Source organism: Eumetopias jubatus, unplaced genomic scaffold, assembly GCF_037043125.1.
Source record: "Eumetopias jubatus isolate StellerSeaLion01/CBP00866 unplaced genomic scaffold, mEumJub1_p1.0 scaffold_2, whole genome shotgun sequence".
Taxonomy (NCBI): domain Eukaryota; kingdom Metazoa; phylum Chordata; class Mammalia; order Carnivora; family Otariidae; genus Eumetopias; species Eumetopias jubatus.
This window is the reverse complement of record NW_028274808.1, coordinates 159,169,592-159,241,680: the sequence shown is the minus strand read 5'-3', so window position 1 is coordinate 159,241,680 and position 72,089 is coordinate 159,169,592. Positions and strand designations below refer to the sequence as shown.

Genomic DNA, 72,089 nt, shown 5'->3' with positions numbered 1-72,089 from the left:
AAGTAATGGAGAACAAAAGAAATTGGTAAATTTTTGGTAAAGCTCTATTCCCCCCAAAAGAGATTCAATCACTAAGAGCTGAGTATTCATTATGGAAAAGGTTGTAACATTTTGAAAGTTTTAAGTTTTAGAAGTCAACTGCTACAATCCACAATGGTAGTCAGAGCACCTCAACTTTCTATAGGATGCTAGGAAACTACTTTAACTCTCTAGATGTTACTTTTCCACAACTGAAAAATAAGAGTTACAGGATTTCCAAGAACCCTTCCAGTAATGTGTTTCTAATGCATTTGGGTTGTTTCCAAGAGTTTAATGTTATAAAGGATGCTGCCAGTAACATCTTTATACAGATAGCCCTCTCCTACTTTTGTTTAATTCAGATTAATTCTTCAGCATAAATTCCCAGGAATAGGATTAATAGATATAAACGTATTTAAGACTTTCAATACAATTGCCCAAATACATTCTCTAAATTGCTTTCCTAGGTCATACCAATCATATCAGTTGATAAATTGGCAATAGTTATTAAAAGCTTTAAACAATGTTCTTATTCTTAAGTCTGCTACTCCACCTCTAGGACTAGATCCCCAAAAGAAAGAAAGAAAGCAAAACAACGATGTTTATCAAATTACTATTTATAATAAAGAAAATGTGGAAAGGAAACAAATGCCAAACAACAAATATCATAACAGGCTGTTAACAATGGAAAAAATTAGAATCTAGAGGAGTATTTAATAAAATGAGGAAATGTTCACAAGATATTTTTAGTGAAAAAGCAGATGTACAAAACACCGTGCTTATTATAATTCCATTATATCCACATACATGTATGCATGTGTGTATATACATATAGAATACACATACACACATGTATACACAAAATATATATGTGTGTGTTATTAATATTAACATTTGCCTTGTAACTATATATATATTTGGCTTCTAATCATATATGTTTTCTGTATATTTATGTATCCTAAAAATGGATATATTCTAAGGATACATATTTATACGAATATGTACATATAAATCTGTATTTAGAATATGTATGTAGGTAGAAACCAAAATTTAATAATGTTATCAGGTAAAAAACAATATGGTTTTAATTTCCTGAATTTTAAAAATTTTGCACTGAGAACATATATTACTTTTGTGACCTGAAAACAAAGTAGTAAAAGTCAAAGAAAAATAAAGCCAAATGTCACTCCACTTCATCTCATTACTCATAGAGAACTATACTCCAGCGAGCGCTTGAATCACCTACCTCATCCATACTTCATTTTCCTTGGTAACAAATCCGGGTTTACAGGGCCACAGGGGCTTCCTGGCAAAGCTCTGGGCTTCTCAATCCCACCTCCAGTTCCACGGGGGTCCCTGATTGGTCCTTGCCAGTGATTGATTCAGAAATGGGTCAACTCTGGCCAAGGAGCTGTCAGGTGAAATCTTGCAGGAGATGGCGAACTGCTGGGGACCCTTTGCTTGCTGCTGAGAGGGAGCCCCAGGATGAGATGGTTTCTCCTTTTCTCTCGTACACTAGCGCTGCCTTACACTTGTCTGAGCCAGAGAAAGCCATCTTGCTGTAAAACACTGAACCTGCTGCTGAAGATGGGAAGGCAGAGAAATAGAAATAACCTGGGTCCTCGGGGGACATTGTAGTGCTGAAGCTCACTCTTTCTCTAAACTTACTGTCATGTGAGGTAATAAATTTCTTATTGCTTAAACCAATGGTTCTTAATTTTCACTGTGTGTCAGAATCTCTAGGGCGATTTTAAAACCCAGATTGTTCTAAGGTAATGTCAGGGTCTTCAGGGGCAAACCCACCAGCGTCAGGGTTTTCTGTTAGTTTCACCCGAAAGCATTTTCACTGATAAAGACACCTTCCCGGACATCTCCATTTTTGGTTTCCTTAAACCTTCAAGGCAGGGATTTGCTTTGGGGTTTTCCATATAGGTTCCTCCTGGGACAGAGGTCTTCGCTTCTAAAATACATCATTACTGGGCGCCTGGGTGGCTCAGATGGTTAAGTGTCTGCCTTTGGCTCAGGTCATGATCCCAGGGTCCTGGAATCGAGTCCCGCATCGGGCTCCCTGCTCCTTGGGAGCCTGCTTCTCCCTCTGCCTCTCTCTGTCTGTCTCTCATGAATAAATAAATAAAATTAAAAAATAAAATAAAATACATCATTACTGACGTCTAGTTCTTGGGGGGCTAACAAAACGCACGGGAAGCCTGTTCCACGTGACTGCATATTTGTAACACGTTAACGATCAAGGATGTGGAGGAATCTGCTCATTTTATGAAAGTGTTTATTTTTTGTTTTCCAAAACTAGTTTGTCAAACGTTACCTTTAACACAATGGTTTGACTCTATTTTAGTAATTATTGAGTCTAGTTTTAACTATCAAGTGAATACAATATTTAAATATTTTATGTGTTTGGTACCTTGTGAAAGGTACAGGGCTCTGGAATCGTCACACATTCCGTTTTTATAAATTGCCAACAAGCTTCAAAAAGATTTTTTTCATGCAAGAATATTTGTAAAATCACTCAGCGAAGAGGCTGTTATGAATAGTACCTGCTTAAAAGAGGAGTTCCACAAACTCTCAGAAATAAAATCTGCCACAGCATCAAATCTCACCACAGATTATCAAAAGCACCGTGTGTATCTGAACAACTGGTGGGTACAGTGGGGGACAGGTAGGGGTGTGGTGACTTAGATATATTTTGAGGTGAATAGTGGGAAAAAAATCAGAGAGCCACAAATAAGAACGGCAGCTTTCAAACTGACCCACCAACCTCTCTAACCAGGAAGCAAGCTGGTCTAAGGAGAGACAACTCTGCACCTCTCAGGGACCAGCTGTTGATGGGGATGGCCGCACAATTAACACAAGCTGTGGGTTGCCAATAAAACATAATAAACCAGGCCCACAAGACGGTGGGGTCACTGTGGGAACTCAGTCAGGCCTACCACACTACTGATGGTTTTCATGCCATTAAACAGCAAGTGAGTTCATAATTGCAGTGGTTTATCTCAAAGCTCCCTGCTGCTCTTAATGCTTAATTCAAATGTAATGTTCATCAGCTGCTGCCAGTAGGCAAGAGGGAGAGCTTTATCAGAAAATGTAAAGATCACTTTGTGATTATTATTTCACCTTAGGGTAATGCTGCCCTAAGTGCCCCCACACAGCGCCTGGTGGGACGTTATCTCCTGAAGGCTCTGGAAATGAGTACCTCGGCATTTAGATTTCCCTCCATGCCTGCCCCACTTCACCCCCCCAGCCCCCCCCCCCCACGTTTTCCATTTAATACTGGGCTGTCTTAAATCACGCAAAACAGCAATTGATAAGATACGGAGTCAACTGTATTTTCGTCTCAGCATAGCCTGGCTGACCTGGTCACTCTACTCCAGACCCTCCTGGTTCTTGCTGTCCACAAAGCCACTTACTTCCTTGCCATCCTAAGTCTATTGGACATACTCTATTATTTGGTGTGCTAAATGCTCGGGACCATTATACTGTCCCCTTGTGTGGACTCAGTGTTTTACAGCGCAGGGCCCGAGCAAGACCATGGACCAAGAACCCCAGCAGGTTGTGGCGGAGGTCATTAGTAACCTCAGACTAACTCTTTTTTTGTTTTAAAGATTTATTTATTTATTTGTGAGAGACAGCACGAGCAGGGGGGAGGAACATAGGAAGAGGGAGAAGCAGACTCCCCGCTGAGCAGGGAGCCTGAGGTGGGATCGATCCCAGGACCCCTGATCATGACCCGAGCCAAAGGCAGACGCCCAACCAACCAAGCCACCCAGGCACCCCTAGCCTCACACTAACTTTTAATTAAGTGCCTGGTGGGAAAATCTTCTGTCCTTTCAGAGCAATCACAAAAGCTTCCTCTTAGAGTGATTCGGTCCCTAGGGATTTCCCATCACAGGTCAGTGGATCAAGCCAGCATCATGAAGAGAGCCGTTGCGTCACTAAGCAGTCACATCACCATCTGCCCCTGCAGTGAACGCAAATTGGATTCTCAGATCAGACATTTTTAGTGTTCAATGGTTTCTGATTGGAAGATGCATAAAGGAGGCTGGAAGAGAAAGAGAATGTCAACTCAAAAAAGTAGCATGCCAATCATTAACCTTGAGCATCTTATCTTCTCCAGACACATGAACTCCAGAGAGTCTGACTATTGGAGTGATAGCTGGCCGTTTCAAAGGAAAGACACTGTTTCTAGATTTTGCTTATTAATCCCAAATTTTAACTTGCAGTGATCTCCCCATCATTCCACCCTGACTATTGGTTATTTGCCTAGAAAACCTCTATAAAATTTGAAGACACTCAAAAGACATGATTACAACTGCTTTTCACTGATCACTTTGTTCTTTCATCATCTCAAAAAGTTCCCAAACAACATAAAGTCAACTATGACAGAAAAGCCCCAAATGAATTTCCAAAGATCAGGCTAGACCAGGCAGACAAAGGGGAGATATAGAAGAGCGTATTGTTACAGACTCTACCAACATATTTTTTAAATCCTTTTTATTTTTGGTTGATCTTGATAACAACTGGAGTCTGAGAAATGGCAGATTTTTTCCACAAGGCTTGTGGAGAGAGGTTTCTAATGAGCCTTAAAGTATTTGTTATAAATTTTAGCTCTGAATCAGCTTCTGGGATTAAAACCTGTATTCACTACTTACTAACTGTGTAACTTTGTACAAAAAGTTAACCTGCCTAAACCTCAGTTTCCTCATCTGTAAATTAGTGATGATATTACTACCTAACTCATAAGGTTGTTATGAGAAATATATCAGATGATAGATCTATAACTGCTTAGTACTCTGCCTAGCACAGAGTAAGCTCTTAATAATTGTCCATTATTAGTTTACACTGAATCAATGGAAGTGCCATGGAGATGCCATTGGTACACGCAATGAGGGCCATTTAGTAGCTACTTGACCACAAGTGAGACTTTCCGTCTGACAGACTGAAGCTTCATCTAGCTGGCAGTTCTGCGGGGGCTCTCAGCCTTCCCAGAGACCACCCGGCAACCTAAACACAGTTCCAAACCCTGTGTTAGCAGAAAACACTAAGTGAGCTGGCTCCATAGTGAGCCTTGATGTGACTTACTCGAAGCCTCCCTCAAAGCTGACTCTCTGACGCTCCCAGTATTAGAGAAACAAGAGGCCCATGGGCCTTGGGTCTTTCATGGTTGCAGCTCCCCTAGGTCCTGTGGAGTCTCCTGGTCGCTGTAGCTACCATAAGCTCAGCCTGTTGGTCCATCAGCAAGTTGTGATTCTAATGATCTGGCGGGAAAAGATACCCGCTCTCAGTTCCCCTAGTGTGGTCTCGCATGAATTTGTGAACCAGAAAAGCACCCCTCCCTCGCTACTTAATATGCTTAACAGCTAATTACATCTGTGTAGGGATTATACTTTACATTATCCAGCTTTATGGAAACAAACCCCCAGGCTTCCTCAGATTCCCTTAAACAGCTCCTTATCTCTGAGAGAGAGATTCTTATCAGGGCCATATGTTAGAGGTCCTGTGCAGTTTCCAAATGACCCCAGGAAAGTCTGGGGCCTAATCCATCTACAGGCCCAAAGAGGGGACTGAACAGAGTCCCAACCTGAGCCAGCTGGGAGCCCAAAGCCTTCCATCATCCATAAACCTGTCAAAGGCTGAGTCTGGACCAAGATGACCCACATTAGCTCCTCTCCCCAAGTGACATGGGCTTCCTAAGTTGACCTTCATGCAATGTGGAGCTTGAGTGTGCAAATCCCAGGGGATTATGGGGTACCTAACCCAAGTCAAAGTGAACTCTCTGCCCTTTCCAGGGATGCTGTCGAAGGACCATTTTGGTAGTAACACTTGGCTTTTAACTCACAAGCTAGGTAGGCGCCCCCAACCCCTGAGGAAACAATACTACTGTCTTCCTTTGGCCAAGATGGCAAGGTAGGCCCCAGCAAGAGAACCAAGTGGTTTCACACACAATTTTCTCAAAGCTTGGGAGATCCCCAGCCTTGGCATACACTAAAAACACTCCTTTCCTTGACTTATAACAATTCAGTTAAAGACCTTGTCTTAAGGAACTCTTGGGGGGAGGGGAGGTTCAGGGAGTGCAGAGAGCAGGAAATGTCTCCCAGTGTGAGGAGCCCAGGAGCCAGAGGGGCCCTGCTGGAGCTTTCCAGCCTGTGACTCACGGGGGCCACTTCCCTGCTTAACCCAGCCTGGACTGCAGCTCCTCAGCCGCTGTGTCTCAGTGCCTCTTCCTGTCTCCATCCCGCCCAGACGATTGAACAAAGCAGAAGTCTGGAGTCCACAGCAAAGTCTAAAGTGTTGTGTATAGATTCAGGCGTCATCTGTGGAAGCAGCTATTTCAAAAACAAAAAATAACTTCCCTGCCCTCAGAAAAACTTAAGGAGCCTTTGGAAGTGTCTACCTTAACCATTTGAGACTGAAACCTTGGTTATCACCCCTTGAAAAAAGAAAGGTAGATACAGTACATTCCTTTTCATTGATTCAGAACAATAGGTGAGGCATTTGTCTAGTGCTTATTACGTGCCAGGCACTGAACTAAGTGCTTTATGTCTATTATTTTATTCAATCCTTACAGTAACCTTATGAGATATGCAGTGTTATTATCTCTATTTTGTGAATGAAGAAACTAAGACTGTATTACTCGAGAGCTCAGCTTCTTGGTCTCTGATACGCTGGGCTGAAATGGAAGTTGGAGGTCACCTTGTTCAACCGGTGCTCTGATTCCTTAACTCCTTACAACTTCTTAACCCCTCTCCAACAACCCTATAGCACAGAACACTCTCTACTTACTCCAGGGAAGGGAGAATCCATGAGGCACTAAGGAAAGGGCATGTGATAGGAATCAGATAACACAGGGTCTGCCACTCTCAGGGTTTCTGTCCGCTGACTGATTTTTCCCTTTGGGAAGACAGAAGAAAGTCAGAATACTTTCCATGGAAGACCCTTCATATATTAAAAGAGAGCCCTTGCATATTCCTTAAATCTTCTCCAGTCTATTTCCAGTTTCCCAACCATTCCTTAGGTAAGATTATCCTGGTAACCTTCCTCTGGGTACGCTACCACTTGTCAAGTTACCTCTTAAATGTGGTTACAAGAATGGAGCGTCAGAATCCAAGTGGGTCTGACCAGCTTGGAGACAGTAAAACAATTCCCTCCATTGGTATCTACATGTTTACCTAGTTACACAACTTAAAATTTTCCTCACCTCTTTGGAAACCCCAACATAGCCTGAAAACACAGTCAACAAAAATCCCTACTTTTTTTTTTGCCCTGCTGGTGTCTAGCAGAACAAACCAAAATGTCAAAAATCAATTTGCAGAGAGCCAGTTGGCTGAAATTCTATTCACCAAATGACTGATTTAGTGAACCTATTATTGTCAGGCACTTTCGTAGGCACTGGAGATAAAGCAGTGAACCAAAGAGACAAAAATGTCTGTCCTGATGGAGCTAACATCCTTAATATAATTGAATTGTGCCAGCCACTTTTGAGTTTTTCTGGTTCCTTTGAATGTCGTTTCAACAATGCCTCAACTGGCATATAAGCTTAAATTTGGCATTTCTAGCACCTGAAAAGAAAAAAATCATCATTTCATATTGATGTGATTAGCTTGGATCCCTTCACAGAATTTTCATATTAATGGCAATATATAATACAATCTTATGCTGAATTGATGAATATGAATGAATCCTTGAAAACAATTAAATGTACAATATAAATTGTTGTAAACTTTATAAATAATGCTTAAAGATTTGCATTTATTGGTAAATTTAACTTGATGAGTTAATCATTGGGCAAACTGATTTTTAGCAAATTGGTCATTGTCCAACTGATTTTAGCAAACTGACACTTATTAACCAATTTAAAGCTGTTGACCAGCCACTGTGCCCCATCCCAAAATTGTGCAGAAAAATCAAATTGATTTATTTGACTCAGCATTTGAATTCTGACCAGTGAGGTCTTTCTGAATCCAGACTCTATCACATTAGTCTTCCCAGGCACATGTCAACTAGCAATTTGTTCCTCAGGCTATGAGATTCCTTATCCAAGTTTTAAAATCTAAAGCAAAAGGTAGACCATTAAGTTCCATTGGACCTCCATCCAGTTTGTCAATGGTAAATTAAAAATCTTTGAGAAATGTCATTCAACGAGTTTTAAATCTAACTTACCTATCACCAGCATCATCATAAGAATATAATGACTAACCTTTATTGAATGCTTTCCACCTATCAGGTAGTATGGTAGGTGCTTTGCACACGTATCTCTTTTAATTCTCATCCAGATGAGGAAAGCAAGACTAAAGAGGTTAAGTAACTCACCCAAGACCATACAGCTAGTAAATAACACACTGTCTTTCCTCTGGTGGTTAGATGTTTATTGCAACACTAAGCTTTTATGTTTAGTCATTGTCTAGTGGATTTATCTTATAGATAAAGCTGCCTGAAAGATGGGAATATTGGAGCCAACACATATTAACTAAGACACTTAAAGGTACCAGGCCACCTTAATATGTACCTTTCATTTGCTTAGTTGATTTATCAGAGGATGAGTCAGCTCACTCCCTTCCATCAAGACAGAAGATTCCATCCTGGTTCCTATCTCAAGTATGAATATGTGCCCAAAGTGTAAGTAGACTGGATTTAATCCTGGCATCACTTTACCTGCTGGGGCTTCACATCTTAACTGCTGATCTTCAACTGTGACATGGTGGTAATGGCACCTAACACAAGGGTCCATGGCAAGAATTCAATGAGATGGTATCTGAGGAGTGCATAGCTCAATGCCTGGCATATGGTAGATGATCAAGGTTAGTCCTCTGCTCTTCCAGCTACTCAGGTCTGATTGACAGCAGAGCTACTTGAAACATCTATCACCACAAAATAGAGAAACAGAGTGACAGTTAAATCCATAATATATATTTGTCTAAAAATTCTATTCTGTCATGATTAAACTTGCTCTAAGATACATGTCATCCAAAATTAATGCCCATTGGTACTTAAAGTTCACATTACTAATTCTGTAAGATCTGACTCAGGAATCATTTCTGGCATGACATCCTCGAGTCTTGCTCCTCAAAGAAGCAAAAGCTCTCCTTGGGTACAAACAACTTCAAGAACGAAAGGTGGGCAGAACACTGAAATTCACTGATGAATAAGGGTGATAAGAGAAGAATGGGGATTTTTTTTCTCTCTTCATGACAGATCCTCAAGGCAATTTGCCAACCATGCCACACAGGAGAGAGGGGGGAAAGGCACAGCAACATACCATGATCTATTCACGATGATTGAATAAAAGAAAGTTCACTTCTATTGACTTCAAGCACAGGCTACTTAAAAGATTCTCAGGGTAATTTATACAGGAGTACACTTTGATCTGTGAAACAGATGTACTTATGAAATGTTGCATGGTACCTGATAATATTTTGAAATACCCAAGAAGTCATTATATAAAATAATCCCTACTGAAGAATTCCTAATAAAACTAATAACAATGATGGAATTTATTCTTTCTGTACTTTGGATTTTCATCCTCTGGAAAAGTTTAAAATGTAGAACAGTAGTATAAATGACAACACAATGTTACTTACAACAAAGCCAAAGATTCCCTCTGTGTTGCCATACCATGCCTACCAACTTGGAATTCTGGAGCACTATCAGAATTTCATCTTGCTTTACGAGCCAAATGCAAATTTTGCAACATGAGGTGAACCAGACAAATATAAGCCTAATTTCTTCAACCCTCTGTGAGATGGCTTCTTACCTGGTTTTTCTAACGAGCATCCTGACTCTAAAGTCAGGTTAAGTGCCCCCATGGTGAAATCTATGGGTTTTTGAACTCAGATCTTTATTCAAGAATGACTGAACAAACAATGAGCCAATAATGGGAACTATGAATCAATTTAAGGTGAGATCATAAGGATATACAGAGAGTTCTGGAATAAGATTGGAGTTCCTCCTCTCTATGGTTCTGTTGATAACTCTTAACCCATGCAGCTAAGGGAGTAATTAGGACCACTGCCTGCTAAGCTGACCAGCACATCATAAATGCCTACCAAACACTCATTGAAACCATCAGTGAGGATCTTTTTATGAATCCTAGTCTGGCTTGCCACCTGGTCTACCTTGTGATGCCTACATCTTTCTTCAAGGCCCTTATTCATTACATGAATTAATATGAATAAACTTTTAAAAAGAGTATATGGCACATTGTAAGTTTTTTGTAAGTACAGTCAAATATAAACAAGTAAATAAAATATTACTTGCTTTAAAAGTTTAGTAGTAAGGGCTGAACCTTGGTACCTGATTTCTATGGAAGGCCTTGCTTTCCTCCAACACGTGCTTCAGGATATTGTCTGCCAGTTTTCTTGTCAATGAGGGGGATGAAGGTGAGATGTTGTTGCTCACCTTATATCTAGCCTGAATTCCCTACTTTGCATCCGGGTTTTCATTTCCATTCATGTTCTCTCTGTGGCAATGAATGGAATGTTTTCTTTTTTTTTTTTTAAAGATTTTATTTATTTATTCATGAGAGACAGAGAGAGAGAGAGAGAGGCAGAGGGAGAAGTAGGCTCCCAAGGAGCAGGGAGCCCGATGTGGGACTCGATCCCACGACTCTGGGATCATGACCTGAGCCGAAGGCAGACGCTTAACCATCTGAGCCACCCAGGCGCCTGAATGGAATGTTTTCAATCCCCTTCGTCAGGATAAGGCATTTCAGCCTAAGAGATGCCCTGTGCATAGCGGCTGGTAACAGTAGCTCAGAGGGCTCTTGATGAGTCATTTCATGCCCCACATCCTGTGAGCTGCACGCGGGCTCAGTCAGGCAGTGAGAGTACCTTTAACACTGAAGAACCCAACCCACGTTCCTTAAGTTATTCTCCCTAAATGTCACTTCCTGAAGAAGGGAGAGGACAAACACAGCAAAGAATAGAAAATACTGGAGCAAAGTCCAGTTTTCTTCTTCCTTGCCCTTTTTCTACTGCAGTATATCCAAAAGTGGAGCTTCAAACAAGTAAGGTATGAGGGTACGCTGTCACTGCTATTCGTAAGTACGTTTGTTATTGGTAAGCACACTGATCATAGGTTTTAAGTCCTTAGAATAAACCAGTGAAGCTGAAATAAAAAATTAAACCACAGATTTTCATTCTTTTATTTCCAAACAAAAACACTGGAGTGAAACTACTGAATTTAATGTTGTTTTTACAGGTGTCAAGATGATACATATAGGTCGTACATAGTGTTGTAAAGAAAATAAAATCCAAGGTGTAATTTGATTCTTCTCACTAACATTTGCTTGATATCAATCACAGTTTACTATAATAGTTTCCTTACCCATAGTCTTCATTAGACTTTTTTTTCTTCCTCTCAGAGCCCTTATCTCTGAGCAGACCTCAGCTGGGGCTGGTATGTTCTACTATTTTAGCTCCAGAGCTTCAGGCCAACTTGACTGTTAAATTTCTCTCTGGGTTGCTCGTCCTAGATTCCTCACTTCTCTCCATTCTCATCAAAATCAGAGTAAATAACTTCATTTTACCTTTTTAATTTATCACCTAGGAGCATTCTGTAATTTATCTCCCCAAAAAATGGACTTCAAACTGCTTTCAGAGCACCTGAGTAGCTTAGTCTGTTAAGTGTCTGACCCTTGATCTCAGCTCAGGTCTTGATCTCAGGGTTGTGAGTTCGAGTCCCTCATTGGGATCCACACTGGGTATGGAGCCTGCTTTAAAAAACAAAAAAAACAACAAACTGCTTTCAAGAAAACTGCCCAGATTAGATTAGAACAGATTAGCACCCCCTTTGAGCTATGCCCACTACATACCTGAGAAAGCATAGACATGGTATGCACTGCCCCCACAGGGAAAAAGAATACAAATGTGCAAAGGTGTATATGAAAAGCCAGTCTCTGAAAAGCTTTCGCCTCCTGAGTTTGCCTACCTTTTATCATCTTAGAGGTTAATATGTGAGTGAGAGGTAGAAAGAAAGACATGCTAGGGGGAAATAGGAAAATAGGGTTAACTACAAAGTTGTGGGTTTGAGATTTTTTACTTTTCTACTTTTCTTTCATTGAAGAGGACAAATGAATGTGTCTTGATAGGAAAACTTAGTGGAGTAATGAGCTTAAATCACCCACAGCTCTCTCTGTCCCGTGATGATGGAGGAGAAAGGCTGCAGTGGGTGGGGCCAGAGGGTGCAGGGCAGAGGAAGGTTAGTGGAAAGAGAAATGGGAGGTGAAGGGCCAGAGGAGTTTGAAAGGAGGCAGAAGAACAAAGCAAGTAAAGGGAGAGAATGAGGGAGGCCAGGAGCCAAGGGGAGGGGGTGGCCGCACCTAAAACACACCAAATGTCTCCAATTAAAGCTCTGAAAATAAGACCATGCAGGAAGCACTTTCAAAAGCCACAAAGTTCTCTTCAATTCAAGGGCAAATGAAGAGAGAAAAGGAGCTAAGAACAAGGAGCACGGAAGACAGAAGAGAGAGGAAGGAGAGAGCCAAACCTCACCTCCTTAATCATTCTGCCTGAGGTGCTAAAAGCATTTCTTTATGAAGTGTGAAGTTTCAGCTGAATCCAAATTCCCAGCAGTGGAGACAGTGTCAGGGGCCGCTTATGAGAAACAAAATCTCTTTTTTCTAAACTGAAGAAAATCCTGTTTTTCTATGAGGGCATCTCTACCTTGAACCACCTAGACTCTTCTTTCATTCATTTACTGGATGCCACCATCATGACAGGAAAAGACAAGGCCAGCCTGACAGATAGTGTGACAACGTCTGTCAGAGACCCTAACCCACCAATCCTGGCCAAGAGCCCACATCTGTAAGCGCTGCCCCAGGACTCACACATGCCCATGGCTACCCTCTTTTCCAACATAAAATTGTACAGCATGTCTAAGATGATAGGGTTTGAAAATGGCACAATGCGTATTTCCCCAACCATGGAGGCAAAGAGGTATATTTCATCAAGAGTACTGCTATGATCGACAACTAGTTGAAGAAAACAAAGCCGGATTCCTGCCTCACTCCATATGCATTTAAGTGTAGTAGAAGAAGAACATTCAGAACTTATTTTAGAACTGAGAAGACCTTCTGCACTAAGATTTAAAAACCCAGAAGCCATCAAAAATGATAGGTACATTTGAGGGGTACTGGGGTGGCTTAGTTGGTTGAGTGTCCGACTCTTGATTTTGGCTCAGGTCATGATCTTGGGGTTGTGGGATCAAACCCCATTTCGGGCTCCACACTCAGCACAGAGATTCTCTCTCTCTCCCTCTCCTTTTGCCCCTCTCCCCCACTCAGGAGCTCTAAAAATAAATAAATAAATAAATAAAATCTTTAAAAAAAATGATAGGTATATTTGACTGTATAAATACTGCAACACTTGTATAAAAAAATACCACAAAGAGTAGGGCCACTCATGGGTGCCAGTGATTTTTAGTAATCACTGAATTCAGGTAAAAGTAATCACTCACAATGGCCGACATTGCAAGTATAGAGTCATCACTGAGAACTGCAAGTACACTCCAGACTTCCCTGCGGTGCCTGGGTCTGGCCACCTGTCTGGGGATCTCTCACCCTCTGATTGTCATGGTTGGCAATGGTAACAGGCACAAATACTGTTAGAGTACTTCTATGTCTCAGTCCATGGTTTAAGAATCTTAAAAGTGCTCAGAATATAATGAGAGTTCACATGTGTATGAATTATTTGTGTAACAAAAAAAAAAAGGAAGGGGAGAAGCAACTACACCTCAAGCCAGAAGTACATTCCCTCAAAATAGTCGTGGTAATATTATACCGTTGTATTTTGTTTTTTTTACTGAGCATACGTGTACTGGTTTAAAAAGTATAAACTACTTTATGAAAATATCCTTTATAAGAAGAATAAGGAAACAATTAAAAATGAAAAACCACGTGGCAATTACGTCTAATTGCCCCTTCTCCACCTTAAGAGTGAGAGAAATGATAAGAACAGAAATGCAACCTTGCAAAGGGACTCGTTTAAGTTTTTCAATTTTTTTTTAATAAAATGGCGTCAATTGCTGAAAGCATTATGGCCTTTGTTATGCTACATAATACTGGTATAAAATGTGAATAGTACAAAGTTCATCACATATAATATAAGGTTTTAATATATTACATTTGTTTCTACATAAACAGACTATAAATATATGTGCCATAGCATGTTTTACAGTCATGGTTCCCAGCATCTCACACTATGGTACCAAACGAAAAATACATTTTCTTTTTTAAAAAGGAAAGAACAAGGGCAGAAACCAGTGGAAATAGCTTGATGTGTTAAAAGTCTAAATAATACAATAGATGTTGTTAAAACTTTGGCTATATAATTTTGAAATCTGGCTAATAGTCATTCAGAGAGTGAACAAACCAAATCAGCTCTTACTAGAGTGTAAAGGCCAAATTACTAAAATACTGTCTGATTGGGGTGAAAAGAGGGTGAAGGTTCACGGAGGGGAGAAGGAACAAAGGAGTCAAATCCTTCCTAAAGCTTTGACACCACAGCTTGATACGGAACCTACTGCATTCAGGCTCAGACATAGATCACATCAGGACAGATAAGGGGGTATTCATCCAGAAGAAACCAGAAGCTGGTTTATACAGTCAGAACTCTTCAACACAACAGGGAGCCTCCATCTGAGTGTCCTTTCTTTATGGGGTTCTGAATAAAGGATCGGCCTGGGAGACTAGGAGCCAGAGCTGCAGCATTTCCTTCCTGGGGCTTGGCCAGGAGACACGTAAGAGTCCGGAAGGAACTCTCATTAGGCGTCGGAAATAGCCCAAGGAGCTCTCATTTAGCCCAATTGGGAAGAGCACGCAACCTTCTAAAACCAGTAACCTCATCTGAAGCCTTTACATTTCCTAACAGACCCCATGCCCACCTCCACCAGAGCCAGCACAATGCATCTTCAGGCTCCGGTATGCTCTCAAAGCAAACCAATGTCTTCCTTTCTGTCAATCCAAACCCCACACGTAAGACTTGGCTCAGGACCCATATCCCAAACAAACTTCTTGGATGGACTCAGCCCTAAAGTTCTTTCCCATCTTCAACACCTAAAGCACTTGCATTGCCTGGTTTATCTTCTGGTTTTACAGAGAGCTGTCAACTCCCCAGATGCTGCCACTTCATGGAGGATGCAGCCATTTCTTGAATTTCTTTTGTCATAACCCATGGGGAGCCCCACAATAAAGGGCATCATACATGCTTTCTAAATGCATAAACAGAAGGTCAACACCGGGACAAAACACAAACACATTCTTGAGTCACAAACATCTTCTCAGGAAATGCCTACGGGACTGGCTCCCTGCAGTCTGAGGTCCTTTTTTTGAAATGAAAATCAAATGTGGCTACTTCCTAGTGATGGAAAGAACAACACTTGAAAATCTGAGCAGCACCTCTCATGTGATTTCCAGGAGTGGGGGAACGTGGGTGCCTCCTTTTAAACAGGAGGAGAGCTCAATGTGGGCCCAGAGTCAGGCTGGAGAATCTGGGCTGCACTGCCAACTTGCGGTCCAATCTCCACCAGCTTTAACAGTTCGGCCTCCTCGCTGGAATACACAGTGGTGTCCGTGTCATCGGAGTGATACCCAGACTGGTAGCCACTCGTTTGGTTAGAGCCTTCGGATGCCACAGACTCCTTGCTTTTGCTGGGCATCAGTCCGCTGTGGAAGAAATGGCAACCAAATGAGTTGATGGAGAGAAAGCAGTTCTTTCCCCTCTTACCCTAACCCTGTTCCCGACCCCGTGTGGGCTGTAATCTCCCCGGAGACACCAGCCCCTATCTCTCCCACTTGTTAATCAACGTATCAGGTTTACTCAGACAATGTCTATTTTCAGGTACTAGCATGAGCTAGTAGTTTCAGATAAGTCCTCTTATTCAGGTCCAAGTCTTTCAAGCCTGTGATGAGATGAAAGGCAGTTCTCCTGAGTTATGTAAAGGTTCCAACCAATGGAGCATTTTTATGGCGTTGAAGATTGACAGGTTTGTATACAATGATATGGGGCTCTGACGATGTGAAAGGAAATTGGGATGTTCTAAGGGTCCACTTCTGCTTTCCTCCCAGTGTTGATTAGGGATTACAAGGCATGTGTACAGTGTTAATAAAGTTCTTGAGCAACTTTAAACTTGAATAAGTTGAAGCATGTGTGTGCCATCAAGCCAGACTGTCAAAAACTGCTTTTTGCTCATCAAAACCACAGTCTTTGGAAGGACTGAGGACCTGGATCACTCAGCAGCAACTAGAAAATGTTTTCAATGGCGTGGAATCATGACAGACCATAATCATGTCAAAGCCTAAAAGTGTAGGCTGTGTTGATCTAAAAACTTCAGGATTTACATTTTCTCAAGCCATTCTGAGGTGTGGGTTTTTCCCCCTTAATACGTGTTTTACCAAATTATTCGTGTTAAAAACTACAAAAAGTGTCTCATTAACTCTGTGTCCATACATGGTTTAAAAGTTATTTCAAATGACTAGAAGTGCAATTTTTCTTTCAATCCAACAAATGAGTTTAGTGTCTCAAACAATAGCATGGTACCTGGCACATAGCCACCACTGAATAAACATATTTTAAATCAAAGAATGAAACATATAATTGACTCTAACAATTTCTCACCTTGGACCTAAAGCAAACAGTAAAATGGCACAATAGCTCGTTTTAATTTTCTTTTTCTTTACAGGAACTTCCCTTAATAACCCATGGGTGTTCCCATTTTATACAATGGTTAGGTTATAAGTACATCAAAGTCTTCTCAATTCTCACCTATCTCACTATTTTTATAGAGATTTTCATTTATATGTTAGGTTAAAAGCAGGTACATCTATTCAAAACAACTACAAATTCCTACAGAACCATATGGGGGAAATCATATTCAAAACCAAATCTAGTATTTTTTTCCACAATTAAGCCAATAATAATAATAAGCCAAATAATTCAGCCAATAATATTTAAGTATCTCAAACAAATAAATATTGGCTTATTTATGCATCGTACTTTTAAAAACAGATGTGCTCATTTGATGTACAGGTTTGAAAATTCTTCAGAGTCCACAAAGATTTTAATCATCTCAAGTTCATCCAATGAACTTTGTTATTTAGCCAGTACCATACAAACCACTGACCATATAAACACAAAAATTCCTGGGTATTCATAAATTCTCATAAAAACTGACTAAATTCCCTAATTAATTTCAGATTCTTTTTCAGATGTGCCATATAATTTATTTGTTTGATTAGTTTCAGTTCTTTATTAATTCAGTTGATGCGAATTTGCCTAGCCAACAAAGACACAAAAAGGGAAAACTGCATCTACATTGAAAGTCCTAAGTTCCTTCCAAAAATTCCTGTTGAGATTTGTCTTTTCTCTTTGGTTGAGCCTTACCTAAAAGATGGTGCTAATTTGGTTCTGTCTTCCAAGGTTTTCAGCTCTTCTGATGCAAGGACCATACCACTGTCCGTCTGGTTGTCCTTTTTAAGAAATAAGGAGATGGCACTGTTGATTGAGTGTGCACACTGACCAACTACTTAATTAAATCAATTTCTTAACCCATCTATCAGACAATATGCCCCAGTGTTCCACAGAGGGAGGTAAAGATGGCATAGCCAGAAATGCTGGTATACCAGCTACAAGAAGAAACAACTGCTCCCTAGTAGTAAACTCAGGCCTGGAAGAAAAGTATTTAGGCAGCAGCAGCTGAGGAGACCTGTTGCCATCCCTCTTTTCACAGTGATACTATTTACACTTGAGTGGAATTGGGCATGAAGCTAGACTATCTGGAACCTTGGACCAGGGGCTGTCCTTATGGAAAAACCAATGGTGGGGGCCAGGGGAAGGGACTGATCAGTTCCATCTCCATAATGACCCCATGACACATACCTTTATAATGAGGCTCCAAGACTCTAATGCTTAGGCTAATATTTATCTAGCTAATGTTTCATCCTTTGTGTTATTTTTAAGATTCTTTTTAAGAGATGTACTTACATCTGGGATTACTTTTACTTCTGGTTCTTCCAACGGGATATCTTCAAATGTTTTTACACTCACGGGCCGGCTCTTTCGCTTACTGTTCTGCAGATACTGGCTGCAAAAGAACCAATATTTATATTTGGGTGGTGGTATATTTGGCTGCAGAGACCACAAGTGATACCTAAGTTCATTATCTTTCAACCACAAGTTTAATAGCAACCTTCAAAACATCCTTTGGAAAAGGAAAAACAAAACAAAACAAAAATCTTTCTCTGCTAGCACACAGTGAAGGCTCCATTTCCTGTGAGGGCCTATTTAAAAGTATAATCTAAGTGAGGGGCCTCGATTAGCTCCTGTTCTTTTGAATCTTACTTCTGAGGGCCGGGGCTGGACTAAAGACAACAACAGCAAACTAAGTGATCAGCCGCCTTCTGCATGGTTTCCTGATTGCCTGAGATTCCTCCCCTGGGCTCTTGACATATTACAGAGCATTGAACATCTTTCTGGCCACCTCCAAAAAAAAGTTTTTCTAGATAATGCCCTCAGAGCAACAATTCAGTGAAAGATGGGCAGAGGAAGCACCTGGGGATCTCACTGGATCTCGCCTGGGTTCTGTAAAAGACACTGAACTCAGCGGGATCTGGAGACAACCTCCTCCTTCTGCAGGTAATAGAGGCTAAGGGTGTGTGTTTTGGGGGGGTGGGTCTGAGTCTCACAATCCCCTATGTTCAGCCCACAGAATTGCTGGTCTTGGGAAACGGCAGTGGTTCAAGAGTCATGAGATGTTGCATCTATTTCAAAGTCTACCGCTGACTACACAAACTTGGGGAAGTCATGAATATTTCTATGCTTCTGTTATCCTGTCTTTAGAATGTGTTGGCAATAGCTTTCCTTCCCTCACTCACAGAGCTATCTGGAGGATGAATGAGGTGGGTGGCAAGTGTTCTTAGAAAGAATGATTCTCTCTCAGCCAAAGCTTGTTTTCCTCCTTTGAATTCCAAAGGGTACCATTTTCCTTCAGGAGTTCAAAGAATGGGACTTGTCAGAAAACACATCACCTGTTTCCTGGGGGTGCTCCTTCACTGCCATGTGGCTTTGGGTGAGTCTGATTCTGTTAAAAGCACCAACAGATCAAGTGGAAAGAAGGGAAGTCCTTTTCACAGCAAGGGACAGCAAATTCACTCTCCACGCTTATCCCAGCATACTTCCCCCGATAAGCAGGCTTCTGGACATGTTACATATTCCTGTGTTTCCTATGACCAAGTGGAGTGAGGACACGCTTGAGCCAGAGGAGAAAGGGAATCGAGTCTCCTTCCCCTGGAACCAGGAGGCTGGGTCTTCCCCTTCCAGAGAGGAGAGAACAAGGTTCACCAGTGACATCCTCACTCTGGAAACTCCGCAAGAAAAGAGGGCATGATATATAAGGAGACAGAGAAAAACCCACTTCTCCTGAGTCCAGTCCCTAATGGTACTACAGTTAATCATTCATTGATTCACTCACTCACTCAGGAATCCTTTACTGAGAGTCTACCACATGCCAAGCACTGTGCTAAATGTTCCTCAACTGCTGTCTCATAGCATCTTCATAAATGGTATCTGTTAGGGGTGGGTACTATTATCCCAACTTCAGAAGAGAAAACCAAGGCATAGAAAGATTAAGGAACTTGTCCAAAATCACATAACTAGACTATTTGGGTTACGAGCAGCCACTGAAGGAGTTGAAGCATGAGATTGACAAAGTCAGATGAACCCTTTAGAAAGATGGCTCTGGTAGAGGAAGGTGAAAACAGGCAGTGAGACCAATTAGAGGGCTCTTTTCCATGTCTCTAGAAGAAAGAAGGGTAGACTGCCCAAGAGAGGTGAGGCCCACAGAGTTTGGAGAAGTAGATAGATTCCAGAGATATGCGGCATATAGAATCAACTAGAGGGGGTGAGCTTGGGCAATAAAACAGCTGCCTTAGGAAAAAACAGTTGAGGAAGCTAAGACTTAAGGAGGAAATGGCTAGGACTGTGATTCGAAATTGGCCTTCAGATTTAAAGCCCATTGTTTTTGCTTTGTTTTGCTACCCTACTCCACACTGACTCCCTTGGAAAAGTATCAGGAAGGAAAAGGTAGAAGAGAACAATGGATATGATAGTTCAAGTCTTTATGAAGGACCTACTATGTGCACAGCACTGCTCTCTCCCCCACAGGCACTGACCGTGTGGTGGGACCAGTGCAGGGGAGAAGACAGACAGAAGGTGGAGAAAGGACAGTTTCACTTCAAGCAGTCTGATATCACAGCCAAATTCAGGAACATCTAGCCAGGAGGCTGTCCCAACATCAATCCACAAGGAGCACTTAATCATCACCAGCAATTAACCAAAATGAAGAAAAATGGTATGTGCCAAAACCTTTCTCTGGGAGAGAAAAGAAATCTTTGATAAGCTGCTTGGAGTGGGAGGTGAAACTCCCCGGGGTGAAATGATGGAGCAACCACAGATGGTCCCCAAACTGCCCTCAAAGAAAGATGAGTCCAATTAATATGTGTTTTCTTGCAGAAAGCATGCAAACTTGGGGCCAGAGCTGATCCACAGGGGAAATTAGAGACAAAGCGAAGTCTAGACACCAGTGGTCCATCCTGTTCACCGTTCCCCCACACATCTCTCGGGCTCTTTGCTAAATAAATGTTGAAGAAATATTTTTCAATAATTTAAAGGGGCAACAAATCATGAGGTTGGTACCCACAGTGACGTCTCTGTCCAGCTCTATTTATAATGCGATGAGACTGAAAACTATAAAGACGAAGCAAATGAGAAAGCCTCCTCAGCTTTTCCACCTGACTGGAAATGGGAAAAAGAATAGAACAAGTCTGCTGAAAAGTACCCCAGCCTCATCTCTGGTCTCCCTAGGGAAGCAGAACCAAAAGAGAGCCTCAAAACAAGGTGTGCCATGTGCAGATGCCCCAACGCTGCGTTTCTTTTAACCCAGATGATTAAAATGTGACTGTGGAGTCTTGTTTTTATAAAAGGAAAAAGGGTGGCAGAGGTGAAGACGGGGGTGCAGACAAAAGATTCCGATTTCCATTTTATTTCTCAAATTATGGCTGGATAAAAGAGAAACTGGACTGGAAAGACCAATTCGAAAATCACAGACAGAAAATAGGAGCCAGGCCCATGTTCAGAATGTGGTGTCACATTTGTCCATGCTTCTGGAGATAAATGCTAGCAGCCCTGATTTAGATCCAGCATCGCATTTGGCACTTCCATTACACAAACATGACTTCATCGACTCTCAGCACCATATGCAAAGCGTCCAAGCAAGCCAAGAGGCTGCCGCTCGGGTCCTCACTCCACCTGGTCACGAAAAACCCAAGGAATAGAGTTCATGATCAAATGGCTTTCTGATAAAGAAGGCAGCGGTGTTGGAGGAATAATTACCACACCAGAAGGCCAGCTGAGCTTGAACTAGAGGTTTTTAAACCTGAGAGTGGCACTTTTGGCTTCCAGTTCATTCACCTTTCTCTTTGAGGTTCCCTCTTTGCTAGGGCAGAAAACAGGACATAGAGAGAGAGAGATTGGAGAAACTGGATTCATCCTAGGGATGTGATTTTTAAAGCAGCTTGCTTAATAGCTTTCACATATCGAGTGCTCTCTAAGTGCCCAGCACACAGAAATATGTTATACCACGCAATTCTCAAAAGAATCATTGTTGAACACCAGTGTCTTCACCTGGGTCAGGATGAAGATGTGCGCCAGGTCACTAAGAGGGAGACTTAGTGGCCCAGCCAGTTCTATCTGACTCTAAAATCTGGATCTTTAACCACAGTTGTTTATTTCCACCAGGTGACTGCTCTGAGCCTCATGTTCAACATCCCCATCAAGAAGGTTAATAGTTTCTCCCTTGCCTAACTCTGCGAGGTATCATGTAGGCAAAATCTGATAACAGGAGGAAAAGATCTTTGAAAAAAATGCTAGAAGTTCTTGACACAAATGTAACCGGCAGCTTACGTGTTGGCTTCTACCCACTCTGGCAGTGTTCCTGCCACCCCATGTGATTCCCCAGAACAAGCTGTCCAGGGGGCCTCCTTGCCCACGACCGGGCAGCCTGGCTAACCTAGAGCTCCATGCCCCTCCTGCAGTCACAGCACACTCACGAGTGCAGGTTGGACCCTGCAGTCGGGGGAGGCGGGGCAGTCACAGGAGAAAAACACCCCAAAGAGTAGGGGGGGAGGGGAACAAAAAAGTCCCAGGCTTAGTAAAAGGCAATTTTCATATCATATTGTAGACACTGTATCAACTCTTTCCTCAGGCACAGGTGCTGGGAGAGAGAAAAAAGAAAGCTGCCTTCAGAACCCCTTTACAAATCAGGAGAGGACAGCAGTGCATGTGTTTTAAATAAGTCCAGAAGTCCCATTATGCAAATAAAATGCTGAAAATCAGACTAGGGAGGGGTTTCTGAAGATGTGCTGTCCAGTCCAATTCAGGACACATCCCCACGGCACCCTGCATCCTGGCCAGGGAGACACGTGTGTTCTCATATACGCATAAAACCCTTCCTTCCTGAATCTTTCCTAAGCCATTTAATTCACATTAATAAAAGAGTACATGGGGATAATTTAAATACAGATGTCTATATAAAATTGGTCTCTTTTTCTGGAGATTAACAAGCTGTGGCATTCCAGCTATTTGCAGCTGCAGGGCTTAGAATTCTAAAGAAACAGCTATGGCAGCAATGTGGACCACAGATGGGAATCAACTCACCTACCCCAGCCCTACTTCAAGGAGCACTTCCCTTGACAGCAGTCTCAGGGCTAAGGTTAAATGTGGAAGCGAGATGCAGCCTTCCTTCCACCCCCTCCTCAAATGACCTTGAAGTGCCCCGTCCCCCTGGGGATGTTGACCATATACAGTACCTGATTCCTGCTGTGTTGTCATAATGGAATTTGGGGTCACACACTTCCTCTTCCTCCATACAGGAAACAGGTGAGGTAGGCAGGGAGAGTCCAGAATCCTCTTCCATGCTCAAAGTCTCTGATATCGGGAGAACAATGTAGTCTTTGCCATCCTGAAACAACAAACACGGAGTTCTATTGCTATGGCTCCGGCCCCTCACGAGCCTTTTCATGAGAAACAAAGGCCATGGGGTCTGTCGCTTTCATATCTGAGTGCAGAACTTAAAGACAACATTAAAAATGGTTTGTCGAAAACAAAAGGGCCCTTGAGAGGGATATGTATATATGAAAGTAAGTTAAAGGAGTTAATATAAAAACAAGAGGAGTAAGGGGACCACAGAGAACTGTGGTCACAAGGAAGACAAAGCAGGCTCTGGCCAGTGATGTGGCAACAGAACACGGAGGGCTGAAAGATCATTTCTTCACAAAGCCCTACCTACAAGAGCCAGGTCTTTCAAAGGGTATGTCACCCAGTGTTAGCCTCTACACGTCAAGGCAATGGAAAAGCTGATGACAGTCTAGAGAAGAGCAATAAATGTGCAGGAAAATGGGTCTTCTGAAAAAAGGTCGCACAATTTAACATTACTTCATCAAGAGAAAGAGAGAAAGGGCAATGTGATACCTTTAAATGTTTGAAAGGCTTACTGATAAAAACAGATTTGAACCATTGTTCCCCCCACCTGTTCCAAAGAAAAGCAGGAGGAAATTGGCTTCCATTCCTGGTATTAAGAGGCCCTTGACTGGAGATTAAATAACTTTCTAATGGTAAAGGTTACAATTCTAAAATCCTCCAGTGGAAGTTATGGGGGTCTGGGATTTTACTGAGGAAAAAGCCATCTATTTTGCAGGGTTCAGATATGGTTTTGCCTGTACAGTGTATTAAAAATTCCTTGAAATTCTGTTCATTGTTGATATTCTGTGGACCAACTAATTTTTGATTGATTAATTGATTGATTGTACTTCAGAAGAGTATCTGAAGACAAGAAAAAAATACATCAGGAGGAATGAGTGGTTAGGATCTCATCTGTCTAAATGGGGAGTTATAGCTTTTAAGAAAGCATTATTGTTCAGATCTGCAAGAATATGGTGGCTATGAGAAGGTCTAGGGAAGAGAGGAGGCCTTGGATATACTTTTTGGATGGAGGTCACAAACCTGCTGAGCATTAGCTTGTAACAGATTTCCCAAGTGTTCCACCAGCTCTGAAAACGTGGGTCTCTGATTGGGCTCCCCATGCCAGCAGTCAAGCATGGTCTGGTATCTAGAGAAGCAAAACACGAATGTCATTAACCGTCTCCTTCTTCCTCATCTGATGCTGAAAACAAGCACTTGAGTGAGTAAACATTTATGAAAAGTCCACCATGAACCCAGACACTAAATAGTAATACAACACCATATAAAACACATAGCCCGACACTTGGAGCATCAGGTATGTACAGGAAATGTTATAAATTGATATCAAATAAAAACTAACTCATGAGTATAGATAAAGTGCTGTTGTTTCCAGAAGAGATGACCCTCTGCCTGAGATTATCAAGGAAGACTTCAGGGAGAAGCAGGATACAGATGGGGCCATGAAAGAGGTCTGCATAGGGCGCCTGGGTGGCTCAGTTGGTTGGGCGACTGCCTTCGGCTCAGGTCATGATCCTGGGGTCCCGGGATCGAGTCCCGCATCGGGCTCCCTGCTCAGCAGGGAGTCTGCTTCTCCCTCGGCCCCTCCCCCCTCTCATGCTCTCTCTCTCTCATTCTCTCTCTCAAATAAATAAATGAAATCTTTTTAAAAAAAAGAAAGAGGTCTGTATCATGAAAAGTCTTCTGGGCAGGGGAGTTTTTGTGAGCAAAGGAAGGACAGAAAGGTGTTTTCAAAGCCTTACATTTCTGGTGTGGCATAATCAGGGGCTCTCATTCTAGTGCCTTCTTTTAATCGCCTACAAAATTCCTCATCGATCTTCACTCCAGGATATGGAGAAGCACCTAGAATAAAACAGGAATGGGACATCATTTGATTTGATTTTTTTCTTAGAGAAAACCCTGATTCTTGAACATCTTCCCAAATACAATACATTCATACATATATATGTATATTTATATATTTTTTGTATATTCGTATATGTATGTGTGTGTGTGTGTATATATATATATATATATATATATATATATTTTTTTTTTTTTTTTTAAACTAACCAAATCTTCCAAGTAACTTTCACCAGATCAAGGTGGAACATGGGAGAGGAAAAGGTGCACTGGGGCCACTGACTTCTATCATTCTCTTTGGACTATGGATGGAGGGACAAAAAACAAGTGACTTACCTAAGGAAAATATTTCCCAGAGCAAGACACCAAAAGACCACACATCACTCTGAATTGTGTACACTCTGTCAAAAATTGTTTCTGGGGCCATCCATTTCAAAGGGAGGCGAGCCTAAGAGGGTAGAAGACAAGGAATCAGAACCCAACTTAGCACATATCTGAAGAAAAAATTTCCTTTGTTCCCAAAGCGGGTCCTGAAGCTTGCAAAGAGGAATTTGGATCCTGCAACTTAACAGAGCACTGGGCTCATCGTTGAAACTTACATCTCCTTTTCTGACATAATCTGGGTCTTTATAAATATCCCGGGCCAAGCCAAAGTCACAGATTTTAACCACGTTCTTCTCCGACAAGAGGATGTTGCGTGCGGCCAGGTCCCTGTGGATACACTGCAAAAAGAACCGTGTGTGCGTTAGGTCGCGGCACAGTTGATGTCTTCTGCATCTGTTGTGACCTCATGCTTAAAAAAGTCCCACATCAGAAAACCAACTGACTAACAAGCATTGGGCTAATATCTTTCACCAACACTTCAAGAAAGAAGTCTGACTTTTGTTGAGACACACATCTGCTTATCCCATAAAGAGTCCCAGACTTTGGAGTTAAATAATTAAGTTATAGTATGATGATGGAATCATAAATAGACTTCTCTTGGACACAATTAAGAATGTGTTTCTGGTCACATCCACATATCCCTTTCGCCTGGCACCATATATGGTTAAAACCTGTTATTCGAAGGAGGCCCTAGAATGCCCTCTTACTCTGAATGAATGCTCGGAAATCAGGATCAAGGGGCTCTCCTTGGTTTGGTGCCTTTGGTTGGTTTCTCCGTTCCATATGGAACTGAAAATGACCGGCTCTGATAAACCATCCCCTGTGGGGCTCATCCTGTTTCAAAGTGTTGGATTTCATAAAGGTCTATGAAAGAGATTTCGGCTTCTCACGGGTCAAGTTGATTCTCTGGTGCCCTAAAAAAGGAAAACCTAATTCCCCCTGCTTTCTCTCCACTCTTCTGGTCTTCAGTTTCTCTCGTCTAGATATTCCCCATCCTCATTTAACTTCCTACTACTGAGCAGCTTTAGCTTCTCCTGGTAGATTTGTAAGGGAATAAGAGTCCAGGGAACATTTATAAATGAATGAAAGGCTCAGAGGAGAATTCTGAAGCCAGTGCGGGAGTGATCCCGGGAACCAGGCATGGCTCACCACCCCACACCCTTGCCTCTGTGTAGCACTTCCTTCTGAAAGAGGCATATTCAAAAGCATTCTGTCAAGCATGAATGAGCAAGACAGGAGATTCCAAAAACCAGATAGTCCTCTCTACTTTTCCCCCAGTCAAACAGCTTCCTTTTTTAGCCCAACGACTAGGGAGTCTTCGAAACACCAGCTGGTAGATGCAAGGGAACTTAACGGTCCCCACCCCATTCCCTTCCCAGTCGAAAGATACCCTGACTAAACAGCAGGCTCTGGCCTTTAAAAATAATAATAAAATATTATTCTCTCCTTGGGAGAAAGGAGACAAGAGCTCCCGGACAGAAACTTTAGAGATCCTGAGGCTCTGAAAGCTGTGACAAGCTTTAAGCTTCAGAAAAAGAAATGGGTGGGTTAGAGATTTCACTCTAATTTAGAAAAGCAAAAATGTTAAGTCTTTCTTCCCCGCCCCACCAGGAGGGTGCAACCAATGCATTCTGTCAACTGATCATTTTTCCTAAAACTTAATTGGAGTTTTCCTTGTTTAATATAAAACCATCCATTCTACCCTTTCCAGAGGGGTGACTGCAACCGACCCCGCTCCCGCCGTGGTGTTTACAGCCTCTGGAATATTTGTAACTTGTCACGTCCCCCCACCTCAGCCTTTGTTTGGCCTACTTTTCTAAATTTAGCTTTTATAATCGCTCTCATCTGAAGCCTGTCCTTCCTGCTTTCTAATTATACCACTAACAAATACTTTTTGATGGATGGTGATGAATGTAAAATAAATTAAAAATAGACTCTCACGCCAAGATATCAGCAAGGCTCAGTCCCTCACCCTTTCCAGCTCGCTGCTCAGATGTCACATTTTTATAAAGCCTTCCCTGTTCATTCTGTTTAAAATTGATGTACACAAACACACAGGCATATGCACACACAGACATAAGCACTCCTGTGTACTCTCTAACCCCTTCCTGCTTATTTTTCCCCATAGTGCTTATTTCCCTTCCAACCTACTATGTATTTGACCTCTTTATATTGTTCACCACCTGTTTGGCCCAATAGGATGTAAACTCCATGAAGGAGGAGAGTTTTGCCTGTTGGTTCACATAGTATCCTTAGTGCTTAGAAGACTGCCTGCACTTCATAGAGGGTCGATAAACATTTATCACATGAGTTAATTAATTTCATGAAATCCTTATACCTCCTTAAATTAGCAGACACGGGGTCTCTCCAACAGAACTCTTTGAATAGTCCCAGCAGTGGAGAACAAATTACAGTCCCTAACAAACTCCAGTGGCTGGCACTGGAAATCTTGCTTCCAGATCTGTGATCTGAAGAGATACTTCAGGTCCCCCCTGAGCTGTCTCACCTTCCGTGATGCCAAAAACTCCATGCCCTTAGCCACTTGGAAGCTGTAACAGATGAGATGCTCTAAGGTCAGGAAGTTCTTGTACAGATCTTCAGAAACTGTCAGAAGATGTGGGAGGACAGAGATCAGTATTGCCACCAAAAACTATTTGTTCCTAAGTTTGTTAGAGTAATCTTCATTTTAACACTTGGGAGTTAAACTTCTGGAAATAGAAGCAGAGAGAAAAATGCCTGTATCTTCTGTAAATTTGCTGAATCCCGGTATTATTAGCTTTCATCATACCCCTTAGCAAAAAAAAAAAGGAAAGAAAAGAAAAGAAAATGTTGGTTTTTCCATCTCAGTCAGATTGAACCAGCAAATCCAGGAGGCCAAAGGGAGCTACACTTGGCAGAGATGGCAGGGAGCGAAAAAGGGCTTTTTTAAGTTTGCTGTTTTAAACTGTTGTTTTTTCATTCATGTACCCAGAGGGATAAACAATAGTTTCATAGCAAGAACTCTAAAAATAAAACAACAATATTCAGGGTCATTCAATCTTTTCTCTCCTGGCTTTGTCCTGGGACAAAGGCCAAAGGTCAAATTATAATCTACAACAGATAACTAAAAATACCAGAAATATATTTACTTCTCTCACTTTCAAGCTGAGAAAGTGCTGTAAACACATTAAAACAGGCCTGCGAGGATGCTTTCTTCCCTTCAAGGATATGAATGAGAGGTGACAGGAACATTGAGAGAAAGATGGTTTTACGTAAATTGGTGGTATTTATTTCCGTGCAACTGGTACAAATAAACACTAAGACATTAATGGGTGTTTCAACATGATCTCTTAACTTTGGTCAGTTAAGATAAGACATGGCTTCTCTCCTAGAGACAAATACCAGAGTAAATGAAAACTCACTTGTAATAATAACCTTGTAAGTATTAAATAGACCGAGAACCTTTTTCTCAATTATTTTTTTATGCTTAGGGCTAGAGGGCTCTCAGTTAACAATGAGTGAAAGACAAATTCCAGGCCAACACCCTTTCTACTCCAACTGAGTACCCCAATCCTTTGGGTTTCCAGTGCACTGGCCACCATTTTGTGAGAGAGAAGGATGGGACAGAGAGGGCCCCACTCAGTGTGGGCCCAGTTACGTGAGGTCTAGACGGCCTCTCCACACTCTTCGAGACCAAGTTCCAGCTTCGCATACCCTGCTCGGCTTCTAAGAGAAAGAAGCCAGATTTAAGTTCTATCTGTAGCCTCGTGTCTAGGGAAAGGGAAACAGGTTTCTTTCACTATTTCATGACTGGATTCTTTTTTTTTTTTTAACTTTTTATTGTTATGTTAATCACCATACAGTACATCATTAGTTTTGGATGCAGTGTTCCACGATTCATTGTTTGTGCATAACACCCAGTGCTCCACGCAGAACGTGCCCTCTTTAATACCCATCACCAGGCTAACCCATCCCCCAGCCCCTCCCCTCTAGAACCCTCAGTTTGTTTTTCAGGGTCCGTTGTCTCTCATGGTTCATCTCCCCCTCCGATTTACTCCCCTTCATTCTTCCCCTCCTGCTATCTTCTTTTTTTTTTTTCTTAACATATATTGCATTATTTGTTTCAGAGGTACAGATCTGTGATTCAACAGCATGACTGGATTCTTCTAAGCTCATGCCTCAAGAGGAGCCAGGTGTCAGGAAGCTCCATTTTTATATCCATGGAGCTGTCTCTGCTCCTTCTAAGGGAAGCAGCTACACAAGTGTATCCTGGAGCTGGAAGAAATCCTGGAAGTTAGACTGCGAACACAGCTCTACTCAGAGAGAACACTAAAATATCACTGGAAGCATAACTGGATAAAGAAAAATATGCTTACCAAGACTCCTCTGAGGAAGTATGGTTGCAAGAAAGACTTGAGAAGCCACTTGGAATCAGGTAGAAACAGCAGGTGATCCCTACGCTGCCTTGGAGAGGTCCGGTGACTCAGGGAGTGTGGGGCTGAACTGCTTAGAGCAATGGGGAGGCTAATCAACCACCAGAGAGCCTCCTTTGTCCTCCGGGAATAAAGTGCTGAGTCTCTCCTGCTACTAAATGCTGAACCAATAGTCTCAAAGCATTGGTTTGGTTGTTACTGACTGCTTGGCCCTCCGGGGATAGTGAGATTTCTCAGGCTCGCCCCATGCTTTGCCTCACAACCTAGCCAGCTGCTTAGTTAGGGCTTCCACAAACTCTCTTTTGGGAAAACTGAATGGAGGAGTCTAGAAATTTAGATCTCTTCCAAATATGAGGGAGTATTGAACTTTTCCCATGACAAAATTCCTCGTAACACTCTATCACTTTCTCTTTCCTGCAAGAGCACGCATTAAGTGTGGAGAAAGCAATAGCCGGTACCTTCCTCTTCCTCCACGTCACTGAGAGATTTCTCCTCAACAAATCCAGAGCTGGCTGAGCTCTGACTACTGGTGATACTGTCCAAGCGGCGTTTCGGATCCATAGTGATTTCCCCAACGTATTCTTTCCCTTGACGGAATCGCGCCCCTTTGGTCTATAAAGAATCAAATGCACAAACTCCTTGAATACAAAAGAGATCTCTAGAAAACAATTATAGCTATTAAAAGCAGACAAGAAGGACATCAGTTTCAGGAATATGGACTCTCTAGGCTGGAATTTGGGGTAAGTGTTCTACATAATAGATTTTCTTCCATAAAGCCTAGTTAGTTTCTTCTTCAGCTTAAAGAGATAAACACATTGTTTCAAGTCTATTTCAGACACACTTCCAACATTAGGGTGCTCTTTACCGAGAGACTGACACTATATGGGGCCAAATACTGCTAGGAGAGAGAGAAAAGAATCTAGAGACATCCTTCCTTTTCCTTAATCATGCCCACCTTCTCCCCTCCTCAGGCACACTTTAATGGGTTGGGTCAGTAGATGAGGGTCACAAAACAAAAACAAAAACCAACCATGAGAAGACATGTCCCCCAGCAGGTAAAAGAGGAAATTAAAACAACCAAATGAAGACTCCTCACAAGTTCTTCACCGCATTTTAACAGAGAAAGATTAACCTATATCTTCCTCCATTTTGCAATGTGGCCAGAGCTGAGTTAAATGACATACCTTGTAGGGGACAAATTCATTTCTCTTGTTCCTTAAGTAAGTTGACAGGTTTCCAAACTTACAAAACTCCACAATCACCATGAGTGGCCCTGCAAACAGCACACCATGTTAAGAAAGGAAAACGTCTCCATTCACGTATCTCATCAAGTGTTTAACACATGGATGAACCAGAAAACATCATCAGAGGACACTACAAACTTTCACTGGGCCAGGATCATCAAAATCAGCTGGTCACAATGCCCTTATTAATGTAGCTTTTCTTTTACCAACTGGCACTTCCACAGCAAGATGAACCAAATTTTTGGAAGAAAATCCACCCACTTGCTTTTCAACATAATCACCTAAGATGATTCCATTTTAGGGGGAACTACTCTTAAGGTCTTTGCTTTCAAGTTTTTTGAGAGGTTTACTTTTCTCATCTGAACCTCTTACACAAGCAGCAAACTGCAGTATAGTAAGATGGCATTTTCTAATTCACAGGAAGTTCTGGAATAATTTATAGTGTCCATTAAACCTCCATGGAATATATTTATATCTAGGAATCTGGCAAAGTATCCTAAGTTAAGGAAATCAAGGCCATGTGAGCTGAGGGGTTTCCCTGAAATACCAGCAGAAAATTATATGCCAAAATCACCAGGCAACCAGAACCATCCACAGATACTCACCTCCTGGCTTGGTACAGGCGCCTAGAAGATTGACCACATTGAGATGGTGGCCAATATGAATGAGGATCTTGAGTTCAGACATGAGGGCTCGGTGTTCACTGTGTGTTGCTCCTTCTACAAATATATGGCAAAGAGGGAAATCATAAGTGTGGGCATTAGCTGAGGAGTCCCGGTGCCCCACTGCACTCATGTGTGCAACCAACCCTCTAGGGATAATACGACTGTAATCCAATTTACAGACTAGGTGCCTTGAAAGTCAAGTGTAAATTATATTTTCCAATTCTAAATCCAAATCTTACTTTAAGTGCACCCAGAATGTTTGATATTTAAAGGAATCCATTGTGAAGTCTTTTGCAAAGTGGAGAATACATCTGCAAATGGAATCATGCCCAGACTTTCTTCTCTTACAAAATTGGATTTTCGTGTATCAGGTTGACTATGCTTCTCAGGGCCTGATTATTTCAGTCCTTCCTTGTAAGGAAGCAACACCATGTATTAAATATCCTTATGTGTTAGGGGCTATGCTGAAGTTCCCGCCAATCAGTGCCAAGCAGGAAACTTAACAGGGGCCAGCTGGCAAGGCCAGTTGGCACAAGAGGCTGATGAGGCTAAAACTGCAAGTGTGATCCTGTACAGACCGGTACACTTCCCTCTCATTCATACACACGGTCTACACCTCAGACCCTGATGAGCCACCTCAAAACTGCACACACCCTTAGCCACAAGGGAGAAGAGGTGAAAGGAGAGAGATGGCTTTGAAATGCGTAGGACCTACTGGCCAAGGGTCCGGAGCCCTGCCTCCATCAATGGAAGCACATCACAACTGGAGCTAACAGCTATACATGCACCACCTCCCCAGATTAAAATAACAAGACCAGAATTCCATTACTACTAGGATTAACCATTTTTTATAAAGCTTTTAATTTTTAACATGTCACCTGTGGTCCTTTTTTCCCTAGTGCAACCATTATCTTTATAGGAGAAAATCTTTCACATATTCCAATTCTAGGAAACATGCTGTTTTTGCACTCTACCATTTTTACTGATTATATTAAACTTCTTTCCATGTCTCTACATAGTCTATAATTATCTCACTAATGCACCATAATATATTAAGAAACAATTTTTACATAACCAAGGTATTATTTTCCTATAGTCAGGCCACTAAGTACAGTTGTATAAGCTATGCCCTGCACAAGGGCTCTTAGGCAAAGTGGGGACGTGGGTGAAGTTGCAGCCCATCCTCAACTTTGCCTGCCAGGGCATGCACCCTGACATGAGGCTATAAAAGAGGAACTTTTTCCCAATTTGTACAAAGGTATCACCTAAGCCAGCCACAAGCTTGGCTAGTGGGCTCACCTAGGCACAGAGCTGCCGATACAAGTCTTTCATCATGTTTATAGACTGGATGAAACCGATAGATATATCACCATATAATTTTCCTTTTACCTTTTAACATTTTGACGGCCACCGTCCTGCAAGTTGCTGTTTTGTCAATTCCAAAGGCATCTGCTTCAATCACTTGGCCAAAGGCACCACGGCCAAGAGGCTTACCTACAGTCAACGATGACAGCAAACAAAACAGACTTAGACTCTGACAGCACCAAAGTGACATGCAGAGATTCCTACTAGATTGGGTCAACAAACACCCCAGTTTCACTCAGAGAATCCAGCTCAACTCCCTTATCTTGGCTTCATTATTTAATACCCCTCCCCCTTTGCTCTCCAAATGTCCTGCTTTGGATAATTGTACACGGACCCTAATTCTAGGTGACTAAAAGGATGATTACTCAAATTCAAGAGACAGAATGAATATTCTAAACCTGGATCCAACATGTGAATAAACTAGATTTGTCATCATCCTAAAGGAGGGAGAGATGTCCTGGTAAACCCAACATCAACTTAATACCACTTGAAAACACACCTAGTTTCAGCCGGTCTCTGGGGAACTCCCATTTGCTAGCATCATAAGGCAGGCGTTCACAGTGCTCATCCAAGGGGAGTTCATCTGGATCCATGACGATGGACAAGTAGCCTGTCTTCAGTTCCCCTCCATTGGCCTGGAAAGCATTATTCCTTCCAGTCACATACGCTCTGTTGTCTGGCTGTTGTTTTTTGTGTGCTTATTATTGTTGTTTATAGAAGCCCCATTCCTGATGTCTCATTTTCAAATAAAACTCATGAAGTTTGAGAGTAAGTCCTATTATAATCCTGCATCCAGTGTCCCCTCAGCCCCTAAATGAGCTCAGAATGAAGTACTTAAATCTTAATTACACTAGACAGTCCAAGCCCTTTTCTCCTCTAGTGGCTTCTATCAATTAAAGCCCAGTGGTCCAGCCAAAAGAAAGTGGGAAAGAATGTTATTGTATTGAAATAAAACTGTGCCCATTGAGCCAATAACAATGGGAAGAAACAACTCAAAGAGCCCCAGTCAGCTTTCATTAATCATGAAAACCAACGTACATGGGATGGAAGGGAAATGATTTTGTTACCCGCTTAACGGTCCGGAGAACGATGACAAGTAATAACCAGAAGAACATGGCAATCACTGCTGTGCCTACTAGAATAATGACTTCCAGGTTTGTCTTCTCCTGGGCACCTGGAAAGACAAAATTGAATGAGCATTGACAGTTGAAAACCCATAACATTTTATATAAGACGACAAAGTTCTACACTAAGGCAAGATCTCAAGTTTACCAACTTGGAAAAAGTCCTAGACAATAATAGTCACAAGCCTCTAAGTAGGAGGGAGTCTATAACATTCTTAATGGATAATTTAAAGTTTGCAAAACACTGCCCATGAAAACCTCCAATGATAAAATTCCAATTTCTGTCCAATTAAGGACAGAAATTAAGGCTATCAAGGATAGAAATGTTGATGTCTTACAAGAAAAACATATGAAGTGTTTGGAGGAAGAGCGGTCTTTGATGGAAAGAAAAGAGATCACATTCTACAGGGAAGAGAAGAAGCATGTTTTAATTCACAGTCAGTTCTAGAATAATTTATAGTGGCCTCTTTCTAGGGAAAATAAATGTTTGGTTTTGCATGGATAGTCTGTTTTCATCTGTATAGAGTTTGACAAAGGATTATATAAGAAAACAAGTGGCTGAGTGATTGGTTACCATGCACCCCCTAGGTGCTCATTACTTTAAATACGTCATCCCACTTAATCTTCTCAACAACGCTCAGTTTTCAGATGGAGAAACAAGCTCAGAGAGGTTAAGTTCTTTCATAAAGGGCAGACAGCAAGTTGGGGGAATGGTCAAGAGTTAAACAAAGTCTGTCCAACACCAGTTAGCCATCACACTACCTTGCCCTTGTGTGGCAGGAGCCTGAGTTAGGAAAAGAGAGAAAGCCAAGATGAGAGCATCCCGCGTGGCCTGGCGATAAAATGAGTTTAAATCATCCATGAAAGGTAAGGCAGAGGTCGGCAAGGAAAGCTGCAGATGCTCAGGGCTCCAGAGGACAGCTCTGATTGGGAGAAATCAAATGCCAGAGGAGGCTTTCAACTAGGAGTGATTAGCAAAGAGGTGATAAGGAAGCAATTATCACCTAGGGCCTCCCATTGAATGAGTGCAGTATGAATCAAATAAGCTGTCCAAGGGGCCCAAGGCAGCCTCAAAAAGGCACAAGAACAAGGAATTAACTAGTTAGGCAAGTAAGAGCTCACAGTGGAGAACCAAGTACCAAGTACGGCTTGGAAGTCAATTCTGTTTCCCTCCGTAGTCCTATTAAAATAAATTTCTTTTTATACACAGAGGTCTAAAAGTCCATTATACATAGTAAAAAGTTCAAAGATTCAATTGTCTATATAAGTTAGTGTGTTAATACTCCCATACTAAGATTTGGGAACCTAACAGAAGAATTAAATATCTACCTTTCTCCTTCTTAGTATTCCCTTTTGGGTACAAGTAAATACAAGCTCTGTGGGTAGCCCGCTGCAAACAGCCAACAGAGATGAGGCAGAGCATTGGAGAGAGCTGGAAGTCCCTGCTAAGATCTGCCCTCAACATGAAGCCCTTTGGAAGTGACAAAAGCACCATGTCACTTGAAATTTTTATTTATTTCACACACTTGAAATATTTTTTGCAAGTGCAGTTCATGAAATGGTAATAAGCCTACAGATTGGGAAACAAGTCAAGATGTAACCGATTTGACAGATGAAGGGGATCTAAAATCTAGACATTGAGAGACAAGTTAGGATGAGTTCATAAAAATTCATCAGTTATTCCTTCTGTCACCATCCTTCTTTCTTCCCCTTGTATACCATTCCTTCACCCACGTAATAGAGTTTCATTTCTCCCCTGATAGATTATTTTTTAAAATTGGAATACACTTCTGAAGAGAAAATATCCTGTCACAAATTACCTTTTCCATCTGGGAAAATGCCAGATTTCACCTCACTCTTCCATCCACATAGGAGTTTCCTTTAACATTTAGACACCTTAAAACTTCCACATCAGAGAAGCAAGGGTCTATTGTTCACAAATAAATTTTAATTGTCTGTAGTCCACTGAAAACTGTGAACCCTTGTGATTATCTGGATAGCATTGATTTTGGTGGTTGAACAGTAATTCTAATGTTTTTTCAAGTAAATATAGGGGTATTGCTTCCACAACAAGTTAACCGAGCCATTCAAATGAAGAAAAAAATAAGAGCAAGGAGGGTATTCCACCTGTCTGGCTAAGAAATTTTCCAAAGTGAGAACTGCAAGGATAGGAAATGTGATGCAAGCAGAATTAAAATAACATTTTTTATGGTTTCTGGTTAAAATAATATATACTTAGAGTAGAACATATACAAAGTACAACGATTATCAAAAATCACCCAAAGTGTGTGAGTATATATACAAACTAAGTTTTTAAAACCACCTGATATGTCCATGCATCTCCACTGACCTTCTACTATGAAAAATGCCTCTACTTTTGCACAACCAAGGACACTGCATGCCTGGCAGGTATAGAGGCCTTCATCCTCCTTCCTCACCCTGCGGATGGTTAGGTTCCGGTTCCCATCTTTCAGTACAATACCTAAGAGAAAAGAAAAATGACTGTTTCTATTTGTGATGTGATCTGGTGGAGTTTTTCAGGAAAAAAATTCTAAAAATATAAATGGTGTCCTTTTCTTGGACTAGTATCTAATGCCAAAGAGTGGTACAGGATGCATTGCTGACTCATCACCCCTGGGCTTCCATGAGAATTCAACAAGGCTCTGAATACTTTAATTCTGAATCTAGGAAATGAGCCAGACCATGGACGCTAATATTGCTTTTTTTTTTCCTACCTAAAACAAATCAAGATGTAATGTGAGGTTTAGAGCACATCTCCAGGAGAATTCTGCAACCAATGAGAGATAGACATATTCTATTCACCTGAGTCTTCTACCAGTGTCTCATTGTCTTTAAACCAGGTAACTTGTGGAGCTGGATTCCCAGACGTGGTGCATGAAACTTCAATGGTTTCACCAATGCTTGTAGTCTGATTCTCCAGGTTTCCAGTGATCATGGGTGCCACGCGCTCTATGTACACACAAAAATCACACATTTAGTTATAACTTTTGAAATGGTTTTAACATCAGTAAACTAATAAATAGTTTAAACTTCACAAACAGTAAGCTGTTGATTTACTAAACTGCAAATAAATAGAAGTTGATGACAATACCGTTGGTCACTGAGTAAAGTTAAATAAAACAAGTCAGGATGGTTGAGATAGATCACTACACCTCTTTGAACATTCCTATTAGTGATTCTAGCTGGTTGTCACATCACAAAATAAAGGTTGTCACTTTTATGGGTTTTTCCTCTAATTAGACAGAGCTTCCTCAAGGAGAAACGGTCCCTCCCATGAAAGTTCTAGCCAGTGACACCCACGAATTCCACCATATTCCTTTTGAAAAGTGCGAAACTTCACTGTAATTTAACAAAGAATGCCTTATATTCATTTGACACTTTTTTCAAAACTCACTTATACTATTTCTGTTGCTCACTATCAATCCTAGGATGGACAAGAATATTAACCTTATTTCACAGATGAAAGAACTGCAGTTCAGAGGGGTAAACAACTTGTCCAAGTCCCTATAACTGAGTAAGGGTTTGAACTAATAATAGAATCTGGTGAACCTAAAGGACTATTCCAGTGCCATTTCCACTAAAACACAAATGAGCAAGACAACAATCCCTAAAGAAAGTCAAAAATTTCAAGAAAATTAAGCCCATAGGTATTTCTTTCAATGTATAGCAAAACTTCAGATTTGCCATACCATCAAAGGGTTATAGAAATATCCTTTCCAAAGCAATCAAAAGGAATCTTGCTGAAAGGATCCAGTTCAACATTTAACAAAATGAGATTACCTCAGTGGTGAACTACATTGGGGTTTAAACAAATGTCCTGGGCTCTAGTCTATTCTAAGAATAATTTTAGGAAAATAACTTAGGAGTCCTTAGAGAAGCAAACCAGCTCATTGTGAGCACAGATTTCCTGGGCATGGCCTCCTTCACACCTCTCTCTAAATTCTTCCATTAATTTGAAACCACACTGGTCACCAAGGTAAACAGAAAACACATGGTCATATATGTGATAGGATATGAAGGGCCCGGGGAATGACTTCACCCCAAAATACTCCTTCTTTTGACACCTAAGTCTTAACACCAGCAAACACTATCCTAGTGTCTGTCTGAAGATACCTCTTAAAATATGCCAAGACCTCTGAAGAAAATATTATTCCTCTAAAACTGTGGTATAGATTCATTCACCTGGGCAGTTTGTTTCCCTTCTTAAGAGTAAAGTCAGACAACACATGTCTCCCAGAAACTAGGAAGGGTCACTAAAGAGAGGAGAAAATGGAGAGAGTGGACACAAAGAGTACTTCCCAAATTTGTCTGATTTCCCTAGAGACAGAGGCATGGCTGCATAGCTTTTGTGCAAGACACAGGTTAGAAGAGGTGTGGAGAGTGGCTCCCTGGGGAGTTTACAAAGCTACCTGCTCATTAAAATTATCATCCATCCCATTGATCTTTATGCTGGACTACATGGGATGACCCAGAGGTACCGGCAGTGAGTGTAGCAGCCCTCCCAGGGTTTCTCTCAGGTCCTAAACAACCCCATGATCACCCTCTTCATGCTGCAGACACCTTACTGAGCACTTAGTATGTGCCACTGTGTTCTATGATGCGAGCTACAGCAAGGAGTAAGACAGAAAACAATTCCTGTCCTCATGGACACAGAGACCTCAATGGGCCATGACCACCCAGTGGTTGCCTGTGTTCTCATCTCGTCTACCTACTCATCACTGTGAACTTCTGAAACCTACTTGGCTCATAGTAGGCATTCCATGAATATGTGTCTACTAAAATATATGAATGTCAAGAATAAAGGAGGAATTTTCCCAGTTTGCGCTAATCCCTTGGAGGTACTAGTGAAATCCTATCATTAGAGCTGGAAAGAAACATGTTCTTTTCTCTTTTTAATGCATCATTTCATCACTATTCACCTCTTTCTGCCTCAAGAACGTTCAGTGAATAAGGTAAGCGTGCACCAGTCTACTTCATATGCTCCTATAGGACAATAATCTTTTTACAGTCCCTAAAAGCACTACACTAAAGGCATTCCAACTGTCTTTGATGACCCAGAATTGCCTCCCTACCTAAAACTGTGAGCTGTCTGACCACACAGTGTCTTTTCTTTGTCTTCCTGTCCTGAGCAAAGCACACATAGTCTCCTTGGTCCTGCAAGGATGCGTTCTGGAGCTCCATGATCAAAATGTCACTTGTGCCATTAGAGATCTTGGTGGAGTTCATTTTCCAAAGAGCATCCAAGTTCTTGCAAACAGGTGTGGGCAACTCTCCCGAACGGACTGGCAGAGCCTGTGGGCTAAACTTGTACCATGTAAGGTCCTCAAACATAGTTCTGTCTGCAGAGCACCACAAAGACACGCTCTCCTGTTCGGTGGGCTGGGTGTGAGGTTGCAAAGTGATTTTAGGGCCCCCTGAAATATAAAACCCAAGGTTAGAAAATGATGATTTAATTTGGGCAGCACACAATTCTCTTCTTGTCGCCTTCGGACTGCTATAAAGCACCAAGAAAACTGAAGCTCTAGCAATCCCAAACAATGTAATACAAGGAGACAACCAAACTAGACAGTTCGGGCCCCAAAATGTACTATTTTACCAAGATGCATTCCACAGATACATATCAAATCTCCACTTTGAGCTCTATCTAAACACAGTTTTTGAGATTAAAAAAATCCAAAACATATTCAAAGCAGATAATTATAACATGGAAATTTATAAATTAGTTCCTCATTGACACATCACACTCAATGACATTAAAGCTATATTTATGACAATTAGCCCGGACTGAACTCTTTCACCTAGTCCACTCAGCTAAAGCTTATCCATAAAACTAAGATGAACAGGCAGAATCAGCAACATTGGGAGGAAACTGCCCCTATGTCATTACAATTCCCTCCAGAAAACTCAAGCTGTCAACTGTTCAGCAGCAAGCCCAAAAATACTGAAGGAACCCCAAGAAGCCAAGCATTGTGTTACACTTGGATGGTGGAGACATAACTATGAGATAGGACTTGTGGCTAAAAACTATATGAAACCATTCTCTCCTCTGAGGGAATGGGAGAGTCAGTTGTACTGACTTCACATGAGCCTGAAGCTAGCTGAGGAGTCTTCATTTATGAATGAAAGCACCCAGATTCAGTCCAAGTCCTCTCCTGAAACACCATGCCACTCAGGAATGGCAAGGACCACAGAGTATCAGACAGCTTAGCACCCACCTGGTGAGACACCCAACCCCCCCTTGCAGAGTGGTACTCACTGGTCACATGGAAGGAGATCACCCTCTCTCCTCTCCCAACTTTGTTGATGGCTTCACATTTGTACAAAGCTGACACATTTGCCGCTTGGATAACAAGGGTACTTACAGTCTATGAAAAACAAAACAAAACACAAATCCCAGGCCATAAACAATGGAGGCTGTGTTTATGCACATGCTTTCAGACTAAAATTCAACCTGTGAGACCTTCCTACTCCATTCATATTACTGCACTGACCTTCTCAAATCCACCCAATTATAATTATGCTGCTGTGGCTCATGCATTACATAAAATGGGCATTGGAAACCAAAAAGAAAATAAAGTGTTTTAACACTGTACACATTTTCTCATTTCTGTATTTGTAAAATCAGAATCACCTTACAAAAGATGTACAGATTTAACGGCATACTTGTTTTACCTTTCTCTGATAAGATATTAATAAGTCAATGGTGCTTCTAAAAGTCATTGGTGCTTTCAAACTAACTTAATATGTTAGTATTTTATTGTACAATTAATGTGACTATCAATCTCCAATATCCTTCACATATGATTGACACCATGCTTCCACTCCATACTTCTATCCTTCCAGAAAAGAGAGAGAGACAGCTTTTCAAATTAAAGAACTTCAAACTCACTTTGTTTTTTCCTTCAATTATGGCAAATTGATTTTTGTTGACTTCAATCTTATTTCCCCCCTGGAAGTCATCCACATTTCTCCATTCTTTACAAGTATATGGGTTTGTCATGAAGACAGCTTGGCTATAAGGAAGAAAGAACAGCTCCTATTATGACTTAATTTTTCTTTAGTTCAAATCCATAGCAAGGAAAGGAGTCTGACTTTGGTGATTATGTTCTTGGAAATAACTTTCAACGCACACTACCTTATTACATGATTTGGCGCCAATTAAAAATAGGCCTCAGCAAAAAAGGAAGAGGTTCTAGGTAGATTCATTCAGGATACAGGAGGGAAACAGCTATTCTGGGAACAAACCTCCATTCATAAATTGAATCGACAAGACAATTCAAGCTAATTTAGTTCAAAGGAAGACAAGGAAACTAAGAAGTCATTGGGCTTCTTAAAGTAATCTCCCTGGGACTGTGGCCTTTGTGTAGGAAATGGTCAGCATCTGAGGAAGAAACTAGTAGTGGCCATCTCAAAAACAACAACAGGAAGTGAACTGCTTGGGGTGGTAGTGGGTGGCCTGTTGTTTTGTCTTCCTAAGGATGTCTGGACTTATGTGAGAACCTGATAAGCTGGGCCTGAGAATCCAAAGGCTGCAGCCAGGCCTGTGGCTCCCTCATATCCATCAGCTCTTCCTCTGAGATGGACCTTCTTCCAGATAAGAAGGAGAGAGGGTGGCATTCACCACTTGATTGGTATAAGGAGAAACACCAAAGATTAGCAATTGGCAAAGTGATCGAAGAGCCTGCGTTTGGAGAGGTGTGCACACTAGGGCTAAGCTAGGAAGAGAGAGCTATCTAATCTCAAGGTGGGGCACCCCAAGGAAAGACTTGTCCTAAAACGTAAGACATGGAGAAAGATGGAAAGATAGCAAAAGGACCACTTGGGGCATAACTTTCTTAGGAATGGCCTTCTCGGGGTGGAATGGAGTCATACCACAGCGTACGGTAAGAAATGCACAGCAACAGGCAAAAAGAGGCCCCAGGCTACTCACGCGGGCTTGTAGGCGCACTCCTCCAGCTGCCAATACCAGCGAATGTGATGCGGCGGCGGGACGGAGTAGACCGTGCATGTCAGCATCTGTGTGGTGCCATACTGGTAAGAATCCACCAGAGAGATCAGGGACTTCTCACCAATCTGGGGTGGGACTGGAGATGGGAAAACCCACGTTTTAATCGTCAATCCGCTTTGAGGAACAGAAAGTGGAAGTTTTCATCAACTGAAGCCTATGCTTCTATAAGCATATGATTTTGCCCTCCTTTTGTTTTTCAAAGAACATCTAGACTTGGACACGGGAGATGTGACTTCTAGGGATAACCATCATCCCCATAAGTGGAGGACTGTGTGCAAGTCTGGCCACCCTCTGCCTCAGTTTTTCTTGGTCTACATGATAAGGATAACTCTCCCTGTGCTCCCAATCTCAAAAGACCAGAAAGAAAGAAAATTATTGTGACTAGCACAGCAAATACGTTCATGATGTGCAAGCCATTGTTCTAAGTGTTCTGCATAGATTAATTCACCTAATCACACATGAGAAAAATGAAACAGAAACATTAAATGACTTGCCCAAGGTAACCCACCTCTCTTCCTTCTCCCTCTACTTCCTCCGCTCCCTTCCTTCCTTCCTCCCTCCCGCTCTCCCTCCCTCCCTGCCATTTCTTCCTTCCCCCTCCCCCTCTTTCTCACCCTTTTATTCTCACTTTCCTTTTTTGGTTCCAAAGTCATTAATGCAAAACTATTCCCCCATCACTATCAACTTAAAGCTTCAAATTATACTCTCAAATTTTGACTTTTTCATGTTTATTTTATATAGCAGGGTAAATGTTAGGGTGAATCAAATGTGTAGTAGTAACTTCATGAATTCTTGAGATGGGGTTATTCACTGTCCGTTTTTACATCTTTATTTTGTGTTCATTTTCTTCTCCCTACCCTACTTATTAGCTTTCCAGCTTCTCGCCATTCCCCAAGGCCCTACTCCTGAGTGGCTTTTGAGTGACACTTTAAAATATTCCCTGAAGCTGATGTCCCAGAAAAGAAAGGAAGCAGAGCTCAGCAGACATACAGAGTGGTGGCAGGATATATGGGGAAACACCTTAATTTACAAAAGAAGATCCCAAAGTTTTCATATGCCATGCCGATAGGGAGAACAAAGAATTCCAACAGAAAAGCACTTCCCAAACTGTTTGGGACAAGAGATTAAATGGATTTCCAGGGTGGGAGGGGGATGCTCTGGTCAAATAACTTTGTCAAACCCTCCATACTCAATGTCTCTTCCCCTGGAGAATGGCAATATATATGAACACGTTAAATCAAGGTCCTGATAAGTCCTGCTATAAAGACACCTGTTGTACATCGGTTTTACATCTCCTTCACTTTCCATGATACCATTTTATTCCCCACCCAGAACACTTTCAGTTTGGAAAAACAACGTTCAAATCATCCTTAAATCATAAACTTAGTATCTTCTCTTCATAGCCTCAGAGTCAGATAGATCCTAGACTCCTGTTTTTTTTTAAAAAAAAAAAATGTTTTTTAAGTTCCAAGAAGCCAACAGTGTCAACCTGCAAAAGCCTTCTGAGTTGGAACCTGCCTGTGCATCAAACTAGCAGCTTCCCACAAAATGCAAAAAGACACTTGCACATTTGCATGCCAGGTGCGCAATTTCACGAGACAAGAGCAAAGGTGGTATGGCAACTGTCCCTGTAGGCATCCTTATTTCACAGCATATAGCCATCAAGTATATCATCTATGTCAATACTGCGTTTGACACCAAACAGTCCATTTACATGGCCCCTGAAGCAAACATGTCCAGAGCGCACCGCCCTGTACTTCATTTCAACTCCACTGATCTGGATCATTTTTATAAATAGAAGCCCATTCATGATGTGAGTGAAGCAAGAGGTGACAAAGGAATGGTGGCCTGGCTGTTTAAGAAGATTTAATCGTACTCTTTATAATCAGTTTGGGGCAGAGAAGGAAAACTGAATAAACTCACCATTCACAACCAGAGATACCACGTGGCTCTGTTTCTCCTTTGACATGGGATTGGTGAGGACAACAGTATAATTTCCTGTATCTTTTTCACTCACTTCCATAATAATCAGTTCCTTCTCCCCTTTTATTGTGTGATTGGACTCAATGGGTCTTCCATTTTTATACCTTGGGGGGGAAAATCCCAGGAATTAGTATAATTTAAGGGTTTTCTTTCAAGTGGAACAACACTTTGCATTTATTTGCAATACTTACCATTTTATTTCAGGGGTAGGGTAAGCAAGGTACTTCACGGGGACTTTAACACGGTCTCCCACTGTGGCTTCCACCGAAGATTCCATGCTACTATCAAAAGCAACAAAAGGTTTTTCTGGAAGAAAATAAAAATAATTATTCTCATAAATGTCAACTTATTATAAATGGTCATTTGGTTTAGTTTTTCATTTCAAGTGAAGTGTCAAAGATCTGGGGAGTCTGAGTTGCCACAGTGCAGGGATTTCCCCACACTTCCTTTCCTTGTCCACAGTCCAGCTTCTCCCACACAACTGGCCTCTGCATTTGCTTTCCTCTCTCTCCAGGTGCACATTGCAAGCCTACTGACTGCTCAAGTCTCAATTCAAGCATTTGCTCCTCTGTGAAGCTTTCTCCAAGTCCTCCAGGGACCTTAGGGTGCTCCTTCTCTGCTCCTATGGCGCCCTATCCCTATCGACTATATGCCCCAGGACTCAGTCCTCAGACGACTTCTCCTTAGCTACACCTTCCTCCAGGCTCAGCCATAAAGTGCCACCCACATTCCTACTAAATTTGTATTTCCTCCCCTGACTTCTCTGGGTTCCAGGTTTATATATAAAATATCTCCACTTGGATGTTTAGTGGGCATGTCCAAATAAACAGACCCAACCCTGTTTCTCCAAGTCTTACTTCCCTGTCAGCCTTCCCTATCTAAGTAAATAAAACCACCATTCACTCACTTGCTCACACTAAAAATTCAAATCATCTTCCATTCTTTTTCTCTTACCCCCTACAGCCATTAAGTCAAAAGGCAGATCCTGCTGGCTCTATCTTCAAAAATGTATCCAGAACCAGATCATTTCTCCAAGCCACTCACCATCTCTCACCTGGATAACAGCAACAAGCCCCCCACTGGACTCCCTACTCCTGTCCTTACTTCCCGAAAGTATTTCTCAAAAAAATACATAGTAATCCTACAAAAACATAGACTGGAGCATGTCCCTCTCTGCTCAAACCCTTCTATGATTTCCCATATTATAAAATCCAAAATCATTACCAAGGCCTGTAAGTTGGGTGCCATATGAATTATCACCTAAACTGAGACATTTATGTGTTATTATGTGACATTAGTGGAAGAGAATAAATAAGAAATTAGGTTATTTGTTCAAAGCCCCACAGATAGTAATTAAATCCAGGCTTCTCCAATTACAAAGCCCATGCTTATTCACACAGACCTCTCGGCCTTGCAATAAAATGAAAATTTAAAAACTATCTTAGATAATAATACTTAGATAATATACTACTAATAATAGCATTAACAACAATCGCAACAAGTAAAATTTAGTGAGGGCTTACTGTATTAGCTCATCTCATTATTAAAGTTGGGATTTGAACCAAGTTGTGCTCTTGACATCTGGGTCATATGGCCTCCCTAGCAGGAGCTCAAAAATGTCTTCTGAATGAACAAAATAGGAATCACTAGCTGACTTAAACTTATTTAAATTATCTCACTTTTCAAGGCACAGCATAATTCCAAAGGAGATCTTAGCTTACCATGGACCCTGACTGATGTGTTGCTCTTCATGGTCATCATCCCACTGGAAGCCTCACAGATATACTGCCCTTGGTCACTCCGGGTTACACCATCTATAGTCAAGGTGCTCAAAAATTTCTTCATCTCACTCCCAGACTGGGTTTTTAGGTCCCGGATAACAAGTTTTTTATGTCGATGCTGAAAAAGAGTTCACTGAACTTTCAAAGTCCACCATAACATTACCTGGTAGCTTCTAGATACACACAAGATCAAGTCTTGGCCCTTGGAGAACACTATTCATGCTAAAAATAAGGGACTTCAGAACATTTCATATCATCTAAGCAACCAATATATTTGGTTTCAGGAGAAATAAATGGAACCAACTGAATTAAGGTTTTTAAAGCCTCACATAGTGGGAATGAGATGGATATGTACTACAGAAACACAAGCAAATATGACCACTGCTTAAGGAGAAGTATGTTTTATGCCACCTCTTGAAGACAAATTCCCTTAAAGGGAAAATATAACAAAGACTTTGGAGCACAGAGAAATAATACAACCTGACAAGATGTAATCACCTAGAGAAAATTCATCTTCACAGCCTGAGAGTAGAAGAGTGGGACCGAGTTCTTGGCATTGCATCTGTTTTCCATGGATGCTATATGTTCTGCAGTTCTTTTAAACTGTGTGTGCATGTATGTGTGTGTGTGTGTGTGTGTGTGTGTGTGTGAAAGAGAGAGAGAGAGTTAAGGCCCTTACATTTTATCTGGCCAGAGAGTTCCCTATCTCTTAAGCCAATTCCATTGGGGCTTATTATCAAAGTATTGAGAGGTCTGGCTTTGAATTGCTAGTGTTACCTTCAAAGAAGGATATTCCCAGTTGAAGTCAATCCCCACATTTAGTTCAGTCCTTGCTGTACAATTTAAGACAAGCCTCTCTCCAACAGACAGCTCAACTTCGAGAGGGGGGCTGACAACCACATCATAAATCTTGTACCCTGGAGCAAGTAAATTGAAAATACAGAGAAAGAGAGAGAAAACAAATCTATAACTTTGCATGGATTTTTTCGAAAATGATGCAATTTCAAAATGTGCCACATCATTTTTCCCTGAGTGTCTCACCAATACTTGGTACCTTCCAGCAAAATGGCCTACAGAGACTTACAAAGTAAACCTGCAGGAATCTCAAAGATGTAGCCCAGTGGATAGAAAAGCAGTAAAATTTGAATAGTCAATAGCCAGCAAAGCCAGCCTTAGTAAATTACTGAACTTTCCATAAAATAGGTATAATTAAAAGAACTGATGCCAAGCAATGTTCTGAACATTGAATTTTCCATAAAATATGCTCCGATAATAACACTCTTTTCCGTCCTTGGTTTTGGCAAGAAAAGAGAAAAACTCAATTGCACACAGGTTTATTTGGTAGAGAAGAGCAGATGTAATGAATTGCCCCACACCAGATCTTGAATTAAGATATTTTTCAATATCCTTTGTCCTTCCCCCAACACCTTAATCTCCAGGATCTTAATATAGGAAACCAATATTTAATGTCTGATTTAATGATATGTAAACTGTCCACTTACCTACAACCACAACTATGTACATAATAGACTGGTAACTTTCATCATTAATTTTTGCTTCACAGAAGACCATGCCAGCATAGCTGATCATGTAGCTGGGGATAGTAAAGCCTTTCTTACTGTCCCAGGAAATTCTGTTACCATCAGGAACAAACCTCTTTTCTGGGTACCTCTGGGTAGAAAAAGAAATATCAAATATTGAATAAAGTGCTATCCAAAAGTGAAAACCATGTAAAATGATCACTAAAGAATTTATCACTAAAGAATATAAATTGATTTTATTTGTTGTCATTTTGACCCTTCCCTGAGGATCTTTAAAACACGTGGTTGATATTACATACAGGCTACCCATCTTAACATTATGAAAACATGAGAGATGATTGAAAAAGATGTAACTTACTGCACAAAGTGACACATTGAGGTTGGAAACGGACCCAAGACATGGAATCACCACAGTTTTGTTTTTCTTCTCAGTGATGTACACAACTTCATGTTGGTCGCTAACAGAAGCAATAAATGGAGATCTGTAATCTAAAAGAAAAATTAATTCCCTTAGTTAATGGCATTTACTAGAAAAGTTGATCTTGTTTCCAGTTCATAAACTCTAACCAGAGAAGCAAATGATTGAGAATGACATTTCACACCAGGCAAAGGGATCCACAGGTTGGTCTGCTAGTAGATATCTGGCTCCAAAGATATGCTGCAGAAAGGGTGTGTTGTGTGTGTGTGTGTGTGTGTGTGTGTGTGTGTGTGTGTGTGTGTGTGTGTGTGAAAAAATCTGAAAGAAAATTCCTAGAATGAAATCGACTCCTTTCACTAGGATCATCAACAAGTAGAGTATATTTTATAGGTTCTGCATTTAAACAGATGGATCGTTATAATTTTTTTCAAAATGAAGGAGCATACTTAATTTTTCATATCATTTTCATATACACATATACATTCTTCATAGATACTAAATACTTTTCTTTTTTTTTTTTTTGTCTTGAGGTCTTTTATTTTCTTTACATTTATCATGCCATGAATTCATAGGGAATGGGTTCCAGCAGTTCAGGCTCCTTTCCATTAGCTCTCACAAAGTGTGCTTCTCTGGGTGGGGCAGGCTGGCGCTTCAGTTGAACCCAGGTACCTTTCTCTTTGGCTTCCTTCTTTTTCTGATCATTTTCCTTCACACGCTTCAGGAAGCTGTCTCGGCTCTTTGAGTGTTTAATATGCTCAATGCGTACGTTAATTCTCTTGGCAAGAATCTTGCCCTTAACTTGTTTGTTTACAACAATGCCAACAGCATGCTGAGTAACATTGTAGACTCTTCCAGTTTTGCCATGGTAACATTTGTGGGGCATTCCTTTTTGAACAGTGCCCATTCCCTTGATGTCCACAATATCACCTTTCTTATAGATTCGCATGTATGTAGCCAAAGGAACAACTCCATGTTTTCTAAAAGGTCTAGAGAACATATAGCGGGTACCTCTCCTCTTTCCCTTTGTGTTGGTCATTTTGGCAAATTACTGGAAGATGGCGGTTCCGGATACTAAATACTTTTCAAGTACATAAATGTTTAAGTAATTTTTTAAATTTTAAATTAATTTTAAAGTTAAATCTGTACTTTACCTACTGAATTTTATTGATGCTTTAAAAAAGTATATTCTCTCTTTAGGCAAATAATGTCCAAGGGTCATGAAAATAAACTAATGGATTCCAAAGGATCTTTAAAATAAGCAGAAAATAACAACTTTCTGATTTAATTATTCAAGAGAAAAATTCATGTGGGTATTTTAAGGTTGTGAACACTAGATATGAGATTCTTTATAAAATAATGTTCAGTGGTTATTTAGTTCAGTCTAAAATTCAGCAATCATTAATATCTTCAATGATTAAAAACTCAAAAACCACCATGGCAAAAAGCGAGAAGAACAAAAAAGAGATTTTAATGTCATTCTAACATTGTTCCTACAATGTGAATACACCGCTGGGAAAATAGTCTACTCCCCAGAGATAGAGTCGCCATAGTGTGAAGTTGTACTTGAAATCTCACAGAGATAATGGCTCAGACTGCTATGCCCAACACACCTGATCGAGCATTTCCAGAGCTCTTCAGGATGGCTGGTCCAAGTAAACAAAGAGTTAATTAAACCAAGGGGAGAAAGGCAGATAATTCCCTGCAACAGCAGAAGTTTGATTTCCTTCCCAGCTGGAAAGCACAGAAAGGCAGCCAATCCAGCCCACCACATGTCATAGCCATTATCTTATGAGGCCAAGACCCACTTCCTGGCTCCATCCATTGCTGGAGGCAATGGGGTCAGAAGACTAAGGAAGCCAGGTAGGGACCAGAGGGGACATTAAAGGGCCGTCCATAGGGAATACTTCAGTGCTTTCTTTCTCAGTGTTAAAATCTTGGACAGCTCACCTCCTAGAACATTAGGCTTAGACAAGAAGCAGAATTTAATGGTATACCCAAAGACAGGCAATGTACAAATAAACAGTGCCTGGGATTGCTACTTCTGAATATTACCTACCTTTCATCCACGTACTGTGAAATATTACCAAGCTTGCTTCCAACAAGTCTTTGGAAGCTAAGTTAACCCCTTACGTAAGACTAAAGCTATTCAGTAAATCAATTCTATTTCAGTCTTCCAAAAAAAGGAAATAAACAAAAGAAACCCAAACAACCACCCATCCTCTCAAAATAAAATATTTACTGTAACTCATGAAATGGATTTTCACATGTCTCCAGGTTTCCTGACTTGGGGAGAAGGAAATAACGAGATATTACGGGAGAGGTTCATCTTGTAGTATTTCCAGACAGGCTAAAAGCAGGAAATCCTTGCAATCTTCTGAGAAAGCCTGATCTCCTAAGACTGCCAGATCAAAAGGAGCCAGAAATTCTCCAAGATCTGAGCCTTGTCTCTTTCAAATTCTGCAGAGGAAGGAGAAGGGCACAGAATTCTATCTTGGACTGTGCTCACCCTAGGCAAAAATAATTCTCAATATTGTGCAGTCCAGGAATGACATACGTTATTTTGATGTAGTCTCCATTTCCCACTGCACTGGCCATATTGCACTATTGAAATGTAAATGGAGATATGCAAGTGTATTTCCCAAAGCTAATGAAATTCCCATTCTATAAAAGATGTTTCTGGAAAAAAGTCTAAGCCATCTTCACCTGCCTCAAATCCTCCAGGATATAAATATATATATATATACACAAATATATATATATATTTGTGTATATATATATATACAAATGAACAAATAAAATGTCTAAACAGCTCAATTTCACTGAAAAGAAAAATATTTAGTATATCCAAGAAAAGTACTATACAACACTAACATTCCCCAAAATTGTCTGACAGAATTATAACTATCATCAGTTAAGTCAGGTTTCCACATGAAAATTAAGATAGTATAAGATTTTTGAAACTCAAAAGAAAAAATAATTTATATTATAAATACTAAATACATGTAACATTGTGTTTTATTCTACATGGATGTTAAATTGACCTCCATGGTGTCAATCCCAAATTGCAAACTCTGGAAAGATGTTGTGTATCATCCAAGATCTTGGACCACACAAGCAAAGGAAAGAAATACTGTCCTCAAAAAGCCCTTTGAGGTAGTATCTTCATTTGCACAAGAAGATGGAAATTGTTTTTCACAAAGTATAAGTCGGAAAAGAAAAGTTCTCATGTACATAAAAGCTCCAGAGCCCTTGGCTGTTTCCCTGCGCATTCTTGAGAAAATCTCCTACCCTGTTGTAGATAACCTATCTCTCCACAGAAACCTCTCCATAACGCACCCCTGAACCCTCCTTTTCAAGGATTTCAGGTTCTTTTTCTCAAATACCAGAAGGCTCTTTATAAATCCCTATAGCCAATTGTGAATGCAGATTTCCCTTAGAAACAAAGAGCAGAAGCCCACTAACTGGGCAAAAGAGATGTAACAGGGCCCATGTTCCAGAACAAATCAATGAGTCTTATTCTCAGAGGAAACCTTGAGAGAGAAGAAATTTGTGTATTCCTGTTGGCAAAAAGCCTTTGGAGCAAGCCTTTTGTCGTACTCCATTGTACTTGATTCTTCTCTGCCTATCGTGTTTTATACCCGGTAAATCAGCTTGGGAAATGAATGCCATGTAACTACTTACCTTGAACGTAGACATAAATGACCGAGGCCATTTCAGTGTCCCGGTAGAAGCACTTGTAGGCTCCGGTATCATTTCCAATCACTTTCGGAATCGTGAGCATCTTACAGAAGAGGCTGTCCCTGCACTCGGTCACCTCCACTCTTTTCTCAGAGCCACTCTGATTATTGGGCCAGAGCCAGTCCAAGTCCCTCCGCCCCCTGAAAAATTAATTCCAGGGAAGTGATCATGGGAAATACCACACTATGAGGCTGTTTCTAAGAAAACAGAAGGTTTGTTTCTCAAACTTATATAAACTCAACAGACAGATTCACAGCCTTCTACCAACAATGACAGGCTGAATGCACAAATGACAAAAAGCCCTAAACTCAGCTTTGGACACCACTGATAAGGATTCCTGAGTTTTCTATTAATTAACTCATTCACTCAACAAATGTTTCTTAAGCAGGTGCTATATGCCAAGTGTTGTTAAAGTCCGGGGATACAGCAGTGAACAAATCAGACAAAAATCAATGCCTTTATGGAACTTGTCTAGTTAGAGGAAACAGGCAATGAAATAGTAAGTAAACGTCAACAAAGCTGAATTTTTTTTTAAAGTAAGTAAAATATGTAGTGTAAGTAAAATGTAAGGTGGTGGTAAGTACTGTGGAGAAAACATAGAATATACAAAGAGTAAAGAGTTCTGGTGGGAGGGGGCTTGATGAAGCCATATGAATATAAGGAGGAACAGTGTTCCAGGCAGAGGGAACAGAAAACGTAAAGGTCTTGGGGCAGGAGTATTTGGAGTATCAGGGGAATGGCATGGAAGCCAGAGTAGTCAGGTAACAGTGGGCAGGCAGGACAATAAGAAGTGAGGTTCAGAAGGAAGACGGTGTAACTGTCTAAGAGCCTCATTGGACCTTATACAGACTGCATTCAAACAAAGATTACTTTCATTGCAGCATTTCTGGGCAAAGCCTTAAGAAAGATAGTCCACATCAAAGAGAATGTAACATCATTGATTCTTCTTTCAAAGAATTTGAAATTTACATGAAGTTGCAGCTACATTAGTGAAGTTACTTTAACATACTCCATGGCTTTTTCAGGACATAAGAAATTCTTTTGAATGAGTTTTAAAAGCGAGTATGGAATCTTTGAGGATTTTAAATAGCCTCTGTTATTGAGGAAGGGTAAGAGGAAAATCCACTAAGAAATGTGTCTTCTCATAGCAAAGCTGGAGAAATAGCACGGTTACTATGTCTTCTCCCAAGGGCTCTATATTGGTTACCTACCTTAGATAAGGGGATGAGAGTATCCTTCACAGTCTACAGTCTAAAATAGATCTGCGTTGTGATGAACATTGGTGTTCATCAAGTGTAAACAATGGCAGTAAGCTGCCCAAGGTTCTTTGTGGACCCCTGGCTCTCTTCTCAGAGGGCAACATCACCTCCACCCATCTCTCCACACCTCTGCCAAAGACACACTGCGACGTTCCTGAGAAGCCTCCGGGTCACTGCATTAAACCCTAAGGTCTTCTACCTTTCCTTTTGTGGTTGGAGCTACGAGACAAAATCTAAATACATCTTCTTCCTTTCAAAGAACCTGGTTTCCCCAGTTAGCAAAAAACAGTAGCATGACTTCTTGCTAGCAAATGAGAAGAGAGGCATTCCAGAACATCAAGCCAAAGCATGAAGTCCATTACCTGTGCAGAACATGCACTCAGTAATATTAATGGCTAAATATTAAACTGCTACTACAGTCATAATTTTATCATAAAATAAAATTCCTGGCAAGGGCTAAACAAATGTCCAAGAGCCATTCTGAATATAATAAATATGGCCCCAAACCCCTTCAACTCCATCCCTTAAGGGTAAGAGGGTAAGTCCTTAATTTCACTTATTTATTCAATATTTATTGAATGTCTACTATTTACTATGTGCCAGGTGCTGTACTGTGTGCATGTGTGCATGTGTGTGTGCGTTGTGTGTGTTGGCAGAGAATAGCAGGAAAAAAATTCCAGAAAAATAATACAAAATTTTGGGGAGAAGAGCTTTCTAATTTTTCATTATTAAATCATTTATTAGAAACCTCACTACTTACAATTACTACAACTCTATTACAGTTCTGCTATGTAAATTATTTTTCCCTCAATAAACAATGAGTTACTTAACCTAGGAAATCTGAATCTAAAATGAATCCTTACCTGCAAGTAATCTGAAGAGTTGTATTAGCCATAATTGTAAGTATGTCTTTTTGTATGCTGAGTCTGGGTGGATCAAGGGAAACACTAGGCAAACCTAGAAACAAATTAAATAAATGACTATAGTTGCCACTGAGTCAGACCCAATAGGAAACACCTTCCATAAACAATGCACACTCTATACTTTAAAAGGCCTCTTCAGCAATTCATTGTGTAAAACTGTGAATTTACTTTTCACCATTCCCAGTAAAAGTTCACAAACTGTGTCATAACAGGAAGAATGGGCAGATGGTCATAAACCAACACAAAAGTTCTGCAATTCATGGAGCTAGGGTGGAGTTCCTGTTTTCCTGCATTGCCAACTTCAAGGTCTTACAAAAGGATATAGGACATTGAAACCAAATGAACCTTCAGCTGATGATCTCACTCCCTTGGGAACGGACCCACTGACATTTCTTATAAAGCATAGGATGTACACAGTTGACTAAACTGCTGATTAATGAATACTACCAAGAGAGATTTCTATACAATTCATCTATGTACCCTGAAGGGGAGAGGAGTGCCCATGACATTGTCTCATTTTCCTTTATCAATTTTCTACTGCACTTCCTCTGGTAACTGAACTGCCAAAGTTGGAAGACTGTACATTAAAACCAGGTGAGAGGAATTGAGGGGAAAAAAAAAATTTGCCAGTGTCCATATAATACACCTATTAATACAATTTTCCTTAGAGAATGTAACTAAAAAAGTGTAGTGCTAATGAATTACAATTGGGGAATCTCAACTTATTAATCAAAGCTCTGAGCTCTTCCTGATACCAAGTTTACAATACAAGAAGGCTGTATTTACCTAAAAATACCACTGGACAGATTCCTCACCATGGATCACTCCACAGCAAGAAAACAGAGTGCTCTGTGAACTAAATGCGAAGAGCTAGTAAGTGATGGAAAACTATCAAAGAAAAAAAACCGGCCACCATGCTAGGGCCTTAACTAATATCCAGATTCCAAAACATCACCTTAAAAAGTGATGGATGTTGGGTAAGCACCCAAGCTTAATATGATCTTTAACTCACATCAACTAAGAACAAAAGCCTCTCTACCCAAAGAAAATGAAAACACTAATTCAAAAAGATACATGCACTGCTGTGTTTATTGCAGCATTATTTACATTAGCCAAGATATGGAAGTAACCCAGTGTCCATCAATAGATGAGTGGATAAAGAAGATGCAGATGCCATGGAGTATTACTCAGCCATAAAAAAGAATGAAACCTTGCCATTTTGCAACTACATGGATGGAGCTAGAGAGTATTATTCTAAACGAAGTCAGAGAAAAACAAATACCAAAGATTTCACTCATTTGTGGAATTTAAGAAACAAAACAAATAAAAAAATAGACTCTTAAATATAGAGAACAAGCTGATGGTTACCGGAGAGGAGGTGGGGGGGGTGGGCGATATAGGTGATGGGGATTAAGAGTACACTTATCATGATGAGCACTGAGTCATGTACAGAACTGATGAATCACTATATTGTAGACCTGAAAATAATATAACACTGTATGTTAATTATACTAGAATTTTAAAAATAAGTAAATAAAATTTTCTTAAAAAAGAACCACTGACTCTCGAGGCCGAAACTGGCACTAATCTTGTTGGGTAAATAAGACAGTATTAACAGATATGAAAAAGTATGAGTAAAGAGAGTGAGCAAATATCCAGTGCAAATATCCAGTACACTGAATCTGTGGACCTCAATGTGAATAGCTGCAGGCAAAAATGAACAGCTCAATCACCCATATTTCTATACACTCACCCAGATGTGCAAAAGAGGTTGCTGACACAACTGTAGATTTGTTGATCAGTATCATAGTTTTTTTTAAAAAACCTAGAAATTAAGTTATATCAATAAATCTCAGAAACTAATTGATATGGGTACTGATTTGTGTTTGGACTAGTAATTCTTAAACTTTAGGATGTGTAAGATATCCCTAGCCCTACAAATCTGCATTTTCACAAGCACTTCAGATGACTCGATTACACATGCCCTATGGGAGACTCTTGGACAGCTATTGATCTGGCTTATCATGTTCAGTTAATTAGCATAGCCCTTTTCAATACGGAAGGAAATACTGCCCCCAAAGTAGACAAACAATGAAGCAAAGTTTTTAAAAATAGAAAAACCTTCCAACAACGGAGTCTCACTTTAAGAAAAGGAAAATGAAAACAACTCATTTGGATGAGTACAAGTATCAAACTTGGCTGAGAAACACTAGGTTGAGAAATATGTTGAAAACAGTAACTTAACACAATGTGTACAATCATCCAAATGAGAAAGAACCCATTATTTGGGCACATTTATGTGAGGAAAAAAAAAATGGTAGTAAAGGCAAAGCTCTAAATAAGCCATGTTCGTTCTGCCACCAAAATAAGAGGTTCTTGAAGATCTCTCATAAATTATTGTCACAGATTATCTCACACTCTAGGTACACTTTCTTATGTTAAAAAATTAATTAAAGATATGTTCTCCATTCATAGGAAGCTAAGAAAATACCATACTATTCAACAAAAATCTTTTCAACAAGGCTATATCAATAATGATAACTTCAAATTCGTATCTGTAGACCAACCAACATTCAATTTTGTTTTGCTCCATTAAGCTTCATTCATTTTTATTGGCAAGTTTAAGTTCTACTCTTCAGAAAATTATAAAGAAATAACTATAAGAAGTACATATGCTGCTACTCAATAAAAAGCCCTTCTATGTTCAAATCCCCTAACCAAAATTAATTAATTTGTGCGCTATTACCCTTCCAGCTCAAAGACAGGAAGGAAAAACAACAGTGCCTCTGTCTCTAGAATTTGATGGCACCAATTACAGCCCAATCCAATTAAGCAAGTCACACACTCCAAAAGGGCAACCTCATCATTATATTCAGGACAACCCGATTACAGTTACTACTGCTGCGCGATGAAACACCCCAGGCTTAGAAGCAACTCACTTCTTTGTGGGATACAGAACAACCACATGTTCCAGACCATAAAGGGGGAGAGAGAGGTCTTGTCGGGGACAAATGATTGTCCATGGTGGAGCTGGCCTGATGAACCAAGTCATTATTAAGAAAATTTAATAACTATAGACAGATGATCTTGTTACTTTATACGAGTGTCTTTTTTTAAAGACATGTGATTCTTTTATTTCAATATAAGGAATTTTTCCCTGAATTATTTGACTTTTTTTCCCCTCCACCCTCTTCCCTTTCTCACCCTCCAAAGAGTGGAAATCTGGAAATCAGCAAACTGTGGCTACAGAAAAGAGATATGAGAAGGGGGCGTGGGGGCGGGTAAAGCGAAGAAAGACAGACATTTATTGCATCAAGAGCATGTGTGTTCCTAATCCTGAAGAAGACTGAAATTTTAGGTGGTAAGGAAAGCGCGGAGAGGCGCTAAATCTAGCTACCGAGTCCCGCAGAGTAAGTTTTCAGAACGTGAGCTTCTGACCATGCGCTTATCCCAAGGACCAAAGCTTTGAAAGATGTGATTGTTTTACATAAGAAGGTGACTGTTACTTGGAGACATTTTGGGAAGCTGTCACAACCCCGGCTCGGAGCTCAATTTCACCTTCTCTCTGCAAGGACAGCAGCATCCTGCACCAAGGAAGGAAAAAAAGTTTCCCTCCCTGAACTACACCTCATACAGTGGGTGTGTTTGTGGGTTCCAGCCAGAAGGGAACAGCACACCGGGGTCCGCCTGATTCCTGCAGAGGCAGAGCTGAGTGCACGATGCAGGCGATCCGAGCGAACCGGCTGGCTCTCCCTGCAAGGCTTCCTTCCCCGCGCCCGGGCTGAGGATTGTGCGCCCAGCCGGACAAGGTTCCACAGCCTGTTCCTGCCTGCGAGGGCACCTCTTGCCTGCCAGCCTCGGGCGCCTGCCTTCCCACCCCCGCCTCCCCGAGAGCCCGAGGGTGTGTCGCCTCCGCAGGACTCGCTCCAGCCGAGGCCCGGGTCGGAGACCCGAGTCGTGGAAAAGGAACTGGACTCGGGAGACCACCAACTCTCTGGATAATCTTGGGCCAATCAAAGAGCCTCGGTTTCCTCATTGGTAAATGAAAAAACACAAAGTGTCAAGTCACTTTTCATCTTTCCAGCTCTCTGATTCCGAGTTAGATCCGGCCTCCAGGACCTCTCCACATCGCCCCATCTCTCCTCCCGCACCCGACCTCTCCGCTTTCCTTCTAGGGAGTGGGCTCCTTACCCACTGAGGCAGCCCTGGTCTCCACGCAGAGCCACAGAGCGATGGCCAGCAGCGCCTTGCTCTCCATCCCGCACCTCGCGCCGGGCGCAGTGCCCAGGACTCGGGCGCCGGTTCTTTCTCCCTGGGCCAGCCCCGCGAAGAAGGCGCGGAGGTGGAACGAGCGCCGCAGCGCAGGACTGTGGGGCGCAAAGGGGAGGGTGCCCTGACTCCGGCCGCGGCTTGCAGGGGCGTCTGCGAGTGCCGGGAGGAGAGGAAATCCCCGCTGCGCGACAGCTCTGGGCTGGCGGTAGCGCGCAAGTGATGCTCCGCGCGGGCAGAAGAAACCCAACCATCCACCGCCAGCTCTCCCGAGGTCCCGGGACTCAGTGCGGGGTGGGAGCTAGAGGCCGAAACTCTAGAGCTTCGGGGCGGGGCTATGAGGGGCGGGGCCGGGGCGGGGTTTCCCTCTGCCGCCGGCCCCGCCTCTCAGCCGGCTACCGAGCCGGGACCCGCTGCTTCCCCAGCGCACTACATCTCCCTGTCTCCCCGCTTGCCTGGGACCGCATCTGGCTCCGAGTCTCCGGAGGGGGAACATCCCAGGCGCAACAACTCCATTTCTGGTAGAGATGAAATGTAGCCCGTAAGGGCTTCTGAGACACTCCAAGCTTCAGTAGGTTGGGGCCCTCCGAGATGCGGGTGGGGGCTTGGTGGTGCCGAAGGAGGGGACAGCGCGGCGAGCGCAGGCGGACACTGAGCCTTCAGGAGGCGCGCCAAAATTTGCGACCGTCTTCGGCGTCCGCGCGTTCCTGAAGTGGCTGGCGGACAGACGGTGGATCAGCAGCAGGTTGAAGCAACCAGAGAAAAGCGGATACTGAGCCCAGGCGAATGCAGGATCGCAAACCGGCAGTGACTCCAGCCAGTGTTTTGCTTGGCTAGCAAAACTGTGGTTTAAAAATCTGAATCTGAATGCCTTTAGTCAGAATATACACATGCTCAGTTCTCCAAAGTTCCCCCTATTTCCTCTTATACCTGGCAGCTTCAAATGTTTTTAGGTTACCAGCCTAGCCCCCAAAGGCTCTTAAATCTGAGACCCTTTACCGGACTTTCACCAAAAACCTACATCAAGACTCCAGGGGGCTGTAGGTACCCAGGGCTCTAGTGTACCCGCAGCGTGAGAGTCACCTATCCCTGAGTGAGGCTCTCTCCTTGAGAAGGGGCTTTTGTCCACCGTGTTACCTGACAAGGAGCCCCCACCTGACTCTTCCTGGACTTTTGACCAGGCCCCTTTTCAGAACAGAGTTCCCAGCCAAGATACCCTTAGGCCGAGGAGAAGGAGGCAGGCTTCGCTGGAGAAGCAATGAAGCGAATGCTCCCAGACCCCGGGCACCCAGAACACTCCGTACCAAACCTCACAACTATCTCTGCATGTGTAGACTCCTCATGGAGCTGTTTGGGGAATTCAGATTCCTTTAGACATTTTTTTTTCCTTCTTTTCTCTCCATTTCTTCCCACACTTAGAGAGGGACACCAAAAGTCCTTTAATTTCTTTAAATAAGGATCTTGCAGATCTCTCTATCTTAAAGGACCACCACCTTCAGGGAGATGAAGAAGTAGAGTTATTATTTCTGCATCTAGGCCAAACCCCCCTTCCTGAAACACCCAGTGTAAAGTGATGCTTTTCTTCTATGTTTAAAATGTTTGCTGTATTTACTCTTCTACTTTGCCAGGTTGACAATTGAAATACTTTAACTCTGAAATATAATGAATATATGTGCTTAAAACTTTTTTATAATATGAAAAAGTTTTGAATGAAAAGCCCTTCTTCAGCAGAGGCAAGCATTTTCACCTTTCCTCTTTTTTTCCAAGCAAAATTTATGCATGCTGAGGTATAGGAGTATCAGCAAGGTTGGCTTGGGTATCAATACTGTGTGTTGGCTTTTTTCACTTTAACATATAACTTGAGGGGCGCCTGGGTCGCTCATTCGGTTAAGCATCTGCCTTCGACTCAGGTCATGATCCCAGGGGGAGCCTGCTTCTCCCTCTCTCTCTATCCCTCTCCCTGCTCTTTCTCTCTCAAATAAATAAAATCTTTTAGAAAATAAAATATAATATAACTTGAAGATCATTCTACATCAACCTATAAGGCTCCATCTCATTCTTTTTAATAGTGGCATGATGTTCTATGGTAGAGATGTACTAATATTTGACCTAGGAGATAATTATTTGTAAGAGGCACGGGTATCCTTAAAGAAACTCCTCTCTTCCTGCTAGTAAACTTAGCAAGTAAAACAGGACAGGCTGTGGCAAAGCTGGACACAGGGGAAGGGGGGTGGAACCTGGTTTGGAAAGGCCATTTTTCTCCATTTCCATCTCTAAACAATTCTTTTCTCTCAGGCTTATTTACAATTCATGACACTTCCTCTTCCAGGTCTCACTTAGGAAGATAGTGTCTCCTCCGAATGCAAACCAGAACTTGCAGGCCCGTGGTAATAGCCCCTTTAGAAGTCTTGGAGGAAATGATGCGTCTTTGATGGCCACAAGACCAGAATTTGGCAGGGTCTCAATGAAATCAGTCTACCACATTCCCTCCCACACAGTACTTAGAAGTAGCCTTATGTTCATGAAAAATGACAAAGTCTGTTTTTTGAAAAACGTCTGGTCTAGGGGCAACACCCTCCCATTATCTGGCACTATTGGAGTGATTTTGTGAGTTACTCCCGCAGTACAGGTACAACCACGGCCTAGCAAAGTGCTCAAGTGTTCAGTGCTCCAGAGATGGGATTCAGACACATTTGGGGGTGAAGCAGCAAAGAGTGTCACTAAGTGCACAGACTCTGGGGCCACACTAACTGGGCTTAACCCCCAGATCTACCCCTTACTATTCATGTGATCTTGACCCACTTACTGATTGCATACCTATGAGACACAAAAGGTGACAACAGTACCTTCTTCATCGGGTGTTTTTGCAAGAACTAAATGATTTACTGCATGTAATGCATTTAGAATAGGACCCAACAGCTGGTGAGCACAGGCACCTAGCACATAGTAAGCACCTAATACATTGGGAAGCATTCTGCAAGGGTTAGTCATGCTACAGTGTGTGGCCTCCTTTGTACTACAGAGATCTACACTGCAAATAAGGCTTATTCAGTTTTTGAGCACCTACTATGTGCTTGGCACTATAATAGAGGCTGCAGTTACAAAAATGGTGAAAATAAAGGCAATGTGAGCATAAATGAGCAGTCATCATGTAGCTCCATCTAGGGCAACTTTCACCCATCGCAGAGTGCTCTGTATTCCAACTCCTTCTTTGGGTCTTGTGCACACAGAATATACCTTGTTCATATCACCAAAGCACACTACATAAATTATATTCCGTGATGCAAAATTTGGCTCCATCACCACAAGCATTTTGGACTTCGTATGTGAAAAAGTAAAAATGAAGACTACCAAAAATTTAATAATTGTGGAAGTTGGATGTTGAGTATATATGGGTTCATTTTACTATTCTTTACTTTTACATGTTTAAAATTTTCCACGCTAAAAAAATTTTAAGTAACTATAACCAAAGTGATGCCTGATCTAGTATACCATCACTAACTTTTCCACTGTCAGTATCTTGACATTACCTCTGGGAAATGGTTGAAGCAAAGAGGCAGATGGATGAGAATTTGCACATTTTATTTCATATATTTCTATAATACTTAATCAAAAGAAGAAAGTGTTGCTTTTACAAATAAAAAAATATAAAGATCAACTCTCTCTTCTAGTGGCTGTTGTATTTTCAAATACTGCCATTTGTTGATTACATATTTGCATATTTTCTCATGTTTACTTCTTTTGTTTCCAATATTTGTTTATGCTGTAACTTACAAGAGCCTGTGACTTGCCAGATGTTGGCTTGATTTCATAGCACACCTGTACCCACAACTATCATGCCATGGGAAATTATGAGCATACCCTTCATCTCTCCTTCACCTTCCTTCCACACCCACATTTATTTCACTGTCTGTGTGATTTATTTTTTTAACTTAAACTCAAAATATATTTATATATTCAAGGGGAAAAAAGGCTAGGTCACCACCAAGCGAGGCTTGACTTGCATGTTTCTATTAGTGGTTGGTTTTATTCATAAAATCTTACATCCTAATAAATACAAAAAAACTCCTCAACCTTTTTGTGAAACAGATGAAACAGAATTTCATTACTTGTCACCCACAAAGGAAAAATCCCAGTTACTTTAAATAGGTATGTCTATGTGCCCTCCCTAAACTATCCCATATAGTTTCTTGTTATATCTCACATAGGATAAATACAACAATTTTTAAATGTGGAAAGCAAGCAGGGAATTTAAATAATCAACTGAAAATTCACACAGCACCAGAAAAGGATGTTAGAAAATAATAAAAGTAGCCAACACTCATCGAACACATCCTTTGGGCAGATCCTGTTCTGAATACTTCACTTCATCCCTTGCTTTATCCTTACAACCTCCCATGAGGGCAGTGAGCACTATTAGCAATTCTTAGTGAAGAAGAGAAGTAAAGACAAGAAATTATTTTTAACTTTCATAGTATTCCTTTGCCTTCCTAAAAGTCTTACCAAAAAAGTTGCTTTATCTGTTTGCAAACAATTGATAGTTTTCTCACCATTAGTTAATGACATAATGGAAGTCAAGACACTCTTTATTTTTTAAAGAAGGAGGAGGAGGAGGAGATTTGGGGAGCACTTATTATGTGCCAGGTAGTTTCCTTGAATTATCATATTTTGATGTTCACAATAACCCAATGTAGAAGATACTCATAGTGGCTTGTGGCAAGGGCGGGCGGTGGGGGATGAGATTTAGAAGCTTTAACTTTTCCAAAATCCCACAACAAGTGGTGGAATCAGAATTGAAAGGCAGAGAGGTATTAAACATCTAAGAGAGACCCCTCCAAGCACATAGAGACAGTTTCTTATTGAGGGCTGGTCTCTTTCAAGGGATGAGACTGAGTCAGTCAATGCCACTGGCTTCCTTAGCCTCTCTATGATGATCACTTCCATTTTCCCAAGTAGATAGAAGGCCAAGGGTGACTTGAGAGAATCACTGTGGGACAAACAACTAAGAAAGAGGAAACAAACTGAGGGTTGCTGGAGGGGAGGTGGGTGGAGAGTTGGGGTAACTGGGTGATGGGCATTCAGGAGGGCGTGTGATGTAATGAGCACTGGTTGTTATACACAACTGATGAATAACTGAACTCTGCATCTGAAACTAATGATACACTATATGTTAAGTAATTTAATTTAAATAAAATAAGATACTAAAAAAAAGAAAGATACTTTCTACACAGGAAAAAAAGTGAGCGAAAGGCAGGTAATAAGATCTCCTCTTCACCCACACTGGGAACCCAACCCGAATGGATCTTCACCTTCCACCCAACTTCTGTACCATTGATCTTTTCCTCCAAAGAAAGGTAGTTGTTACCATATACATAATCATTTGTACATTTGGGGCATTTTTCTACCATGGATTTTTTTTTTTTTTGTCCTTTGGTCTCCTGGAAAACTTTTAGTCATCCTTCAATACTGAGTTCAGATGTCCTTCCCAAGTGGTATGTTTTACTTTTTTGTTCCAAGTCTTCTTAAATTGAAATCTTCCCAGAAGAAACAGTCAGGGGTTAAGTCTTACCTGAGCAGGTAGTTGAGTTTAAAAAGATGGTTGTTAAGTTTTAATAAGAATTATTAATAAGAATGTTAAGTTTTAATAAGAATGGTGAAATACATAATGATGATGCTTATTTAATAAAATATATCTTGTATACTATAGACTTAGGGTGACATGTCTAATTAAATAGAGCTATTATCAAAGATACCATAGAGTGCAAATTATACATGCTAGCTATTTATCACGTACATTACATGATCATTCTTAAATTCACATTTAAATAATAGTCATACATTTAATAAATATATCCAGAGCTATACTGAATTTATACTTTATCCTAGACAAATTAATATGAACTCTACGTTATTCACAGAGCTAGGAAATTGCTTTCCTTTTCCTATATACACACAGCACTTATATGATATGATATATCATATATAATATAATCATATGTTTATGTGAATGATTCTCCCTCTAAAGCAAAAATTAGGTCAAGTTCATTTTGTATCCTCAGTGCCTAATATTCCGTGCATATTCACCTCTCAATACATTGATGAATTTCAAATGATTTCTGTCATTTTCCTTTCTGCTGGTCTTTATTTCTCCTTCACCTTTTCCCCCCAGAATCACATGTCTCTTCGGTATCCATCACAGTTATCTTTACAGAGAGCAACTTGTTGAAGTAAAGAGAACTATACAATGGCAACATAGACACAGACAGAATGAAAGGGTTCTTAATTTATTAAGCAGGGGCGATTGGAGTTTTGTTTTTGATTTTAAGTAATGAAGAAAAAGAAAAAAGCATCTATTAGATTTGCATGTGCTATACAAGAAATGAGTGACTTGAAATTCACGTCTGTGCCTTTTGTAGATTGTAACCATTTTCCACTGAATTGAGACCATCTCCCCTTTTAAAAGCTTATCAAAATTTTTCAAGAACTGAATAGTGCTTTTAAAGAAAAAGCCTTTGTTTCCCAGAGAATAGTTGCAAGTCACTCATCCTTCACAGGAAAAATATATACACTTCCAGCTTAGTTGTACAAGTTTTCAGTGTTCACATTTTTACAGAATAAAGTGTTTCCCAGTAATGTTGCTTCACCAGCATTAAGAACTAGTCAATGACAGCAGAAAAGTTTTATGTTCTTTGTATATAAATATAGTCTCCAAAGTTTCCAAAACATTAGTGAGTAGTCCCTTGAGGCACAAATAAAAATTCTCTCTCTGAGCTGCGTTTCTGAATGTTCACTTCTAATACTTCACTACCTTGATGCACATAAAAAAAAAAACAAAAACAAAACACCAAATGAAGCTACTCACCAAGGAAAACTCCACACAGAGGGAAATTTTTAAATAGGATAAAAAATACAACTTCAGATCTAACTGATAATCATCTAAAAATTGGTCAGGCTGGTTATAGGCACATGAAAGGCCATAAGGGAGTCATTTCATGCATCTGACCACATAATATAAATAGAAGTTCCAGATGTGGAGAAAACGAGTCTAGCAACAAAGCAACACATCGAAAATATTAGACATTAGAATGGTCTTTGGACTGTGCACAAAACACTTACATTTCCTTATCCTAAGAAAACTTGACCTTGCTTTTCCCTAAAGCTACTTCGTTGTCTGTGACTTTTACCTTTCCTTCATCATAGAGGTTCTTGAAAGAGCAGAGGCCATCCTCACCTTCTCTCTTCAAGGACAATAGCTTCTTCTCAGTCTTGACTCTGCCAGCATCTCCACAATATCCATCCTGTTGTCCATCCCCTTTTGAAGCTCTGCCTTTGTTTGATGCTCCTAATACCATACACACCTGCCTCTCCAGCCAACGCCCTTCAGAGGCTTGAGCTCCTTTGCTCAATCCTAAACATAGGGAAACTCCACATCCATTTTTGGTCATCATCCTATGTATTTTTCTACAACTTTCTCAGGGATCTCATTCCCTTCATGCCATCAATTACCTTCTTTGTGGGAATCACTTGCAAAATTGTGTTTTCCAGCTCTGATTTCCTGCGGTAGCTCCAGACTCTAATCTCCAACCCTTCCTACAAATCTCTATGTGTATGTTCCACTGATGTCTTAAATTCGAAGTGCCCAAAAACTGAACTCTTCATCACTTCACTCCTACACTGCCTCCTCCAGCCTTCTCAAGAACAAAGTCCTTCTAGACAATTATACTCCATACCTGGTAAGCATGACATTACCCTACCTTTTCCTTTCCACCCAAGTCCAATCTGGTCTACAGTCTTTATATCTTTCATATTATCCACCCCCTATTTTTGTTCATCAGACTGCCCTGATTCATGACCATTTTGCCTTTGTCCTGGAATATTCCAATCCATTCATCACTCTGCCACCAGAGTTATCTTTCTAAAACACAAGGTTCAGCTGTCTTTTATCTTTGACAGTTGGCATTTACACACAGCATAAAGCCCCAAATCCTAAGCCTGGTGTTCAAAGGCTTCATTCTTTGCCTGCTTCCTGTTTTTCTAGGTTACCTTTCTATGTACCACATACATACTGTATATTCCAGCCAGACAGGGTCCACTGACCACTTCCAGAAAATGCCTTATATTTTCTCATTTCCAGGCTTATGCTCAAGGTGTTCTCTTTGCTTGGTATGTACTTTATTCTACTATCTGCCTGTAGGAGGCTGGCATCTCTTCAAAACCAGGCCCCAAGAAGTTTCTTCCATCCCTACCCTTCCTGCCCTGCCCACATGAATTACTGTCTCCCAGACTACAACAGTCAGGATTTCTTGGGTTTTAAGCAACAGAAAAGCCAACTTGAGCTGGCTTAATGTATAGGATCATGTTGCTTTAAGTTATAGACTGGCTTCAGATAGTTTTGTCAAGTCTCAGTGTGTCATCCTGCCATTTTTCTGTGATTTTCTCAATTCTGCTCTCAGGATCTCTTCATAATTGAAAAAAAAATGGTTGTACATCCTCACAATACACTGTCCACAGAAAGAGAAAATTCTTTGCTGGAAACACTTAAGAAATACTGAGGAAGACTCTTTGTCTTCAGCAAAAATCTCCTTGTATCTTATTTGCCTACATCCCTACACCAATTACAGGGGCAGTGTCTTAGCCCATTTAGATTATTATAACAAGAAACCACAGACTGGGTGACTCATAATCAACAGAAATTGATTTCTCCGAGTTCTGGAGGTGGGGAAGTCTGAGATCAAGGTGCCAGCAGGTTTGGTGTCTAGTGAGGGCCACTTCCTGCTTCATAGAAAGCCATCTTCTAGCAATGTCTTCACATGGTGGAAGAGGTTGAGAGGGTCCTCTGTGGTCTTTTTTATAAAAACACTAATCCCATTCATGAGGACTCCACCCTCATGACCTAATAAATCTCCCAGAGACCCCACCTACCAATACCATCAACTTTGGAAGTGAGAATTTCAACCTATGGATCGGGGGTGGGGGGAATAAACATCTCGATCATAGCGGGGAGGAAGGATGCCAATAGGCTTAGATCAATCAGAGTCCATCCTTGCAATTCAGAGTGGGGTTGATAACATCATCAAAAACATATCATTGAAATGGGGAAGGGATTATTTCTCAAAGAAAAATCTGGACGATTTTTTTTAAGTAGGCTCCACACCCAGTTTGGAGGCCAACAGGGGGCCTGAATTCACAACCCTGAGATCAAGACCTGAGCTGATATCAAGAGTCAGAGGCTTAACAAACTGAGCGACTCAGGGGCTCCCTGGAAGATTTTAAGAAAGCAAGGGGAAATGGTTGTTAAGGAGACAACCAACCAATGATCACAATATTCCTCATACTCCAAAAACCCGTTATTCAATATCTGTTGTAGCATATATGATACTCCGCTTTACATCAGATTTATTTGGGTTATGTGTGTCTTTCTTCCCCAACATATTGTGAGATAGAGGACAGGCTTTGTGCAGTTTTCATACTTGTTTTCTCTAAACTTCTAATTAATTGAAGACATGACTTTTTGTTCTTCCTGTGAAATACTTCCTCTTCATCCAATGTTATTATCATAGCAATAACTAACATTTATTGAGTTACCATGTGTCAGGCCCTGTTGTAAGCACTTTACATGTGTTAACTCCTTTAATCCTCACCAGCAACCTGCAAGGTAGGAACTATTATTATCTTTATTTCATAGATGTAGAAAGTAAGGCTCAGAGAGGTTAAGTAACTTGCCCAATGCCATACAGCTTGTGTGTGGTAGAGCCAGGATTTGAGCCAGGGCAGAATGAATCCAAAGTTACACTTGAAAGAAGACTCTTAATGCTGGTTCATCGCTTAATAAAATATACCTCCTGGTAAAACAGTCACAAAGCTACTTCTTGTCTTTCAGCTCTCCCATTCGGAGCATCTCACAATCTTGCCAATTACTCTTTCCTAACATATCTGTTCTTGCTAGTTTGTTTTTATTTTAAATCAACCATCCAAGTTTTGACCATCTCTTGACGAGGCTCCTAGGATGATATATTTGAGCATCGATCAATTTCATATTTTCACCCAAAACTATCCTCTGTGCCTCAATATCTTCTTCCTGATCTGATGTCCAATATCAAATGCTTCATGTCTTTCAGCTCATGATCATAAGAGAATAAACCCATGAGAAACTAATCCTAGGTCATATTTGGAGTTACTCCTGACAATAATTCTTATGGGACAGTGTGTCAGTTGACTCCTTAGGGCTGTTGATTCTGTGAGATGAAACTCCTAGTACTATGGGGGCCCTCAAGAGATTATACGACCCAGTCTCCTGTCTTCAGTCAACGAGTCATTACCTTCTAAAGACAGATCTTGATTATGTGCATCTTAAGGAAGTATTGAAAAGATCCTCCACAGCCACATTTGGCAACACAAAATTTCTTCCAGCATGTGACTGTGACAGAGTCTTCCTGATATGTCAACACCATGAGGCTTTGCGCCATGCTCTGTACCCAGGATTCTGCTGTAGTGTCAGAGGCCTGCTCCTTGAGTACAAGTGGCAGACTGTCCAGCAATCTCAATCCACTCAGCAAATTATTAATTTACTTTTTAATGGCAAGGTTATTATGACATATTGATGCAAGCACCAGAATTTTAGACTTTTTGAAAGTATTGCCCATGAATTAGATATATTGCTCTTGTTTTGTGTTAAAGAATTTATCTTTATTTCTATTTCTGTTTGTTATATAGTTATATTTATCATATGTTATGTTATATATTTATGTATTATTTATATTATACTATGTATATGTATTATACACTTACATAATATATTTTATTTTTATTTAAAAATTTTGTTTAGTAATTAATTTATTCAAGTATTTATTAATGTTAATCTGGGGGTTCTCAATCCAGACTACACATTAGAATCTCCTGAGTCTGGAGAGCTTTGAAAAAATCCTGGTACCTGCCACCATCCTACATCAAATGAGTCAGAATCTCTGGGAAGAAGACCTGAACAACAGATTATTCTGTGTGTTCTAATGTGATTCTAATCATTCTAATCTCGTTAAACTCTTGTTCGTGAGAACAGAAAAGAGGCTTCCAAAACTTAGAAACAAAAACATTATAGCTCCAGGACTACTTCACCTCTTGAATACTATAGTTCCAGTGAGCTTTCTAAAGAGTACCAAAAATACATGAGAAATTTTAAAAGTATGACTCATTAGAGCAAAATAACTTATTCTTAGCAAACTCAAAATTATTTTTAAAAGTACTTAGCAAAAAAAAGCTACAATAAATAGCTAAAATAACCAAAAAATAATCTATTTAATGTGAATGCATTTTAATGTTTGCCACGATTCAGCATAAATTTTCCAAAAGTAAGAACATCCACAATATTAAAAAGTCTTAAAACACCCTTGAATACAGATGACAATTCAATATTTACCACGTGTAATGTTCCTATCTAGGGCTGAGAAAATACCAAGAAAGTAAGGGTCTGAAGTCAACAGTCTGCTAACAACAATTCATTTTGATAGAAAGAATTACAACTTTCCAGGTCTTGGCTTCAAACAGAAGATAAGGCTTTTATGTTTACTAAAGCAACTCTCCCATTTTTTTTTTTTCTGAGTTATGCTAAATGCTATTCTGAATGAAAGAACTGCTTGAGGGAGGTCAGGAGGAAGGCAGACACCAAAATTGAGTTTCAACAAAGATAATCATCCAAATCAGTTTCTCTGATCTAAAAACACTGCTGAATACAATGTAGTAGGTGATGCTGTCTTTCACCCTTCCTAGCAACTCAAGTCAAAAGCTAAATTCTAACGAATGGGAGCAATCTGTAGTGCTAGCTAGTTCTTACATCCAGTTACAAGAAATTTTCGGCGTCTAAAATGAGGACCCCAGGCTACAACAATCCTTAAAATTCCTTATGAGCTTGTGTTTCAAAACATTTTAAAATGTCTGTATGCGTGTGCTTGTATACAACACACAGACTAGAAGTGTACACATCAGAATTTTTTTTAAAGATTTTTTATTTATTTATTTGAGAGCAAGAGAGAACACAAGCAGTGGGGAGGAGCAGAGGCAGAGGGAGAAACAGACTCCCCATTGAGGGTAGAGGCCAATGTGGGGCTGGATCCCAGGACCCCGGGATCATGACCTGAGCAGAAGGCAGAAGCTTAACCGACTGAGCCACCCAGGGGCCCCCACATCAGAATTTAACAGTGATTATTCCTCAGTAAGAAAAATATGGATGACTTAAATTTTCTTCAAGAATCACATAATACTTTTCATACGTATATGCATAGAAGAAGTCCTGAAGGACACACATGAACCTTGAAAATAATTACCACTGAGGACCAAGATAGGGATGGGAGCAGAGGAGAGATTTCATTTATTACACTAAACTCTTTTATATCTTTGAATCTTTTAATTGATAAATGATAACTTTACATTATAATTTAAATAATAATAAACATGATAATAAACTCTGAATTTTAAAAAAGCTGCTATAAGACCACATTCATCTTCTCTAACGTGGAGGTGTTTTTATTAACATTGCATTTGCCCAGGTGGGTAAGAGAATGTGAACAGAAGTGCTTGCCCTTCTGCCTACAGAGGATGAAATATTTCTGTCTCCTAGTGTGTTCCATGGTAATGCCAAAGCAAAATCTTGACCTCAGAGAAATCATAAGTTATCAGTAGCAACTCATTTTATTTATTTTTTTTAAGATTTTATTTATTTGACAGAGAGAGACACAGCGAGAGAGGAAACACAAGCAGGGGGAGTGGGAGAGGGAGAAGCAGGCTTCCCGCGGAGCAGGGAGCCCGATGCGATGGCCTACAGTGAAATGTTTAAGATTCCATGAACAGAGACTTGGGATGAATAGAGAATGGAAGAGATATAGCCCTTCCCCAAATTTGTGGCTTTCATGGTTTTTCACTGTTTTCTCTCTCTTTTTTTTTTTAAGATTTTATTTATTTGAGAGAGAGCTAGAGAGCACAAATGGTGGGAAGGGGCAGAGGGAGAGGGAGAAGCAGACTCCCCGCTGAGCAGGGACCCCCCCCCCCAATGTGAGGCTCAATCCCAGGACCCTGGGGATCATGACCTGAATGGAAGGCAGACGCTTAATGACTGAGACACCCAGGTGCCCCTCACATTTTTAAATATTTATTATGACAGCACCTCAGTTCGAGGCACCAAAATTTGTGTTAGTGTCTATTCCTGCATAAAAAAATTACTCCAAAACCTAGTGGCTTCAAAGAGTAAGCATTCATTATTGCAAAGTTTCTGTCGTTCATGAGTGCGGTTAAGGGGCTAGGGAGTAATTTAGCTGATTCTAGTTCTGGGTCTTTTTAGAGGTTGCAGTCAAGATGTCAGCCACAGATGCAGTCCTGGGAAGGTTTGATTAGGGCTGAGGAATCCATTTCTAGTGTGACTCACTCACATGACTATTGAAGAAGGATTCAGATCTCCCACTGAATGTCAGGGATCTCCATAGGACTACTGCTACTCAAGTGTCCTCGTGACATGGATATCGGCTTCCTTAGAGCAAGGGATCCAAGTTAGCAAGGTGGAAACCGATGTGTGTTTTATGACTTAGAATTGGAGGTCATACACGGTCATTTGCACAATATCTTATTAGTTATATAGTTTGGCCCTATTCACTGTTGGGAGGACATTAACACTAGGGCTTGAATACCAGGAGGTGGAGGTCACTGGGGATCATCAAGGACTTGACTAGTTTCTCTCATTAGTGCTTTATAGTTTTCAGCATCCAAATCTTGACCATTTTGATAGATTTAACCCAAAGTATTTTATGTTCTTTGATGCCATTATAAATGGTACTATTTTTTAAGTTTTAATATCTAATTATCTTGTGCTACTATATAAGAGTACAATTAATTTTTATATTATCCTTGTAACTTGTGCCCTTCTAGACTCACAAATTAGTTCTCATAACTTTTTGGTTGATTCTTTGGAATTTTCTATGATAATCATGTTTCTGTGAATAAAGACAGTTTTATTTCTTCCTTTCCAATCTGTGTGCTTTTATTTGTTGGCTTATTACCTGGGCTAGCATCTCCTAT

The 72,089-nt window shown here is 40.9% G+C and overlaps 1 protein-coding gene across 2 annotated transcripts; it reads right to left on the bottom strand.

The window, feature by feature from the left end:
• Positions 1–14,186: 14,186 nt before the first annotated feature.
• KDR (kinase insert domain receptor) lies at positions 14,187–58,035 on the bottom strand. 2 transcript variants are annotated; one of them, XM_028100641.2, is made up of 30 exons: positions 57,954–58,035; positions 53,703–53,796; positions 51,524–51,720; positions 47,783–47,913; positions 47,386–47,554; positions 46,661–46,800; positions 45,824–46,001; positions 44,294–44,408; positions 44,043–44,206; positions 42,042–42,195; positions 41,001–41,124; positions 40,368–40,476; positions 39,184–39,525; positions 36,914–37,060; positions 36,441–36,572; positions 34,034–34,140; positions 33,466–33,601; positions 32,991–33,095; positions 31,542–31,655; positions 30,877–30,965; positions 30,151–30,304; positions 27,787–27,884; positions 25,496–25,618; positions 25,233–25,344; positions 24,797–24,896; positions 24,078–24,183; positions 22,886–23,037; positions 18,006–18,105; positions 17,406–17,491; positions 14,187–15,688 (listed from the first exon to the last, which is right to left on the bottom strand). In XM_028100641.2, the coding sequence occupies exons 1-30, from the start codon at positions 58,018–58,020 to the stop codon at positions 15,466–15,468; spliced, it is 4,068 nt and encodes a 1,355-aa protein (XP_027956442.1). In that variant the 5' UTR covers positions 58,021–58,035; the 3' UTR covers positions 14,187–15,465. The 2 variants fall into 2 exon arrangements, with proteins under 2 accessions (XP_027956442.1, XP_087876986.1); XM_088020860.1 differs by having other exon boundaries at positions 22,874–23,037; positions 57,954–58,020.
• Between the last annotated feature and the right edge of the window lie 14,054 nt (positions 58,036–72,089).

Excerpts from the sequence above, each read along its gene's own strand:
- KDR (XM_088020860.1), bottom strand. The coding sequence starts at position 58,020 with ATGGAGAGCAAGGCGCTGCTGGCCATCGCTCTGTGGCTCTGCGTGGAG. Across the intron at positions 24,897-25,232 it reads CTGGGAAATATTTTCCTTAG|GTGCTTCTCCATATCCTGGA; the intron begins GTAAGTCACTTG and ends GTTTTATTCTAG. Across the intron at positions 24,184-24,796 it reads GATTATGCCACACCAGAAAT|ATACCAGACCATGCTTGACT; the intron begins GTAAGGCTTTGA and ends TTGCTTCTCTAG.